This window comes from Hydra vulgaris, chromosome 09 (genome assembly GCF_038396675.1).
Source record: "Hydra vulgaris chromosome 09, alternate assembly HydraT2T_AEP".
NCBI lineage: Eukaryota > Metazoa > Cnidaria > Hydrozoa > Anthoathecata > Hydridae > Hydra > Hydra vulgaris.
The window spans coordinates 18745891-18812964 of NC_088928.1; the positions used below are offsets into that span (position 1 = coordinate 18745891).

Genomic DNA, 67074 nt, shown 5'->3' on the forward strand with positions numbered 1-67074 from the left:
TTTATGCAACATGTACTGTGATATAACAAAAAACATTATGTGATATATAATTATACAAGTATTACAAAATTAACAGTATCAAAGCGTCTAGTACAACAATATACATAACTGTCTGTGTCTATAGGCCTACTGTGTTTAGTACATGGGTCACATGATGCTCACGTCTCATAAAGAGTCTAGCGCTTATTACTTAGAATGAATCGAAGTTGCAGTTTGTCTTTCTTTCTGCAGGAAGCATACAGGTCTTGCATCACCTTGATTGCACGTTCAGCTATCTGATTACTTCGTGGTATGTCGATGACGGATGGCTCTTTCTTCCAGTGATTTTTGAATGACTGCAATGCCTTTTTGTAAGGCTTCAATACATCAGATAAATTCTTGAAGTCATTGTCATTGTACTTTTGACTACTAAACCAATGTTCTGCCCACTCATATGAAATGAACCTGCAAACCTTCTCCAAATTCTTTCTCGCTTCAGGCATAAGAATGAACGCCAGAATGGCGAGAATGGCTCTTGAGTTCCATCTGGCATTGCTCATATTAGGAATGTTCTGAAAGTGAATCAGAGGGAAGTTTCTTTGTTCTTCATAGAACCTAAACACTCTTGTTAAATGGTACAAAAACTTCATATCGTCTCTCCACCCTGATTTATCAAGAATTTCTACAGTTCCATTCACAAACTTATCCTTCAGTTCATCATACTTATTCAACAGTTCAGACACAAATGGGTATTCAATGTTTGGAGATTTGGTATCACCCCCAAGTTCTTCGTCCATCACCAGACGGAGAATCCTGTCTAGTACGTGATGCTGACAACCGATAAATTGTGGTATTGTGACACCCTTTAATTTAAACATACGTTGCAACTTCACAACAACTCCATTTCTCTTCCCAGTATTGACGTTTGTTGTATCAGTAATGATCATCTTAATTGAATTCCACAAATTGTATTCATCAATAAGTTTGGCAATTTTTCCAGCAACAGTTTCAGCTTTGCCATCTTTTAAACGCAGTGCATCAAGTTTTACGTCAGTTCTTTCATTCTGAAGTACAACTACCTGATATTCCTTATCATCTATTCGTTTGCCGTCAAAGTGTAAGGACCACTGTTCCATTTTAAGTTGTTGTATCATTTCTTTTTTTAATTTACCTGCCTCTTTGAATATGGACTTGTAAATTGCTGATTGACTTGGAGTTGGAATATCAATACCTTGTTGTGATAATACATTGCATATTTTAGCAGCTTTCTTTGTGGAAACTCCACTTGATGTAACCATACTTACAGCAAATTTACTTTTGTAGTGCTTTCTAGTTTTTTTCTGAGTGTCCTCATCATCGTCTTTATCACCGTCGTCGTCTTCATCATCTTCACTCTTACTTTTGCAGTTTTCAGATTCAGTACCACTGTCTGTGGTAGACAGGACTTGTGATGTGGAAGGTATTGCTGTTCCAGACTGGACTTTCCTTCTCTTGGAAGGGTGAATGGTTTCTTTACTTGCCACTTGTCCTGTTGAGTACCCCACCTGTCCTTTACTTTCTTTTTGTAGGTGGTATAGACGTTTATCTTCCGAGGATAACCACTGGCCATTCACTTTCGTGATGTCAAATAATGCATTGAGAACATCATATTTTCCACGCTTGACACATTCATCATAGACCTTCAGCACCTTCATAAGCTTTGCTCTTATCACTTGATCAGACACACGTGGAAAATTCAGTTTATTGTCCCACAATTTTGTAATTTCCTTAGAAATTTGGTTTATTCGTTCTTTTCTTCCTTTAACATATGCTCCGAGAAACTGGTATCTTCCTACGATCTGCAATTGCAGTGGTATTCTGGATTTTTCATCGAGTGAATGTTCTTCTACAGCCACGCTTCCTCTTCTTCTGTGTGACTCTTGAAATCTCACCAAATTTTTAGTCCAAGTCTTCTTGTTCTTTGTTACTGTTATTGACTTTTCTTGTGAGACATCATATAATATTGTTACGACTTTACGGATAGCTGAGCGTAAATATCCGTTTAATAAAGTCGTTTAATTAATAAAATACTTTAACTGTATAGTAATCCAATTATAGTTCGATAATCCAGTCAATGTTGATAACAGTTCGATAATCCAGTCCGTATCTTAACGATAATGCTACAACTACTTATACTTCGTACACTTACAGCGTCTTTAGTTCGCTACAGTAGTTCCTTATTAGCTCAGTTACACGCAGAGTACTTCATAGAACTATTCACATTATCAACACTGAGCTCTGACAGCAGCTCGCTTATATAATTATTTAGAGCTTCCAGAATGTTCTACTAAGTTCTATAATCTTCTACAGTCTGTTACAGTCGTCTATATCACCGTGGTAACACAATGACGTCATCACATAACAATTCCAAGTATTTGCCGGCACACGGCCGTTTCGTTGCCATGGTAACGTGTGGCGTTATATTTATAAATTCATAACAAAATAATGAAATAAATAGAATTAAGCTGAGAATTAAGCTTAAGATTAAAACATCGGTAAAAAATGAATGTATAAAAATGGTAAATCAAATTTTTATTTTGGGGGTGACCTTTTTTTGTTGCAGAAAGCTATTTGGGCCTTTTTTCATGATTTTAGGTAAAAGTTCATCGATTTATGATACAGGAAACATTTTATTTGAAAAAAAATTAAAAAGTCATATCCCTAATATATATATATATATATATATATATATATATATATATATATATATATATATATATATATATATATATATATATATATATATATATATTTATATCCTGACAGTAAAGATATCAAAAAAAACTCTCACTTTAAATATAAGAATAATTGAAAATAAATAGATGAGCAAACAACAAGCGATTACGAAATGTTTTGAAAAGAACAACAAAAACTTTTTATTTAAATTATTTTTAGCGATAGTTCAAAAGCAAGTAGAACCAATATTGATTCTTTGCAACATAAAATATTAAGTAAAGATTTACTATAGCGAAAAACAGTTTTTATATCTACTGTACGAAACTTTATATATATATATATATATCTGTATCTATATATATATATATATATATATATATATATATATATATATATATATATATATATATATATATATATATATATATATATATATATATATATATATATATATATATATATATATATATATATATATATATATGTTTATATATATATATATATATATATATATATATATATATATATATATATTCTGACAGTAAAAACATTAAAAATAACTCTCACTTTGAATATAAGATTACTTGAATACAAATAGATGAGCAAACAACAAGCGATTACGAAAGTTTTTGAAAGGAACAACAAAAAAACTTTTTATTCAAGTTATTTTTTGCGATATTTTCAATGCAAGTAAAGCTATTTGGATTTGTTTAAATAGCCGAGTCAAATCATTGCTACTAGAATAAGTTAATTTGTTATCGCATTTTTGAAAGAAGTTAAAGATAATTGTAACTTTTAACGAAATTTTAAATGGAAACGCAAAAGAACTTTTTTTTCCTAATTATTTTGTTAAACTTTTCAGGTATGCTTTGTGTATTATAATATGCCGAAGTTTAATTATAGTAGATTGTATCCATTATTTAAATAAAAGATTATGTTTATGAATTCTAATCATCAAAGAGGAAGATTAAAATGTAGCATAAAACATTTATTTCGAAAAAATTATAAAATTCTTATATAGAACGTTAAAAACTTTTAATATATCAATTCATAAAGGGAATGCGTTCAAAATTTAGTTTTTCTAACCATAAAATATTTTTACTCAATCACTCTAAAAAATGCATGACTTTCATGAAGAAGTGTTTTTGGTAACTCTAATAAGCTAAAAATACAATTTTATACTAAATAAAAAATTCAATATATATATATATATATATATATATATATATATATATATATATACATATATATATATATATATATATATATATATATATATGAGGATTGATATATATAATATATATATATATATATATATATATATATATATATATATATATATATATATATATATATATATACATATATATATGAGGATTGATATATATATATATATATATATATATATATATATATATATATATATTATATATATATATATATATATATATATATATATATATATATATATATATATATATATATATACATATATATATGAGGATTGATATATATATATATATATATATATATATATATATATATATATATATATATATATATATATATATACATATCGATAAAGTTTCGTAGAGTAGGTATAAAAACTGTTATTCGCTATTGTAAATCTTTACTTGATATCATAAAAAGTTTTATATTGAATTGGTAACTCTAATAAAGTAAAAGGATAATTTTATACATTATAAGAAATTCAAAATATGTATATATAAAGGGTGATACGGAAGTTATCGGACAAAATAAAAACGTCAATAACTTAATCATAAATTAAAAAACAAACTACTATTATATTTTTTTTAATAAAGCATTTATCTTTTAATAAAAATATATTATTTTTTATATGAAAAAACACCACCATCTGCAATTGATCTCAATTTTACTCTGACGCCTTTCACATGCGACTGTAAAAAGTTTAAATCAATTTCTTGTAGTTTTAATTAAATGCAATCAATCAAAACTTGCTCTTTTGATGCTTGCCAATCTCCCTCCTAAACCTTCTGTGCCAAATGTCCCCAAAAATTTTCAATTGGTCGTGCTTGAGGCACATTTGGGGGATTGGATTCTTTATCAACGTAATAGACATATTGGTCCATCCAATTAAGAGAATCTTTAGAATAATGAGAACTTGCTAAATCTGGCGAAAATAAATAGGTAAAGTCTCCATGATACTTGTGAATAAATGGAAGAAGTCGTTTTTCTAAACATTCAATAATATAGATTGATGATTTGATCGCTACAGCCTTGGAAGTGCGAAACAATGGCTCGGACATACCACGGTCAGATATGGCTATCCACATTATTAATTTTTTTGGAAATTTCTCTTTTCCAATTAAACGAACACTTTCTGGGCATGTCTTTTTGTTGTTTGTGTAGTATCCAGAATTTCCAGGCATGTTGTCCCCTGCAAAACAAAAGTATTTTTCGGCATCAATGACTAGAAGCAATTTTGTGTTATAGAGTTAGTTAACTAGTTTCCTGCTTCTTTTCTTTGCCTTTATTTGTTGTTCTATAGTGTATTTTGGAGTCTTTTCACGTTTTCTATATTTTATATTCATTTTTTTTAACTAACGACCAATTGTCGATTGATTTACACCGAATTTAATGCCTATTTTTCTCTGACTGACCCCTTTTCGATTGTTGACAAGTCTCGTTAATTCGGCTTTCTTTTCTCTAGTCCAGGATGTCGGACGACCAGGGTGCTTTCTATCAGAAAACGATTGAGCAATTTCAAGTCTTTTTAGGTTATCATATATTATACTTCGAGCAAATCCTTCCTTTTCAAAATGATTTACGCTTTTTTTATATATATATTAGGTTTATTTACAAAAAACATTTTTAGTCGCTTTCGAAAAGATTCTCGTTCAGCTGCGTGAGGTTAAATAACCTCATTTTACCACAAAAACTGATTATTATGCTCAAATAATAATCAGTTTTTGTGATAAAATCAAAGATAAACCACAAAAACTAATTATTATGCTCAAATTATGAAAATAGGATTTGTCCGATAACTTCCGCATTACCCGTTATATGAGGATTGATATATATATATATATATATATATATATATATATATATATATATATATATATATATATATATATATATATATATATATATATATATATATATATATATATATATATATATATATATATATATATATATATATATATATATAGTAAATCTTTACTTAATTTCATAAAAAGTTTTGTATGGAATTGGTAACTCTAATAAAGTAAAAGGATAATTTTATACATAATAAAAAATTCAAAAGATGTATATAAAATGTGAGGATTGATGTGACAAATGGTCTAATATCAAAAACAGTTTTTGTTTTTGTTTTTTTCATGCTAATTCACTCCCAAAAATTCTGCCAGCACCCATAATTCAATTAGGACTGATAGAGTAAAATTTGGCGATATTTTTAAATGAAAAGTTGCGCACGAGAATAATTATTGATTGATAAAACTAGTGATGATAGTTCGATTGTGCAGCAACCATGATAGTGTTTATTGAAAAGAGAAAAAGATAGAAACTCATGGCGATTAGAGAGTAGCTCAAGCTTGGCAGACAGAGCAATTCCAACAACATTAACTATGCACTTTTCAACCTTGTTTAGTAGTAAAAGTGTATCATTTGAATAACTACCCCCAATATGACATAAGTATTCCATACAGTAACAAATAAGAGATTTTTAGTAGAGGAGTAGGGAGTAAGAAAATAACAAACACAATAAAAGAAACAACCTTAGCGAATGCTAACTTTGCATTTTATATATGGGTTTATATACTTCAAATAGTATATATAGTTTCCAAGAAGTCAGTAGTGAATAATAACCCAAAAAGACTTAATGGAGAGAAGTCAGTTTAAGGGTTGCCATTCTTCAATTTAAAAATATTGCGATAGCTGCTAGCTGTTAAATTTGTTAGAGTTTTAATTACAAAACGCTGCAAGGCTCAAGCCGTTACAGAAGTAAAATCAGATTCAAGATTGGCTGCCTGTTCTAAGCAATCAAAAAAGGAGACACTTTTTCAAGACAAAAACATAAAGTTAAGTTGTTAGCAAATAGAGCCACTTGAGGTAAAATTGTGAGGAAGATTATTAATTTAAATAATATACAATACAGAATCAAGGACAGTACCTCGTGGTACCAATGAAGCAACTGGGAATTAAGATGAGAGCCAGACCTTTGAGGAAAACTTTGAGACTGATTAGAAATAAAAAAAATATTGTTCTCAAAATATTTCCCAGATGCGCCGTATAATGCAAGTTTATGTAGACGACCAGCATATCAAACTTTCTCAAAAGCTTTTAATGTGTCAAGAAAAATAACCCTAGCTTTGTCGCCTCCATCTAAGGCACAAAAACATTTTCAACGTACAGCAATTGCCAAGTCAACCATAGAATACAAAGATTGAAATTCGTGTGAAATGTCAGAGAGTAAATTATTAGAATTAAGATAAAATATTAGAAGTTTGTTGAATAAAAACTCAAAGACTTTATTAAAAACATAGAGAATGCTAAACGAACAATAATTGGAGTTATCTTTGTACTACAGAATTTTTTAAAAACGAACCACAGATGCCATTTTCCACCAGGTAAAAAATAAGGTTTATCTAAGCACTTATTAAATAGTTTGAGGAAAGTTTAAGGAAATGAGAGAATTTAGTAAAATAATTTTTGACTAAATTTTAGGATACATCAAGTGCATTTATCATATCAAGGATGGAGTGTTTAAACTTACCCTCTTCATTCTTAACCTGTTCAGTCTAAAAAAAATTTTATTGAAATGAAAGTTGTAATTTATTTATAATAAATTATCAAATTGTCTACAACTTCTATTGAACTGATACAATTGCTAGTCAACAGTCGTAATAAAAAACTATTGAATTCAAAACCAAGTAAAAACAACCTTTAAAAGTTTAAATCTTTTGATATTTACGTCGGAGATTAATACTCCAAAAATTAAACTTCTATTAGGTTTCATGAAGTTTTATAGACGGACCTATTCAAATTGGCTCTCTATTGTTTGTAATACTTTTCAGTTGTGTAATTTATAATATCCTTTAAAACAAGTTATATTACTATTCATACTTTTTTCAACACATTTGTTTTTTATGTAGTTTGTTATAGTTTTAAACTCCAGCTTTCTATTTTTTTTGCTTTGGCTCAGTCTCCGACCACGTTAAATATCTTTTCAAAACTTCGATTCTATATTTTAAGTAGTAAAAAAAAAATCATCTTCCATTTTCAAATTTTCATTTCCATTTCCAAAATTCATCCTATCATTTTCATACCACATAGAAAAAAAAATGAATGGAAGGCCATTTCAGAAATATATTACGCAATTGATAAATTAAAATAAAAGTTTAAATTAAATTTTACTGTAGGAGCCGAGGAACCGGTAGTTTTTTAATGGTCCTTTAATGGCCCGTTATATTCCCTTTTGAAAGTCTGCGGCACTAGCTCCGGCTCAGGGTCCCCACCCCTGGTTGTGATATACATCCTTAATATCCTTAAAATGTTATTTTATATCATCTTGGAAGTTAGGAACTATTGAAAATAATGTTTCTTAACAATAAATAACATTTTATTTAATAATGTATTCTATTAATTTATGTAAACAAAAAAGTGCATTGGAAAAATTCATAAAACTGACAAACACGTAGCATTAGTGCAAAAACTAAAAATAATACCCTATGCAATGAGTATTATTATTAATAGGCAAACATCCCAGTTACGGACCATTTGAAATGTTGCTGTTGGCATTTAGATAGCAGTCCTTAGCTTGATTTCCCTACAAAATGCCAACAGAGATTACACGTTGGGCCATTGTTATTTTTGTAAAGAATGGCGTAATAAAAAGCTAAAACCGCTAACTTTAACTATACATTTAGCTTAGACGCATTTTATTTTTAACATAAAACAATATTTAATATGCGATTGAAATTGTATTATTTTGCGCAAAATTCAGCTAAAAATCCTAATATATAATTAGGTAAAAGAGTTCCTTCGAAACCTTAAAAATATACTACTTAATAAACAGTTTTCAAATATGTTTTTCAATGTTGTATTAAAAGATTATACTAGTTTTATTGAAAGTATTTAGGATAACAATTTTTGGAAGCAATTTACTATCTATAGGTACTAGATTGATTCGTTTGGCACTAAATTGTTTAATAATTAAAACAATAAAAAATTAGCTTTTCTTACTCATTTTTATTTCTAATGCGCGTAAATACAGAAAGAACGCAAATAACATAAGTAAGACAGTAAACTATTGTTAAAAAAATTATTGATAGTGTTTTGATTTTATTCTTAGACTATATCTTAAATTATTTAAATATTTTTTTAAAACATTTTTTAGCATAGAAATTTAAATAAATAAACGAAACAAATTATGAAACAGAAAATAAAATAAAATTCTGTAACTTTAATATTTACATTTTACCCGTACAAATTTTCCATACTTACGCATTTTACCCATGAACAGTGTAATCCATTGTGCATTGGTAAAATGGTGGTGGGGAAATTTTTTGTGGTAGTGTAAAACTGTAAAAAAAACCTACAAAAAAATTCGGACATTTTGGTATTTAAAAAAGCAAAAATTGCTTAACGTTGATAACATTTAGATTGCATTGAAACCATTATTCGTAATTTTTTATTCGTATATCTTTTTATAGTAATAAAAACTAAGAAACTGTAACAAAGAATAATTTATGTAACTTGTATCTTGTACTAGTTTGAAACATTACCAATATTCTTTATTTTTTATATAATTTCAAAAATCAATATAGTTATACGTAATTGTTAAAAAAGCGCAATAACAACCAGCTAAAAGTGAAGGAAAGGCAGTGAATTTTATAGTTACCGGCTAGTTAAAAGCCCTTTGTTAAAAGTAATTTTATTATTTAAAATGTTTTGGTTTATTTTATAAAAAAGTAACTAATTTTCATTTGAAAATAAATAGAAGATGTCTTATGAATAATATAATGGAAAATACTTTGTTGCAAAATGATAATAATTTACACGCATAGATTTTAAGTTTCGTTTACGAAAGTAGTTTTAAAGAATTTGATCATATTTTGTCAATTGTTTCGAAATTCATTTACTAAGCATAAAGTGGAACAAATCAAATATGACAAGTACAGTATTTGACTGGAAAAAACGCGTGGACGTCCATCAGTTTTGTTTGAAGACATGCCTATGTGTACTAAAGATCGTATAGTCTCTGAGCTTTAGGAGAAGTACAACTCCAACAAACTTTTATATCTACTGATTAAAAGTTTAAAAAGAGATCAAAAATTTATATTTGCAAAATATGTCAAAAAAATATGCATCATAGAAGTATCGGCATGATATCTTACGTCAGAAATGTCATTAGCATTAGTCTTGAATGTTAAATTATCCAAAGAAACTTTTCAGAGTTTAAGAGACTATGCTCTTCAATTTAACTCTCTATACTCATCATATCATTTAGTAAAAGAGGCTAAAAAATCTGATGAGTCACGTTTTATAATTTGCTTAGTTTCTTTAGAACTATATTGTTTCTTTAGAACTATACTGTTTCTTTAGAACTATATTGTTTCTTTAGAACTATATTGTTTCTTTAGAACTATATTGTTTCTTTAGAACTAAATTGTTTCTTTAGAACTAAATTGTTTCTTTAAAACTATATTGTTTCTTTAGAACTATATTGTTTCTTTAGAACTATATTGTTTCTTTAGAACTATATTGTTTCTTTAGAACTATATTGTTTCTTTAGAACTATATTGTTTCTTTAGAACTAAATTATTTCTAAGATGACAAAAAACAACTAGTTGCTGAAGGCCTATCAGATTTATATTAGGAAAATATTTTTATCTCAGATATATATTAGGAATATTTAAAATGTTACATTATCCGTTGTATCTGTTCTTTGGAAGACGATGCATTAAAGGATATTAAAGTACAGTATACTTTAAATTTAACAATAAACCATGCTTCCAACAATAATGTAAACAATTTTATAATCATTCTTCTTCAAAATAATTTAATTCCGACATTAAACAAGGCAACGCGAGTGGCTAACACCTCTTCTACACTTTTTGATAATAAAATAACTAATAACCATCATATTAACCGTCTTTGCATAGGCATAATCAAAACTTACTTATCGGATCAATTCCAAACATTCCAAGTTACTAACAATATATTGTTTGACTATATTCCTTCTCAATCCATTTTATATAGGCGACAAATTAATGAAAACTCGTTAAAAAAATATCAAAATCTTTCAAGAAACAACGTTGATTGTAAACTGGTATTGCAGTCACATGACGTTGACAACGCCTATGATGTATTTTAAAATGAATTATGCAAGCAATATGATCAGGCTTCTCCTGAAAAAAAAAATTGTAACACCAAAACTATTTTAACTGCGTGGATGTCTTACGGGTTTCTAAAATCTTCACAAAGAAAACAAAAGGTGTATAATAAGTACTTGAGAGAAAAATTCTTTAAAAACGAAATGACATATAAAAATTATAAAACATATTTGAAAACACAAAAAGGAACTCAAAAAAGCTTTATTATGCAAAACTATTAAGTAAAGCCACCGGAAACACTAAAAAAACATGGAGTGTAATTAAAGAAACAATCGGAAAAAATAATTATGCATGACACATTCTGCCAAAAAAAATAACAATCGATAAAAACACAATTTATGATAAATCAATTATTGCTGAAAAACTAAAGAGCTACTTTACTAATGCTGGTCCAAATTTGGCATTAACAATTCTTTTGAATTCATCACCATTTGAACCTGATTTAAAAAACTACGATAAAGTTATGGATGAACCTAATTTAAGGCTAATTGAATTGCAAACCGCCTATTTTTACCTTAAAACTAACAACAGTGTTGGATTTGATAAAATTAACATTTATGTTGTAAAATTAGTTTATTATATAATAATATAATAGAACCTTTGTTGTTTAACATATTTAATCTTTCTTTTAAAACAGGTATTGTCCATGAAAAGCTAAAAATTTCACGAATCACACTGAGTCCAGCGATGACTCAAATATCTCTAATTATAGGCCTATATCTATTTTACTTTGTTTTTCAAAATTACTTGAGAGAATAATGTACAATAGGCTTTTTACCCACTTGTCAGAAAGCAACATGCTGTTTCAAAACAATCTGGTTTCAAAAAAAAAATTCAACGAAACCAGCACACAGTGGGCAAAATATCAAAAGTCGTCCTCCACAGCCTATTGTAGACCCATAAGATTTGCATACAAAATGGAATCCAAGGAATCTGTGATTGAAGAAGATCAGTACATTAAAAGTGAGATAGAAAGCTTGGGTATGATTTTATTAGAGGTTTGCGGATCTTCTTTTGAAGTGAATTGTATTATTGAACTTACAATGATTGATGGGAAGGTTCAAACAATATTATCTGAAAAAAATAACTCATACCAATGCTGTTCAGTGTGTGGTGTCTCTCCAAAAAATATGAATAGTCTTGATATTATTAATAAAGATTATACTAACAGAGAGTTCAAATATGGTCTTTCCAGTCTTCATGCATGGATTCGATTTTTTGAGATGTTATTGCACATTGCATATAAAAAAGAAACAAGAAAGTGGCAAGCAAGATCTAAAGAACACAAAGAAAAGGCTTCTGTGGCTAAACAAAAGATTCAAACTGATTTTATGAACAAAATGGGACTTGTTGTTGATTTCCCTAAAAGTGGTGGTTCTGGAACAAGTAATGATGGCAATACCTCAACGCGTGCTTTTGCAGCATATGAACAAACAGCTGAAATTCTGGGTATTGACCAAAACCTTATATTCAGATTTTACATTATCTTGGTAACGCTCTCTTCAGGATATGAAATAGACTGCTTAAAGTTCAAGGATTATTGTTTTGACACTTTTAGACTATATGTGTCCCTTTATCCATGGTATTACATGGCTCAATCAGTTCACAAAGTATTAATACATGGACATGACATAATTAAAAGCCTTACATTACCCATCGGACTTATGTCAGAGAAAGCTCAAGAGGCTAGAAATAAAGACTTTAAATCTTATCGCAAAGATTTCAGCCGAAAAACATCCAGAAAAGCAACAAATACTGATCTTCTCAATAGACTCCTAGTTTCCAGTGATCCTGTTATTTCATCATTGCGTAAATCAGCATCACACCAAACAAATCATAAAGCATTTCCTTCAGATGTTTTACAATTAATTAAACAATCTTCAAACGATATTATTGTTTTATAATTTTTTGATGTAATTTAAAATTGATAACGTTTTCTTGCACTATTTTTTGCTTTTATTATTCCTAAAACATTATTTACCTAAATACTCAATTTTTATTCAATATAGGTGGGTCAAAAATCCGATAAGATATTCAAATATCAATTTACCACTTTGTAACTAAGAAAAGTATCCGGTAACTAAGCAATATAAGTATCCATAACAACTAAATTTAAAAAATTATCACTATTGTAAGAAGTGTGATCTCATATTGGTACTCATGCCAAATTTAGTGAATATAGCACTTATAAAATATCTGCAGATAACAAAAGTAGGTTGTTGCTAAGCAAAATAAAGGTATCCATAGCAACGAAATAAAAAAATTTTACCTTCATAAAAAGCGCAGACATCATATTAGTACTCATACTAATTTTAGTGAATATAGCTCTAATATTAAATTAGTTATGAATTTTGTCCAGTAAAAGTGCATTCTGGCCCACTGTGCAGCAGTGGTTGAACTACTCAATCAAATATCAAGTGCATTCAGTAGTAACTACTTTACAAAATTTTCAATACCGTTTATTATAATTTATTAATAAAAAAAATTGAACACTATGGAGTAAAAAATAACAATTTACTTTGGTTCAAAATTTGTTTGACCGATAGAAAACAGTTCATAGTGTATGAACAAAAACAAACGTTTCCGACTGCCGTATCTTGAGGGGTTCCCAAGGGCTCTATTTTAGGACCACTGTTGTTCCGAGTGTACATTAATGACTTAAATTTAGCAACAGACCTATTAAATTATATTCTTTTTTCAGATGACTCCAATCTTTTTTATTCTCACAGAGATAAAAATACACTATTTGAAACAACAAATGAACAATTATCGAAAGTTATTGAGTGGTTGATAAGTAATAAACTTTCTCTAAATGTGGATAAAACCAAATTTATTTTATTCCACAAAGTAAGTAAATCAAAAAATATTCCCATCAAATTGCCTAATCTAATAATCAATAACACTAACATTAAAAGAGAAAACTCAGTAAACTTTCTAGGTGTAATCTTAGATGAACATTTACGTTGGAGTTTACACATAAAAAGTATAGAAAATAAAATATCGAAAAATTTAGCAATGGTATATACGACTAAATCATTTTTAAATTATAAATTTTTAAAAAGCCTATCTTTTTCTTTTATACATTGTTATTTAATTTATTGCAATATTGCATAGGCAAGTACAAACAATACAAAATTAAAAAAATTGTACTATAAACAAAAATTTGGGTGCAGAACAATTTTTAGAAAAGATGAAGTATACTAATTTATTTATGTTATTTCTATTGCGTAAATTAATTTATAAACTTTTTATTTTTAAATCTTAGTTTAAATTTTTAAGTTTTAAGCAAATAATAATATCTTATTTATTTTTTCTTATTCACTTGATATTACACTTTCCTTAAATTTTGATTCTTTAAGTATTTTTTTAAATGGAAACGAATTGTTATCTATTTTACTTTTACATTTTTTTTATTAAAAGCTTGTTAACTATAGATACGGTTTTTGTATTTACGTGAGAATGAGGCTCGGTGATAAGGCTAAATACAGTAAGTCTCCTTCTTGCCCCACCAATATTTATTTTTATTTTTATTTTTTTGTTTTTTTTTATACATGTTTTATTTTACAACTACAAAGTAATTACAAGTTACCAATCACTGATTGGCAGTAAAGATATACAAATTTAAATCATAAATATACAGTTCAAAATATACGAGGTAAATAAAAATATAGTTCCTCCGAGACATGAATAAAATAAATACCAATTACAACAGTATAATAACGTGTAAGTAAAAATAATCCGAGAAAAATATCTCTATATTACTGCAATTAAAATAAAAAAAACAATAAATAAAAAATAATCTGCTGATTTTTTGGAGTAGAGTTTAGATGTTTCACTATAAGTTAATTTACCACATTTCAAGATAATGTTAGTGTATAAATATGATAAAAACAAAATTTGTGTAAGATTGATAAAAAGAAATACTTATTTGTAGTCATAGGAACCTCGCAGAAGACTCAAGTCAGTCTTATAATACACATTGCAACTGATTTGTAACACGTATATATATACACTTATATGCAACTGATTTTTTATGTAATACACATAAAAAATCAGTTGCATACGTGGTATATATATACGTGTTACATATATACCTTGTTATTAATAATATTTTTATTATTGATTTGTATTAAAAGTTAAGTTACATTTATTTATTTATTTATTCAAATTTAAAAAAATTCCTTACGGTTGTTTAATTTGATTATTGTAGATTTTAGCTTTTTTTTCAGAGAGTGTTCGTTGTTTAAGTTTAATAGTGATTCGTTTCTGGAAACTAATTTGTTAAATAAATAGGGACCACGATATGTAACTAAGAATTTTGAAAGTCTTGTTGTTTCAAAAAGTATCTATCTAAAAAGTTGCCTGTTGCTCTTGTATTGTATTTATTTATATTGTTTTTAAAAAAGTGTGCTGTAAAATGCTCTGGAACCAGACTTAGTTTATATTTAAACATGAAAAGTATATTTTGAAAAATATTTATTTGGAATATATTTAGTGCGTTCATTTGTTCCAGTAAGGGTTGAGCATGAGTAAGTTTGCTTTTGTTGTATACTAGTCTTGAAGCGTATTTTTGACGTAAGTAAAGTGGTTGTAATTTAGATTTGTTGTTACTGCCCCATGCTATATTGGCATACATAAGATAACTATGTATGAATGAGAAGTAGATAAGTTTGAGACTTTTTTGTGACAAAAATAGTCTTGCCTTGTAAAGTATGTTCTTTGATATTTTTGTGTGTATGTAGATTATGTTGAGTTTCCAGGAGATGTGTTCATCAATTAGAACTCCTAAAAACTTTGAGAAGTTTTTAGGAGTTCTAATTGATGAACTCCTAAAAAACACAGAGCTCTTTTGATGGATATATTTTCTATATTAATTGTTGGTAGGTTCATATATTTATATGCTTCGAAACTGTATATATTACTAAACGGCAAAAAAATAAGCACTAAAAAAAATAACTTTTGAACGGAACTATTTTAAACAATTATTTCCACAGCAACCAACTCTTACGAATGTTGTTCAGCAGGTGGCGCATCTCAAATGGAAATTACCAATCTATCTTTAGTAGTTCAAAAAAAACATCAGAAGCCAATATCAGACTCCATATATTTTACAAGATGCTAATTATGAAGTGGCAAGCTAGGGCTGAGGACAAAAAAAAATATTGTTAAGCAGAGAAAAGTTAAAGTTTGAGCTGATTAAAAAAAAAATGGGTCTTGCCATTGACTAGCAAAGAGGAGGTAGAGCATGTTAACATAGCTATACGATTTTTCCGCAAAATGATGTTTAAGCTAATAAACTAAACACAGATGTAGATCTTATGAAAAGGCTTCACATTTAAGTATGCGATTGTTAAATTAGAAACGATGAATTTCATTTTAACACTTGTAACTAACACATTATTAAATTATTTTTTTGCGTAATTTACATATGCAATGATAGTATTGATTAAAAACATCAACAAAGCTGTCAAAATATTTTTTTTTCAAAATGTCATCAGAACAGTTAGATAAACATTCTGCAGTGTTACTTTTAATTGCTAAAAGCATCTGAATCTAGGAAAACTCTGTTCATGTGGTCATAAAACGATACAAGCGCTCTCTATCTATCGAGCAAGTAAAAGGATCCGAAAGAAAAGGTAGTTTTAAAGATAAGAGAGCAGCAATTAGTATTCGACAATCATTCAAGCAAAATCCCTGCTTGTCGAGAGAGTACGTGCCAAAAGGTATAATGTTTTTCGCCAAAAATGTTAAAAAATTTTACAATTTCAAGTCTTATCGAGCCATTAAATATCCAAATCTATCAGATAAGCAATCACTGACTGCTAAAACTCGAGCCCGAAAACTTTATGACGCAATGCTTACAAAATTTAATGGCTGCATAACTATCGATGACGAAACGTACGTGAAATGTGACTTCAAACAGCGCCCAGATCCAAAAGTTTACACTTCAATTGTTTGTGGACCTGTCAGCAACAAAAATCAAGTATAAATTATTCTATAAATTTTGTTAGAAACTTCTCTTGTGGCAAGCGGTATAAAGGTGCCGTTTGAGATCTCGAGAGATCTTCGTCACATCGTCAACTTTAAACTCGGATGTTTACATCAAGGAATGCTTTGTAGCTAGACTTTTGGTATTTCTTCAAAGTCACAATGTCCCCTTTTGGTTCTGGCCTGATCTTGCTTCTATTCATTATTCTAAGAAGTCTGTAGTGTGGTACAATTCGAGAGACATCAAACTCATATCAGAAAGCTTTAATACACCAAACGGCCCACGGTTTCGTCCCGTTATAAAACTTTTGAGGTATTCGGCAAAGGATATTTGCGTAAGAGTGGCAAATTAATGAGTACAGCTAAAAATTTGATTAAAGATTGGACATTAGTTGGAAAAAAAATTGCCAAAGACACTTTGCAGAAGTTAATGTTGTCGATTAGCGTAAATGATTCGATGCAATAAAAAATATTAAAATAAAAAGCATTCTTATAATCTCCAAGTTCATTAGATTAAAGTAAATATTAAAGTTTTTGCATTAGTTTAATTATTATATATTTTTTTGGATTTTTTGTCGTTCCGAATTTAACGACCGAAAAAAGATTTTGATGATATGAGTAAGAGAAAAAAACGTCGGATAATCGCAGGAGAGCATGCAAATTCAAATTTTGATTCAATTGAAAAATCATTGCTTATAGCCCGTAGAAAAGTATATGATCAAAAAATTTTTTAATTATTTAATGTGTTAACACATATCATTAAAAATCTTAAAGATTCACATCATATGTTTGTTCCGTTGACAAATGACAACGATAAAATGACAGCTGAAGAAGTGGCTTCAATAATAATTGACTGCAATAATAATTGATCTTAGCGTATCTGGCTATAAACAAATCCAACAGCTATCTAAATAAGATATCCATCTTATTCAACAGTTGAAAAAGCACTTAAGTTGTGCGGTCCACATGATAATCACTTGAAAGTCAGTGATTTAAGAGTCAAAGTAGATTTACAAGAACTTATGAACCATACCGCTGAAAGAATTTTAAAAATGAGGCAAAAAGAAATAATGGATAATTTGGACATCAGTAACAAACTAAGTGAAAATATATTGCTTTTAAACAGTTGGGGTATAGATGGATCTACTGGGCAGCTTTGTACAACCAAGCATTTTCCGGTTCTGTTGACAGTCAAAATTCAAGCATGTTTGCAGTTGTAACAACACCTTTGAGGCTAAGAATGTCAAATTCAAAAATGACTTTTTGTGGACCAACCTAATGCCTCTTAGTGTAAGGTTTTGTTGACCAATTGAATTTCATTTCATTAAAGAAACTGCCATTGTTGTTTTAGAAAAACAACGTCAAATAGAAAATTAAATTTTGGACTTGCATTCAGTGAATATTGAATTGGTAATTGGAAAGTTTGTTATTATTGATTTCAATTTTATTTTGAGCATGATTGATGGAAAGGTTTAAGCAATTATAACAAACACATCGTTTCATTTGAGGAGCAACACCAATTGCAATGACTTGTTTGAAGAAATTCCTAAATAGATTTACAGCAAAAAAAAAATACACTTATCTATGGGATATCTACGTTACATGCTTGGATAAGATTTCTAGAGTGTCTTTTACATATTTCATACCGACTCGAATTCAAAAAATGAAGAGTTACCAAAGAACTCAAGGCAGTATACGATAACAAAAAGAAATTTATACAGTAATTAATGTTCATAAGGAAGCATCTCCGAGTAGATTTTTCCGCAGTTAGTGGGGCAGGAACATCTACCACCGAAAATGTTTGAAGAAAAGCGTTCTTTGACCCAAAAGAACTAAGCGAAATATTAGGGGTTGATAAAAAAATTATTAATATGTTCAAAAAATCTTAATCAGCAAAAAGTTGTCAGCTAACATTGAATCTAGAGTTATTTAAGCTATACTATAAAACAGTATACCGTCGATATTTAAATCTGTATTATTTGTATAAAATGCTGTCAACAATTTACAAAGTTCTTGCACACGGAGCAGTAGTAATGATAAACTCGCCAGTTCCCTAGGAAGTTTTAGTCGAGGTAGCATCTGTATGGCTAAACAAAAATTACAGACGACATCGTGAACTACATGCTCGTAAATGTTCAAGACAAGCAAATTTAAAGACATCTTTAACCGTGCATTGAGATCATTTGATCCTTATTATTAATTCTATCTCCTTGGAACCTAGACGGACAAAGAAAGTTGTGCTCAAACTTCCAAAAAAAGTAAAGAGTTCTTTAATTTTAGATGAGGACAATAAGGAATCAATAAAACTGACAGAACTAGAATCCTCAGACTTAGAATTATCGGAGCCAAAAGAAAATATTAACTTGATGAAATGTTGAAATAAGGAAGGATTTAGAAGCAACTAATGAAGATTATTTGGAAGATGAAAACATTGACGTGTGAAATAAATATAGCAATATTAAAAGAAAAAATTATAAAAAATTATCACTTTGAAGAAAGTTTTTTAAATTTTCTCTTTTTAAAAACTAAAACAAGTTTGTATCCTTTTGTAGAGGTACTAGTGTCCGCTTAGGTATTTATGGCCTACACAGTTTACTAATTAGGTCTGTGAGGGTAATGTTTACAAGTTACCTGCTCCAACAAAACAATATAATTGATAATAAAGTTTTTTGATAAGGACTTCTTGGGGCAACTAATTAAAGTTTAAAAAAAAATTTATAATAAAAAAATTGCGGAGAAAACGTAATAAAAATCTTTTTATATACCGTCTCCTAAGGTTTTTAATTTTTAAATTGTTATATCTCAAAACTCAAAAATGTAGAGATGGAATAAGATAATTCTAATTTCGCGTAATACCATTAATTTAAATTTAATTCGTCGGAAACGGAATTTTTTATAAATAATAATAAAAAAATATGGAGTTTTAAAATCATTAGCGTAATTATTAATAAAATTTAAAGTTTTTTTCAAATCAAATTTTTTCTGCATATTATGTTTATTTTTTTTTCGGGGGGAGGAGGGGGGTTTGACCAGAAAATGTCACCATTGACCCACTGCGCAACCCACTGTGCAATGTCAGTGCAAAGACCAGTATTTTTTTAAATGTTTTAGAAGAAAAATATTTCAGAAAATATTCTTGTCTGTCTAAAGAGACTGGCAAAATATTTTGATGAAGTTTTTAAAATTTGAACAAGTTTTTACCCTGCGATAACAATTTTAAATCATAAAAAACAAAGCAATTTTCAAATTTAATAAAATCAAAGTACGAATACATTAGGTAACATAAAAACTTAACCAAACTATTCTAGCTCTTAAAAAACATCTATGCTTTTACTTTTTTAATTAAAGAAATACAACAAAATAACATTTAAACAACACTTAATATATATATATATATATATATATATATATATATATATATATATAATATATATATATATATATATATATATATATATATATATATATATATATATATAATATATATATATATATATATATATAAATATATATATATATATATATATATATATATATATATATATATATATATATATATATATATATATATATATATATATATATATATATATATATATATATATTAATGATAGGTTTTGTTAATAACAGTTCATTATATTCTACAAACATGTTATCATGTGATGTGGATAGTATAAGCACTTTCACTACTTTTTTAAAGCCTCAGCATTTTTAAGAAAAAATTTCGGGTGCCCAAATATCTAACTAGATCATGAGTAGTGATCCCTAAGAATTATTTTATCGCAATTTTGGATACAGCATAGTTATTCTTGAAAATATTCCAATTTTCGCTTAAAGTGCTTATAATACCCTTATCAACTCTAAATCTATTTTTTAATGCAAAAGTTTCTTAATAGTTTCTTAAGTTTCATATTATTAAATAAAAAGTAAATGTAAATAAAAGTCAATAGACTGAATGAAAAAATTCCATCTTAAAGTTTTTAATTCGTTTACTTGTATTATTGCAATATATTTATAAATATGCATTTAGATGGCAATCAAAATTAAAATTCCATTTAATTTGGGTGCATATTAAATATTCATCTAAGCTGCTTTTCTCCATAATAAATGCTTTTAAATTTCATGATATTTTCATACGATATGTACTAAAAAATACCTGCATGATGTAAGTAAAAAATTAGGAAATATTTTTCCTAATAACTTCTAATATATTTCTTGTTGAAAAGCAACATTGTGTTAAAGGATTTTTGTGATTTTTGGGCTTCTATTATTTGTTTCATTATAAACAAGTTTCTTATTAAAAAAACGTGTATAGCACAGAGTTTTGATTAAAATAAAAATTCTATTTACGCATACTTATTTAAGATTAAAGAACTATTTTAAGTATTTTGCTAAAGTTTATTAATTTTTTGTTATCCTTGCATTTTTTATAAAAAGAAATTATTTTGCACTTAGTTAGTTTTCGATTATTTACTCTAGCTGACATCTGCGCCACCTGCTCTAAATCTGGTTTGGGTACAGGTGAAAGATCTTTTAGTTGTGAAACTGATGTGAATAATTTCAAAGCAAAAATAAAAGTAGACATAAAAACTTGTAGAAATGATCCTCTGATAAAATTTCGTTTTGAAATTCCTGAACTAAGTATTGATTATGAAACTCAGGTGCATGCTTCTCAAGATATTGAAATACCTGGACTATCATTAGGTAGCTTAGCTGGTTTATATATGCGAGTAAACTTGGAGGATGACCATTATAGAAATATAAAATTGAAGGTGATATTTTTTTATAATTCTAAAGTTGTGTAAATAAGCTCTTTATTTATGAGTTTTATACATAAAAAATGAAGAGGATGGGAGAATGGGAAAAAGCTGCATTAAAGGTTTGTTAAACATTTGTTTAATATAAAAATGTTGATTTTTAAAAAAAAAATTTTCTGCAACTTTGATTTTAATGTATTAATCAAAACCCACTTAATTATTTAAATATTGCTATAAATGTGCTCCAAAAAAACTAGTTTTACTAATATCTATATATATATATATATATATATATATATATATATATATATATATATATAATATATATATATATATATATATATATATATATATATATATATATATATATATTTATTTATTTATATATATATGTATATATATATAAATATATAAATATGTATATATATAAACGATCTATTAAACGAACGTATTCACTTTTTCAAACAGTAAAGCTTTCATAACACTTTAATTACTCGATTATTATTATATATTCTATTTTACCAATTTTGATAAAAAAAAAATGTGACAAAGTATCTGACTTTATTTTTCTGCCTTAAAAAAATGCATTTTTTGGCTTCAAAAAATCTATTTTTTCGCTTTTTCTTTGGCCCCGTTTTCATTCTGAAATTCTTTTTTAAATTGCTGTCTGGTTAAAACACCATAGTTTAATTTTACAATCCTCCTCTTAGTTTTCTGTTGAAATGGTTTGGTACTTGAAGAATATCCTGAATTGATTTAGATATTTTTGTCATAGGTTTAAATAGAAATGGGACAAAGGTATTTGTCATAGTAGGAGACAAATAACTTAAATTTAAATATTTAACCGTGAGTATGTTTACCTGCTGTTGTATAATAAGCAAATTTAAAGTAGAAATGCCATCATTTTTTTTTGTTGCATGATCTCAAACACTTCTTCTTGCTATGTTTATTAGACTCCAGCTAGTGTCTAATAAACAAAGAATAAAATGTTGAAACTTAATTGTAATTATATAATATAAAATAATTTATAATTTAACCAGTTAATTACTTTCAATAATTTTAAACTTCAAAAATGTAATATTGAAGACCGCTTATAAAAAAAACTTAGTTGAATTTTACTGATATTTAATCATATTCAAACTTATTTTAATCTAATTCAATATATTTTCTTTAAATAATAAAAATATAAATTACTTTGTATTTTAAAAAATAAAGAATATATCAATTAAAAGTACTTATAACGTCTTAAAATAGCGGTGCAATAAATAAGCACTATATCGATATGGTGAAGCTTTTCAAAACTCAAATAATATATATAACGAACAACACACAACTTTGCATATAAGACATTTAAACGCTTCTTCTTTTGGTCTTAACTTTTTATTACTTTTGAGGCGGTTCACAGAGAATTAAATTTGTCAAACAAATCATACGTTCACTAAAAAAAATATTTTTGTTAGTATTTTGATAAATACTGATAACATTTAAAGAGAACAGTATGAGTTTGTGGTAGTGTTAAACCTAACTTAAAGAAATAAAATTTCCATGTTGGAATTTGGATTGAACCCCAAATTTACTTGATGGTTGCTTTAACAAAAATTGATGATACCTATTCTATTTGATTTTTGATTGACTTTAAAACATTTCATTCTCTCTGTGTACTGTTACTGAGGATATTAATTAAAAAATAGTTTGCTAATTACAGTATCATTGCCCTGCGTTAAGTAGTGAAAAGTGTATAAAAAGCTCACATTCATCAAAACAAAATTAGTTTGTTAGAAAATTAAACTTTCCATAACTTTATCCATAAATAACAATAAAAAGAAAACATCACAAATATGTAAACTTTGTATGCAATCGCATTTTCTTTATCATTGGTAAGAAGGAATTTAACTTATTTTTGTTGCTTTTTTATAGTATGATTTTTATTTTTTATAATAGTTTGTTTCTATAAATTGATGGATTTTCATTAACGATTGTTTTATTTATTCCAAACTTTAGTACTTGTGTAATGAATTATGAAGGATGATTTTTGAAACTATGAATAATGATTGAAAACTATGAAATTGTTTGAAACTATGAATATTGAATTCGAAAATTTCAACCTCTAATTCATAGCATATAAACTATCCCTAACTTGTGAAAAAACTAGCTTTACTCTTTTTCATAAAACAAACAAAAAAACGATCAATTAATCTTCCATTAAAGCTGCCTAAACTGCTTGTTAATAAAAATAAAATTAAACGTTGATAAATATACAAAATTATTGGGCGTACCTTTTTTCATGGAGATACTATATTGGTCTTGTTGAAACAAAAGTTTTCTCTGTAATAGGTGTTTTGTATAAGTCGAGACCTTTTCTCGATAATAAATCACGTAATATTCTTTACTTTAGTCTTGTTTATAGTCAGCTTTTGTACGCAAATTTTGTATGGGCTAGCAACCATAACATCAAATTACTCAAATTGCCAAGTCTGAAAAACCATGCATGCAAAGCAATTAATTATTTGAATAGTATAATAAACCCGGCCCCAATGATGAAAAGCATGATCGTTCTATATATTGAGAAATTTAATACATAACAGATATTAACTTTTATGTATAAGTGTAAAACAATCTACTACCAAGCGTTTTTTCAGATATTTTCTTGATATCTTTTTCTGAAAAATATAATCTGTGTTCAAATACCTGGTACAACTTTAACTTAGGGAAAAATTACAGCAGTCAAGTTTTCTAATTACAAAACGTGGTCCATCAATATGGAATCATTTCAAAAATAAAAACATAATTTACAATACTTGTTTTCAGATTTTTGAGTTTTTTATTCTGCTATTTTTTTTTTCTTATTTGTTTTAATATCTTTTCTTTTCAATTTTTTACACTAAAAAAAATACGAAGTTTGTTTTATTAAATTTTTATTTTACTTTAAAAATTAAAGTGTTTTTTTTAATGAATGACTAACTCTACTACTAGTCCGAAATGGTTCAAAGCTTGAGCTTGAGTTTCCGAAGAAACCCTTTGGGGGGATTAAAGTACACATGCTTCCATTTCAAAAAATGCAAAAATTGAAATCAAACTATTTCGTACGAGAAAGAAAATTGATTTTGAACTTTTAACATTGTCGGTTGAACTTTTAACATTGTCGGAAAAAATGTCGGTTGACATAATTATTGAAAAAATTGATTTTCACTCATTCTAAACTGGAAATACCATCCAAATGCTTCTATTTGTAGCATATTAGAGTGTTTAGAAATTAACTTTTATGTTATTGTATTCAAAAGTTTATAAAAATTATTCTTTTTATTAAGATTTTCACTCATACCTAAAAAATCTAGTATAAGAATGTTAATATTCAAAGATCCTAAATTTTCAATGTATATTTTTTAACACCTTATTTGTAAGTTCAAAGCATAAGTAATTATAACAGGACAGAAATAATGCTTTTTGAATTAAGCTAAAATTGGTAAATTTGTAGTTTGCTCAATGTCATAACAAGGGTGGCAATCTGGCTAAATGTTTTTTTCTCTTCTTTCGGGAAAAGGCATTGACCCTTAGTTACTTTGGTATATGAATTGTGTCAAATCAAGTTATTTTATTAAAAATGTCTAACTTAGCTAAATCCCATAATGATTGCAGAAAAGCTGTTTGTTTTCTTTGTATGAGAAAGTCTGAAAGAGTTTTAATCTCCTTTTTGATTGAGCGAGTCAAAGAAATATTTTCTGATGAAATTGATTTTGCCAATCAAAGGCTTTCCTTGGGAGTTTGTGATTTTTGTAATTTTGTAATTTTGACCAAATTGAAACCCATCCCTTAACAAGAGGCCAGGACTGTGATTGTCTCATTTGCAAAATTGGCCACCTCAAGGTAAATGAGAGACACCCCTTGGAAACATCAAGAATTCGATCATCATCATCATCATCAAAATCTGAGAAAAGATATTCATACTGCTTAAAATCATTAGAAGAGGTTTTCCACACACTTGCAGTAAATCTACCTTCAGAGAGAATACGAAGCTGCTTGCATCTAAGGATTTGAAGGTTGGAGAGCAGATTGTATTATCTGTAATTTGTTCAAAAGATGCAACTCCCCATGGAACCATCAAAATAAGAAGATCTGGGGGTGAAAGACCATTGCCAAAACACAAGGTATTGTTTTAGAAGATTTTTTTTACTTTTTATAATACAGATATATTTGTAGTTTAACCTATTGATTTTAAGCAAAAAAACTAATATTATGATTTTTTATCAACTTCCCATGGACAAGCCTTTGTTTAAAAGAATACAATAATACTTATCTTTGTACCAAACTGATGAAAAGAGAAAGAAAATTTTACATAGAATGGACTATTTCATTTTTCTCACTTCTACTACGTTTTTAGGCCCTGCATGTCAAAAGGAACTCTTCAAAAAAGAGTTGGCTGCCCTAAATTTAGTACATGTGCAATCTATCACAAGATTGTCAAATACAGGAATTAAAAAAACTTGCTACAACTCTCAAAACTCTCAAGAATTAAAATCCAAAATAGTTGAGACTAACTGTCGTGAGAAATTCTCTCAACTTGGTAAGCAGCTTATAGATGCTTATCATGATCAAAATAAAATCAGTCATCAAACAGTGGTCAACTACAAAGAACTCTCTGCATTTACAAATGAAATTTTGAAGAGAAGACATGTCTTTACTGATCATATAGTAAAACTTGGCATAGATGGAGGTGGAAGTTTTCTTAAAATCGCCCTTGGAATCCAGGAGGATCTATTATTTCAACCACTCTGTCCACCTAAAAGAAAGTTTTCGACTTCTCAGCTTGGAAAGGACAGTAGTGTTAAACGTCAATTACTTGAAGTCATTGCTAACGATATTCCAGAAAATTATGAAAATCTGAGAACAATCCTGAACCTAATTACACTAAACAATGTGAAATACTTTTTTTCATGTGAAATGAAAGTAGCTAACATCCTATGTGGATTGCAGTCACATGCTAGTATCCATCCATGCACATGGTGTGATATAGACTCCAAGAATCTGTCCTTGAAAGGCAATCTTCGCACTTTTGGAACACTACGGAAGTGTTTCAAAGCATCGGACAAATTTTAAAAGTCCCTCTCATCACCCAGAATATGGAATGAAATTGGAAGCATCAGTGGTCGAATTTAACAGCAAACAATGTAAAAACGTAAAAAGAAATAATCAATGTGATTTTTAATTATTTGGAAGAATAAATGTGAATTAAAATTGTTTAGTGTTGATCGTTTTAACTTAACTGTGATAAAAAAGACTCAATATTATGAATATTATGCTTTTGTTATATTCAAACAAAAATTCTACAACTACCACTTAGTAAACTAATATTTTTTAATTTAATTTTAATATTTTTTTTAATCTAAGGATTTTCCTAAACCCATACACATAATAACGGAATGTTCCTGCACACAAATATGCTACATATAGAAATATTTGGATGGTATTTCCAGTTTAGAATGAGTAAAAACCATTTTTTTCAATTATTATGTCAATCGGCATTTCTTCAAAAAATGTTAAAAATTTAAAATCAATTTTCTTTCTCGGAAAAAATAGTATGATTTCAATTATTTGCATTTTTTGAAATGGAAGCAAGTGCACTTTAATCCCCCCAAAGGGTTTCTTCGGAAGGTCAAGTTCAAGTTTTGAGCCATTTCGAACTAATGTGTCTATGAAACGCATTACCTTCTTTGAGTCCCTGACTGATTATAACAGTATATATATGTATATATATATATATATATATATATATATATATATATATATATATATATATATATATATATATATATATATATATATATATACATATATATATATATATATATATATATATATATATATATATATATATATATATATATATATATATATATATATATATATATATATATATATATATATATATATATATAAATTAGTAAAAAACACTTATCTAACTTATATCTTCTACTTTAAGTTTCACCATTGCTGGATAATCAGGAAGAGTTACTAATTCTCAAAAAAAAACAATTTATAGAAAAAAATATTTTTCAGGAATTATAAATTATTATAAAAAATTTTTTAATTACTATATTTTTTTTGTTAACGGAAAGTTACAGGAAGTAATTATTAAATAATTTTCTTTGAAATGGGAATAGTTTAATTTGGCCATTTGTTTTTATAAATTTTTAAGAGGTATTCATTTTCGTGCCTACATTTAGAAATTAATTCAGACTTTTTATTAAATAAATTTTCTTGAAATGACTAATTATTTCAAATTTTTCTTGCAAACATAGTATACGTTTTTTGGAAATGTTATTATAGGCAGAGGCAGATTTTAGAATAGACCATTGTAAATTAAAATTTTTATTTTTTTCTTTTAAATGCCAAATATATTTTAACAGCATAGTCTCTTTTAAATGTTTTTTGTGTTTAAACGATTGTTTGTGGTTGGCATAACGTTTTTTCCATTCCCCTCGGTTAAGCCAATTTTTTCTTAGAATCTGAAAAAAATAAAACCTTTTAATTGAAAAAAAACAATATGAAAATTATGGATTCAAAACAAAAAACGCACCACCATTTATTTCTAACCTGGAAAATTTTTGAAAATGATTTATTACACTTAATTAAAACTATAAAATTTCAAAACATAAATAATGAATTCCAAAAACAATTAAAACTAGACATTAATAATATAAAATTGAACCCTAATATTTTAGTTTTTGCTGACAAAACAAGCAACATTTACCAAATTACCCCAGAAACTCATCAAAAAATACTGCACGATAATATTTCTAATAATTATACAAAAGCACCAAAAAATTTGGAAAACGCCATTAATTTAGAAGCTCAAAACATCGCCAAAAATATTAATTTAGATGCGAGAATTGAATCAGTTGCACCAGCGCAAGCGTTTGTTTCTCTAAAAGATCACAAACCAAATTTTCAAAATGAACTCCCTTGTAGGCTATTAGTACCCTCAAAAAGTGAACTAGGGCACGTTAGTAAAATAAAACTAGACAAAATTAATAACTCTATTCGGAAAAAATTAGGTTTACATCAGTGGAAAAATACCACTGATGTTATAGATTGGTTTTCTAAAATCAAAAGGAACTCTTCAAAAAAGAGTTGGCTGCCCTAAATTTAGTACATGTGCAATCTAACACAAGATTGTCAAATACAGGAATTAAAAAAACTTGCTACAACTCTCAAAACTCTCAAGAGTTAAAATCCAAAATAGTTGAGACCAACTGTCGTGAGAAATTCTGTCTGTAAAAGATCACAAACCAAATTTTCAAAATGAACTCCCTTGTAGGCTATTAGTACCCTCAAAAAGTGAACTAGGGCACGTTAGTAAAATAAAACTAGACAAAATTAATAATTCTCTTCGGAAAAAATTAGGTTTACATCAGTGGAAAAATACCACTGATGTTATAGATTGGTTTTCTAAAATTAACAATAAAAATGAGTGCACATTTATACAATTTGATATTATTGATTTTTACCCCTCAATTACAGCAGAAATTTTAGATAAAACAATAAAATTTGAAAAGTCCCAGTTAGAAATTACTGAGGACACTATCCGTATAATTAAGTACTGCAGAAAAAATTTACTCTATTTTGATAAAGAAACGTGGAAGATAAAAACCACGCACGAATGCTTTGATTTAACAATGGGAAGTTACGACGGAGCAGAAGTTGCGAATTTGTAGGTTTATATATTTTAAATACCGCAGCTAAAATAATCCAAATTAATCAATTAGGTCTTTATCGCAACGACGGTTTAATAATAATGCATAAAAAATCAGGGCAACAACTCGATAAAATTAGAGAAGATATTATTAAAGTTTTTAAAAATATTGGCTTCCAAATTGAAATAAATATAAATTTAACTCTCAAAAAGTTCCTATAAGCCCTACAAAAAACCTAATGACGATTTATTGTATATTAATGTGAATTCGAACCATCCCCCTCAAATTCTAAAACAAATTCCAATTTCAATTAACAATAGGCTTAACCAAAACTCTTATAATGAAAATATTTTTAACTCCTCTAAACGCGTTTCTGAAGATATCCTTAAAAAAAGTGGCTTTCGAAATATCGAGCTAAAATTTGAAAAGAAAATTGGAAAAAAGCGTAATAGAAATAGAAACATAATTTGGTTCACCCCCGTACAGCAAAAATGTTTCAACAAATATAGGTAAAATTTTTCTAAAATTAGTAGACAAACATTTTTCTCCCTCTCATAAATTACATAAGATTTTTAACTGAAATGCCATTAAAGTAAGTTATATATGTACAAAAAATTTCGAAAGAATTATAAAAGGCCTCAACTACGCGTTAATTAATAAAAATGAACATATAAAAGAAAAAAACACTGATTATTGTAATTGTAAACAAAAAATAGATTGCCTTCTAAATGGGAAATGCCTTTCGAAAAATATAATTTACAAGTGCAATGTTTCCTTACAAAACAACCATGATAAACAATATATTGGCTTATAATAATTTATAACTTCCTGAAAAATATTTTTTTCTATAAATTGATTTTTTTTTGAGATTTAGTAACTCTTCCTGATGATCCAGCAATGGTGAAACTTAAAGTAGAAGATAAAAGTTAGATAAGTGTTTTTTACTAATTTATTATTGCTCTGTTTTTTAAGAACATTGAGCACTCTATTTGTAAAATACACTAACAAAATTTATAAATATATATATATATATATATATATATATATATATATATATATATATATATATATACATAAATGTACATAATAAAAAAAAATTAAAAATGTTTTTTATCAAGGTATGTATGTTTAAGATGTTATTTATTTTTTACATGATTATATGAAAAAATTGTAATATTGTTTAATCAACGAAATAAAAGTTAATAGATATAATCCATTCAAATGAAGTGCAAAAACACATGTAATCATTATTTACAAGAACAAAACCAAAATTTTGATGATTTTGATCAGAACTATATTCCAGAAGATATTATTATTTATGAGAATGTTTAAACTCAAATAGTGAATCCAGTGGGAAGTTATCTCAATATTTGGATGTAAGCCCAGTACTATTTCAAATAAATAAAACACCACTACGTATGCTTGGCGAAGAAATTAAGAAATACCTAAAGCGAAAATACTGTTAGACGACCTTATTGCATTATGTTGTTGACAAAAACTAGAAAGTAGTTCTGATTGAATTAGTTCGATATAGTAACTTATACAAAAAAAGCGATACTTTGATCCAACTTGCACTGTGCTAGTTATATATAACTAGCATATCCATAATGTTAACTAGCTTAACACTAATTTACATCATGACAATTAGATATAACTTTCATGATGTAATCTGTTCTTAATAATTGAAGATTCTCACCTTTGCACTTTATACTGTCTGCAGAGGTGAGAATCTTTAATTATTAAGAACAGATCACAACAAGCTATCAAAAGGAAGGGATCAATGCGGTCGTGAGAGTGGAGTTACAAAAAAAATCGTAAACAGTTTCAATGAATTAGGAAACAACTTGACTACAACAATAGACGTTAAAAATTAATGTAGATAAAACATTGTTATAAAATGAAGCTATCAGGAATGTTAGTTCGTACAGAGCCGACGATACGGGTTTCAAAGTGGAGGGAAACAAACTTCAGTTTCTAAAAAATATGCTCTATATCTAGAAGTTTCTAAATTAAAAAAAAAAAAAGAAAAGAGTCTTTAGAAAAAAAGTGGGTGGACCAGTGTCCTTTGCCTTCCTCCCCCCTTCCCCCAATGTCATTGGCTTATTCTTATCATTCAATACAGTATTTTGCAAAACATGAAATTATTGAGATAAACATGTTGTGTTTCTCAATTACATATAGCGATTTCTTAATTACAACTTTCATCTCCTCGATTACATCTGGAAAAGATGAAGATCCAAAAGTCCAAATAATCTAGTTTAATTTAGTAGGGACCTGATAGTTAACCTAATTAATTATTTATGATCAGAAAATAAAGAAGGAATTAAGATCTTTAAAATTGGAACTTAGAAATTCATAAAATATAAGTGGAAAGGGTATGTTACTAAAAAAAAAACTCGTATTTTTCCTGCAATTAAAAAAAAAGAGCTGAGAATATTGTGCGACTTTAAAAAATACATGCCTTAGTCTAATTTGAAATGCTTTCATGTCAAAATAAAAGTATGGAAACTTTAAAAGGGAAAAAAAAATTAACTTTACCATTTAAAATTTCATCGGGCAGAATTCTACTCATTAACAGAGGCGGTTCTACTAAAGAGGGGGTGTGGGGGTGTCTTGTGGAAGGCAATTTTCAAGTTATAGTTGGATTTTAGAGCAATATAGTTGGCTAGTTAGGTATTTGACACATTTTATTTAGGTTTTTTTTTGGTTTTGAGGATCTTTCTTTATTTTTTCAAGAAATCAGTCGGCACTTTTTGGGGATTTGCCCCCTCCACCCCTCGTTTTTTTCCTAAAATCATCTCTTTTCACTGAGAAATAGTTTTTTTTTATAAAATTAATAAATAAGGTCATTTAGTAGATTGTTTACAATAATGTATGTATGTATATGTATATTAGAGCAGCCGTGGCGCAGTAGTAGAGCAGTTGTCTCAGAAACATAGAAACTTCTTATTAAATGCACATCCACGGTGCTCTGCGATAAGAGCGAAATGATATATATATATATATATATATATATATATATATATATATATATATATATATATATATATATATATATATATATATATATATATATATATATGTTATTTTAGTTAAGCTTTATAATTTTTCTTATAAATTAAGAGTAATAACCTTTTATTCTTGAAATTGTGAAAATTTAGTTATTGTACTACGAAAATTTTTTTTAGGTACTTTTGCTTGCTAAACTTTTTATACCCACATCACTGAAAATACCATTACTTGAGGAGACTATCAGCGACTCAGATTGTAACAGTAAGATAAATAGTTAAATATAAAATTTAAATAGTAATTTTAAAACTATTAACTATAAAGTTTATTAAGATTAGTATAAAATAACGGGCACATAAATGTCAGATAAAGTTGATCTGGATTTTTCAGGAACCACCTGCTAATCATAAATGTTTTTACAAATCGCTAAGGATTTTTCTAATCAAGTAAATAATAATTTTTTATGAGGATGTCCAGAAACTTTTAAACTTTCCTCTTTGTTTTGTTGACAAACCTAGATAAATGCACCATTCTTTTTACATATTTAAAAAAGACCATCTAATCTCTTAAGTTTGCCATAGGCAATACTTGAAGTTTAAAGTTTTGCTCTCGGTATATTTTCTTTAAAAAATTTTTTTAATCCTTTTACCAAATTAACTGTCTGAATAAGTTTAATGGATTATGAAATTTTTCAAAAAGATTTTACCTAAGAAAACTGTGGTCTTTTAAAAAAAGTAAAAATTTGGCAGTTTTAAGGAAATTTTTTTGATTTAATTGTTGACAAGGAAGAGAGAGGATGGAGGATTTTGGCAAAGAAAAATTATTTTCAAAAATGTTACTTTTTTGATAAATTTAATTACTTAAAAAACGAAAATTAGGCAGCGTTTCGATTCCTGTGTTACATTTGACATCTCCACGGGAAGATGTTGAGTCTAAGATATAAGATTTAGATTTGTTTGTTGAAAAATATGTTAATAAATCAAAAATGTATTTATAGTTTAACTTTTTAATCCCGTTTTTTGTTTAATGTTAGAAAAAGTCTTTGTAAATATTTAAATAATCTTTAAAGTGTTATATTAATTTGAAATATCTTCATATTTTAAAGGTGTAAGATGTGTATAGAAAGTTGTAAGCCCTATATGTTTAGAGTAAAATATGTTCTTTAGTTAAAAGATTATTAAATATTTTAATTCTATGCATTTTACTTTTATTTGCTAATTTGTTGTTGTTGTAAACTAGCCTAATTAAAATATTTTTTCATTTTAATTTTAATTTTTTGGCTAGAGGTAATCAAATGTTGACATAATTTTATAAAAAGGGTCTCTGGAAATTTGCCCAGCGGTTGACAAGGAGTGAGGTAAAAAATTACCAAATATTTATTGATATAATTAATGGACACCCCCTTAAATTAAAATCTACTATGGCTTTAGAAAATTAAATATAGATCAATATTTAACATGACATTTTATTAGTGTACGGCTGTTTTATTCTTAGGTCTCAATTTTTTGGCAATTAAATTAATATTGTTAAATGTAAACAATCATTTGTAACGTTTTATTGTTTTGCATAGAACTAATATTTTAAAATGCTTTAAACTGTTGCCTGAACCTTTTTTCATATATATATTTTTATTTTGAAGCAACAGAATGGAGCAATCTTTTTTGTTAAACCATTTTTTTGTAACAAGTTGTAGGTAACTTATTTAGCTAGCAATCCTCAAGGGATTTGTGTCGTAACTCTTACAGATTTTTTTTTTTTTTATTTTTCATTTTATTTTCGTTATTTTACACATTTTACAATGTTATCTATAAATTTAAACAAATATATATAATTACAAGCTGACTGGGGCAAGTAGAAGTCAAAATGACTTATCATCAAGCCCCTTTGTGAAATACAAAAAAATACAATTAAGTTTTACATCTTCCAATATTATATAAAAGAGTGAAATTAATAATTTTAAAAAAAAAAAATTTGGTTAGAAATTTTAGAAGGTTAAAAAAGAACTTAAAGTTAAAAAAGAACTTAAAGTTCTTTTTTAACTTTAAGCTTTAAAAAAAAAATGAAATTTAAGATAAAGTTAAATATAAATAACAAATAAAAAATTACAAACCTGTACATATTCGTATACATATTAAAGACAATAAACAAAAAAAAAAAAAAATTAATTCGCTCTATATGCATATACATATTCAATACAATATTAAAATTAAATAAAGTACATAAAAATTTAAAATACAAAATGATTTCGATTTTTTTTAAAAAAATGAGAGAATTTACGTAATGTTTAAATTTAGTAAGTGTTTTTTTATAGTTCTTTTAAATGTAGCAATAGATTTTATTTTTTTCATATTTTTGTCAAGAACCGAATTCCACAAGCGTGGTCCCCGGCATATAGTCGAGAAGTAAGATTTTTTGAGTGATGTTAGTGGGATATAGTAATTACTCACTGAATGTCTTGTTTCATATTTATGATTAATTAGAGTGAAACTTTTAAAAAATATTTTGGAATCATTTCATTTTAGAGTTTAAACATAAATAACAAGTTATGGTATATATTTAGTTTGTATACATTTAGAGCATTTATTTCCTTGAGTAACGGCTCGGCACTTTCGTATCTACTTGCGCCCAAAACTAATCTACATGCTTGCTTTTGTTTTGTATAAATAATTTTTAGAAAAGATAAATGATTGTTTGCCCAGGCAATATTACAATAGTTAATATGACTATGTATAAATGAAAAGTATAAATTTTTTAAACATAAATTATTTAAAAGATGTTTTGTCTTGTACATAATCCCCAGGGTCTTTGAAACTTTGTTCTCGACTAGCTTTATTTGGCTTTTCCGATTTAAATTCTCATCGAAAATTATTCCTAGTATTTTCATTGAAAAAACTCATTTTATTTTAATATTGTTAATTGTTAGTTCAGGTAATTTGAGTGGAAGGTTCTTGGATTTAGATGGCTTAGCAAACAAAATATATTTCGTTTTTTCAATATTTAATGAAAGTTTATTTGCTTCAAACCACTCGTTAAGATATATTAATTCTGTGTTTACAATATAAAAAATATTTTTTAAATTTGAGTCAGAAAAGAAAACATTTGTGTCATCAGCAAAAATAATATAATTAAGTATTTTTGAAGACAAATAAATATCATTAATATAAATTAAAAACAGCAGGGGTCCAAGTATTGATCCTTGGAGAACTCCGCAATTTATTGATTCAAATGGGGAACATGTTAAGTCATATGGTACTCCTTGTTTACGATTTTGTAAATAACATTGCAGCCACTTTAAATTGGAGTGAACTACTCCATAATTGTGTAGTTTATAAATTAGAATCTTGTGGTTGACAATATCAAATGCTTTTGATAGATCTAGAAAATTTCCGAGTGTGTAACTGTCGTTACTAGCTAGCCATTAGTTAATTTTTTTTTTTTTTTTTTAAACATCTTTTCAATTAAATTTAAACATATTTTAAAAAATCTAATTTTTATTACTTCCTTGAACTTTAAAAGAACTTTTAAATAAGACAACTTTTACTCAAGTTATTTAAGCGTGAATTCCATTACTTTACCACTTCATTGTTGTTTTCAAAAGAAGTTTTGTTTGTATCAAATCAAAACTTTGCAATGAACTTCACTGAATTTATTCCAACTTAAGCTAAACTTGTAAAAATGAGTGTTAGCGACTGCAAGAAATTTGCACAAGAAAGTAGAATAAGTTTATTCCAAGAGATGCCACTAATTTGTATTAAACTTTATACAGCAAATGGAACACTGTATTTCCAAGGTTATTTTGGGTTGGTGAAGCAAACATAATTTATTTAACCACTATTACAAACAATCACACGCAGTCCACGCTGTTCCGTTAACTCGCTTACACTATATCACTACCAAATTGTTTTATGTAAAGTTATTGTAAGTGTTAAATGGGCAACTATTGTTGATACTATTAATACAGTTGTTGTTAAATAATGTTTAAATTTTCCGTTTTATTACGACTATTGTTGTTGTTACCTTTATTATAATCATTTATTTTTATAGGTTTATTAAAATTTTGGAATTCTGCAGAAGATTCCTTAAAATATGGTTCAATTGGTGGACTGGTGCTGCTGCTTGGGTTATTTGTTTTGTGCTGTTACTGTTGTTGTTGTAAAAAAAAAAGAGCCAATTCTGCTATGATAATATCTGCAAATACCCTACCAATGTTTGAAAGCAATGTACCTTACAAAATATATAACAATGTTTAAAGTTAATTAACAAAATTAGCTAAAAAGTTCTATTTTCAATTTTACATAAGGGCTAAAAAGGTTAATTATCTAATGCATCAAAAATTTTGTTTTTAATGAGTTTACTTAAAAACTGACAGATATTTGTTAAAGTATTTTTGATATATATTTGTCTCTGTTTAGAGTTTGCATTTTTATATTTTTTTTTATATTGAAATCGTCAAAATAGTTGTTATTCAATTGTGTTTTTTTTAGGTGAAGGGGGGTTGTTGCTTGTTTATAAGGGTTTTTTTTGTTGATAATAACATGTTTTTGTCAAATTTTATTGTTTCGTTTTGTGGGTATTCATAGCATAATTAGTTAGATTTTAAACAACTTTCTGAAGTTTTTTGATGTATTAACATTTGTATAGATTTTTAAGTATTCATTGTCGCTTGTGGAAATAGTTTGAATATAAGACTTAGGACCATTTAAAGTTTAAAATTCACTAAGGGTGTTGCAAAACTTTACAAGAACATCAAATATTATTAAATAAGTGTTAAATCTGTCTCTAAATATAAATTTAATTTAAAACTGTAATCGTTTAAAAATCAGTAACCTATTGTCCTCATATTTGGAATGGTGTGAATGGGGGTGCTAGTTTTGAAGTTTTTGTTATTTCCTCTACCTAATGATGAGGGAGCAATTTTCATCTGTTGACAAGTTTTGTTGCAGTAGCTTTTATGATAAGTTGATTGAAATAAGGATTTTAACATTTTCTTTTCCACAGAGGTTTTAAGAAAATTACATGAAAATTTTTTTACTGTGTGCTGAATCTGCCAAAGAGAGATGCATAGTTAGGGTAAAAAAATTAATAGATTTAACATTGTGTTTTTCTTATAGAGGAAGTGCGACATTTTGTAAAAATACCAACAGTTCTGTTATTTAAAGTTTTAATTTAATGCCCTAGAGTTTTTCGAGACCAATTGTGACGCAAAGATTTGCAATTAAAGACTGAAAAAAACTAACCGCATGCAGAGCCGTCTGGAGAGATTTTAAAGGGGGTAGGGGGGACGTATTTATTTTTTCTCGACTAAGGCCAAAAAAAAGTTTTTTGCCGACTAAATTCTAAAAAAAAAAAATTCCTCGTAAGTTAACAATTGCCGACTCCCACCTATAGATCTAATTTTGCCGACTCCAGTGACAGTATGCCTAGTAAATTTAGTACTAGTAATATTAGTAGGGGAACTAGACACCACACTACTACCCCCCCCCCCATTCCCTCGGGATGCATCTGACCGCAAGTCATTTACCAAAAAAAGTATATAAGAGAATGCATAAAAATTATTTAAAACCTTTAATAGAGAAACATTTTTTTTTAAATTAAGTAATCATGAAAGAAGTTAAATTATTTTTGTTAATAAGTAAATAAAAGGAATTGTATTTGTAATTAATTTTCTCTCTAATATACTCTAAAAAGTTTTTTAAGGTAAGAAAAATAATTCCATTTAATTTAAATTTAGTTTAAAATAAAAATGAATGAATGAATGAAGAAAGATGACTGAATTTAATTTAAAACAAAATTGAAAAAAGACAATATTTTGTAACTTTTTTAAAACATTTTTGCATTGTATTTCGCCAGGGCGAAATTTGTACAAAGTACAAATATCAAATTTCGCTGAACAACTTTATGGAAATTAAGCTTAATGTAGTTCTTATTAATTTAAACTTTCAAAATTTTTAAATGGATTTTAAGACAGAGCTTTAAAATGATTGCGAAAATTTTGTAATGGTTTTAATGAAGGAAAAGTTTTATTAAAAGAAAATAATAGAAAGGTTTTAATAAAAGAAAACATTCATGCATTGGAACGAATGAATTTTTTAAGCCTAAAGGATGTATAACTGTACATAAGACATCAAAATTTGCGTTAAAAAAAACACCCATTCCAATGCTGAATGAAAATTTATACAGCTTCTATTATATCAATTCCACTATTGCTATTTTTTGATTTCTCTATCAAAAATAAACAAAACATTAACTTTTACCTAAAGTATAAATATAAAAATAACATAAATAGTCAAACATGTCCCATGAGTTATTTAAATTATTATTATGGTAGTTTATACAGGACCTGAAGGAAGTAAATTAGTTAAGTAAGAGCTAAATTAGTTTAAGATTTAGATTTTTTATTAGATTAAGGAGGAGCTAAATTTGTTAAGGCAGTACAAATTATCAAAACGTTGTCGAGGTTTTTTTTCAAAGGAAAAACGCGTTGCAATGTATGAAATTTTTTTATTTTAAAAATTGCTCTTTTCACTTGAATAAGCAACACTTGAGACTTTTATGGAACCCAATAATTTGTCATTTGTGATGTTTTTTGGACTAAGAATTCAAACAACTTGCTTAGATTACCGTATTTGTCAAGGTGTTTGAGTAATATTAAAAAAACATGTTATTTTTCTCGTTTTTCTTGCTATTACATTGCTTTCTCCTTAATGTATCTTCTCATCAAGTGAGCCGTGCGGCAAGTCATGTAGGCTCATACGGTACACATGAAAGTCGTACTAGTATAAAACAGTTGGTACTTCTTCAGAAGCCATCATATTGAAAATACCACAAATGATTCAACAAACACAGTAAATAAAAGAAGTGATCGTGTTGTGAAATGCCTCTTAGATGAAGTTTACAGCGATCAGGAAAAATTCATCACTGGGCCTAAACTCCATACTGGAGCATTCATGCTGGGTTGAATGCTTTATCTGTGCACCACAAAACCATGAAGGAAGACTCTATTTCTAAAGGCTGCCAGTAAAACTGTAGCAGCTAAATTCATCGAAGGTTAGAATGTGAAGAACGTATATCAATGTCAATAATGTTGCGAAAAAATTTGCACTGACTATCATAGATTCATCAAACTCCGCAAACAAGAAAGAAATAAAATTCATTACAAATTGGATGAATGGTACGTAGAAGTAAATGAGTTCAACGACAGCATGACCAAACGCGCGTACGACATACCTACTAAAAACAAGGTGTACCAAAAGAAACTGGAGGAACAATTTAGCGTGACAACGACAAAAGAAGATGAACTTTTCTATCAAAATTGTGTCCGGTCTTACACTTTTACATATCTTGGAACTGGAGCAAGCAGAAGAAACGAGTACACCAAAGGCATTTGCAGTGGCAAGATAAAAATTAGACTTTCAATTGCCATCTACCTCAACGGCAGGCTCCTCTGCGCCAGATCATTATTCATTTTCAAAAATGAAGGTTTGAACTACTACGATAAACCGATAATACGATACATAGTTCAGTGGATTGCGAACTACAAGGTGAGAAAAAATGATCTCAATGGAATCATTGTGACAACAGCGAACGTAGTGTTTGGACAGAACTAGTCCACTGCCAGTGACCTACAATAATCTGATAAACCTCGGAGACGGTAAGTGACACTTCTGATCCTAATCCACTGAAGCGAAGACGTACATGGAACAATTTGACTTATGTATTTCCCAGTCCACCAAAGCAGCGGGCCATCGTATGTGATACATTAAAACCAATTATGTAACTATATTCAATCCAAATAAGCAAAGGAGAACAGTCACTATCGGCTACACAGAAAATGCCATTTCTGTGTAGCCGATAGTGATCATTCTGAATCAGATGGAGCAGAGTCGTATCGTTTCAGACTTAAATGAATAGCAGCTCTAGCTGACGTTACTGAAGATTATGTACTCGAGTTCGTTGACTTCTTCATCACTTATTGAGATGAAGACTTCGCAAAATTACTAGAAAGCTTAAATAACTGCAGTCAGAAAATCATTAAATGTCGCGCACATGTGATTTTGGGTATGGACCATGCTGTAGACAAAGTATTCAGAAATGTGGAACAAAAAAATTGGTGTTCATGAGCGTTTAGTTTCCCTGCATCATTCACACTCTTTGGAAAATCGCTATTTCTAAACTTTTGTGGCCATGCCATGCGGCTAGTTCTGTTTTTCTCTACAACGAGGACAATCAATGGCTGAATGCTAAGAATGAGTTTGGCGGGTTCTGTGGATTTATTTCGAACCGATTTTGAAGAATCGCGAATATTTTCAAACAGTTCATAATACAGAGACAGTTAATGACGCTATTTTTCAGCGATGTGATAAATATGAAGTCTAATAAGTTAGTGCTGGCAGGACCTACGTACATTCAAAATGATTGCTTTCAGTTGTGTGTCGAAATCTATGCCAAACTCAACAAGATATTTCCAATAACGGATCTCCTGAGGGAGGATGACCTTAAAATCTCCACGAGTGTTGAATGATTTTGGAATGGTGTGCAAACATTTTTTGAAACCAAATTTCCTGAACTCAGAGATACCTATAAATAATACCTATAAATGTTATCATTATTAATGTTGTTACTTAACTACATTTATTTGCTTTCTAAAATTCATTTGAAATCTATTTGAAAGTAAAAAGAGAAACCTTTCTACAGCATTCCTATATAAAAAATAATGAAGTACACATTAAAACTGCTCGTGATTATAGCGGTAGATCATTTAAAATGTGCTATCAAGTTCTGAATGTTGATAAGTCATGTTGATAAATGTTTTTAGTATTTTTGAAGCAAAAGACTACAAACCAAACCTTATTTGGGTCTTTCAAGGTTCACATGATAAATTAATCAATTGCAGTTACTCTGCTGGAAGTAGGTTGTTTTTAATCATAAAGTTTCTAATGTGATACTAAATGACAGAAAACTTTATTTTGAAATGTATTATTTTTAGTGAAAAAAAAACGAGTTTTTCTCCTTGGTGATTACGAATTTTTATGTTCAGCATATGGAATCACCGGTGCAAATGGTATGAAATCAATTCAATTATAAGTTGTGCAACAAAAAACTCAGAATTTTAAAGTTAGTGTAATTTTATTTTAAATTATTTAGTTTAATTTATGACTTTTTTTTATACTAATTAATTTATTAAAATGATATTGTCATATTAGGTCAACATGCTTGCTTATTTTGTCATATTACTCATGCAGAGATAAAAAAGCCCATATCTCAACAAAAACAAAAAAGCCCATATCTCAACAAAACATAACTGTTCCAATCACTGGGAACGCTTGATGCATATTGTTCAAAAATTTGTTCAAAATGGTCAAATACCAAAATTAGCACAGTATTGTAACAATGTCATTGACTCACCACGTTTGAATACTCCTTTGACACAAGTATTACATTTTTCTACTGTATTGCATTTTTATTTATTGGCATCATTTTTCTATTTATATATTTGTTATTATTTTTTATTTAATTTAGGTGTGAATTCCATCCTTCCATATCTCATTGGGAATTTATCTTAAATTTTTTAACATGCTGGAAGATGGCTGTCATTTCATAGGTGTTAAAATTGCAGCAAAAATGTGTAAAAAAAATCAAACTGCAAACAACAGAAATTTTAACAAATATATTGCACTTTAGTTATTATGTTATCAGAATGAGATAAAAGTAACAGATAGTTATATATGACGGAGAAAAGGTTATTGCTGTATATTATGAAAAAATTACTCTAATTCATGAAGCAATGGCAATACAAGTTCCGCGTTCTCCTGAAAATAAAGAAAAGCTCTATAAAATTTTTCAGCCTAAAGTAATTCATTTTATGGAGAAGAAAAATGCTAAGGTATAATGAGTTAATATTTTAAATAATCTAATAAAATATTTCATGCTTCTATTTGTATGTAGCATTAATCAATATAAGAACAAATGGCCCTTTGATGTATATATATATATATATATATATATATATATATATATATATATATATATATATATATATATATATATATATATTTGTTGTGTGTGTACATGAATGTATATAATTTTTTGTATAGCTAATGGAATCAGAAGAACTAAGATCCAAAACATTTTAAAAATCTCATAGACCACTTGTGAATAAACTTGACCAAGTTTTATGTTGACTTAATGTTCAAAGTCAAGCTTATCATGGAAAATGTTTTATTGGGAACCAATAAAACATTTTCCATGATAAGCTTTGCAGGTTGCAGGTTTTTCATTCATATATCTTCATACTTTTAAACATGAATTGTATAAATATTTTCACAAATACATAAGTTCATAAATACATAAAAGTTTTTAAACATTAATTTTGTATATGTGCCCTAAAATTATATCTATTTATTAGATAAACAGCGTCCCAGATCTTTGCAATTTAATACCTAAGAAAGTAAGCGATCTTGAATTTATTGATACAGATGTTCATAATGAGGCAATGGTCTTGAGTGGAAAATTTGTCGTTTTGTTCTGCAAATATGCAACATGCTACAACTTTATGAATTCAAGTGAAATCATTAATAAGATTTCATTATCAGAATTAGGGGAAGTTACATTTTTTTTTTAAATTTATTGTCTTGCATTACAGTACATTTATTAAAATTTACTCTTATTCAAGTTACTCTTGTAGGGGTTATCATATTTATTCTTTTCTACGTTCTTTTATTTATTTATTTTTTTGGAATTAGAAAGAGCCATTGAAGAATTAATAAGTTACTTTTGTAAAACATGGCCTAATAAGTCTATTACGCCAAAAATGCATTTGTTGGAGGGTCATTGTGTTGATTTTATAAGAAATTGGGGTTTGGGTCTCGATATTTATGGGGAGCAAGGTATAGAAAGCATCCATGCTGAGTTTAATAGTATGAACAGCACTTTTTCCCATATGAAAGGAGCGCAGGAACTAAAAAGTATTCTGTCTGAACATTAGATCAAAAACTCCCCAAAATCAGACTAAACATTAAAAAAGAAAAGCTTTTGTGAAGTTTTTCAGATAAATTTTGTAAACAAAATATAACATTACGACTTACTTTCAATGTTTTTTGTAAGAACTTTTTATAATATACATTATATATTATATTATATATGTATATTATATATTGTATATTTCTAATTAAAATAATTAAAAGTAATAATAAATAAAAAATAGTTTATATTTTGAATTTTAATAGTTGGTATTAGAACAGCAACGAATATTTTATTTTACTTATTCATTATATTTCAGTTTTTATTCTTTACGTTTTATTTAACATCTTGTTTAGTACCTTTAACAAAATAAAAATTTTAAAGAAAAAACATATTTTTTTTTAATAAAAAAACTCTAAAAATATATATATATATATAAAAAATATTCGGTTCTTCAAAATTTGATGAACTCTTAAAATACCTTAACTCTTTCTCTAAAACACTTCAGATTTTCTCAAAAAACTTATTAAAGTATTTATTTATGAAGAATTACTGACTTTCTTGAACTTCGTACCAAAATAATAGGCAAATTCTAGATCTTGTAAAAGTTTGACAAATTCTTTTGTTTAATATTTTTCTCTCTTGAAATCTAGTAATAATAAACACTTATAAAAAGATAAAGAAATTTTAACATGCCATTGTTTTAAAAAGATATAATATATTAAGTTATTAGAGGAAGACTTTTCAAAGTTTTATTGCGTTATGCACGCATTATCAAAAATCAAACTGAAAAAATATTTGTTAATGCGCATGCCCACGATAAAGTTACATTACGAAAATACCGCGTGATCGCGTAAGAAGGGAGTGGAGATGGTCTTTGCGTTTTCTTACAGTATCTCAAACCCATTACAAATAACGAATCTTTTTTTTCGGACAGTCTCACAAATGATATTTCTATTTTTTCTAAATAGCTAAAAAAAATATGTATAGTTTTTCTTGTTAAGAACTAACAATACGTAATTTTGTTTACCTTTCAAATGATGATAGTTCATTTTACATGACGATGATGAATTACATTTAAATAAATGATAGTTACATTTTACATATTTTACAGTTTGATTTTTAAGCTTTTCAACAACTTGTGGCCTTTTGACATTATTGAGTACTATGAATATCGGCTTTTAGTTTAAATAGGATATTAGTTATGAAAAATAACGCAAATTATAAATTTGCATAAATCTTATCAAAATATATCTATATATATTTTTGACAAGATTTTAAAGTATATGAATTTATTAGAACGTTATTTTTATATTTGAACATAAATGTTAGAAATTGATTCAAGTTAAGTTTTTCCAAGTTTAATACTGTCATGTTTCTCATCACATTAGTAGGACTACGCTGTCGTAACCTTTTTAAGTAAAATATTGCTACGAAAATTACTATGATAAAGGCACCTAATGTAGTCTTGTATAGTTCTGTATATTTTTCTGAATGATTTTTTCTTGTATGAAAATCTTCATTGTTTTGAAATAGAAAGTTCATTCGGTGCGACATTACAACAAAGTAGTGTAGCATTTATCATATTTAAAGTAAATATCATAAAATTATCCCAGGTTCGTAATAAGTTACTTCTATTTCGTTCTGATAATATAATAAGCGATGAGGAGCTGTAATTACTTTGCGACGTAAATAAATATAATAACTCAACTTTGCTATATCTAAGTTGTCAAAGATTTAATTTAGACAACATGTCAGCCAATGAAGCCAAAACCAAATTTCATTCTTATCAACAGATTTTTACGAATGTATATATGTATATATATATGTATATATATATATATATATATATATATATATATATATATATATATATATATATATATGTATGTATATATATATATATATATATATATAATATATATATATATATATATGTATATATATATATATATATATATATATGTATATATATATATATATATATATATATATATACATACATATATATATATATATATATATATATATATATATATATATATATATTTATATATATATATATATATATTTATTTTTATATTTATATATATTTGTATTTATATATATTATTATGTATAAATATAATATAAGGTAATTCAAATTTAAAATATAAATAAGTTAAACTATTAAACATTTACTGTCATGAAATTTTCACCAAGTAAATTTGTATTTTGCGACTACATTTTATTTTAATACAATTTACTCAAGAATCTTGAAAAACTATAACCTCATCACAAAAAAATTTTTTATAATCAGGTTAAATCTAGCCATAATCTTAAAAATGTTTAAAAGCGTTGACTAAATACTTTTTTTTTTCGAATAAAATAATTGATATGCAGTAAATATTTTGATTTACCATTTACAAACAATGCACAGAGGGTCAACATCATTATCAGCTAGACAAAATTAATGAGTTCTAAAATATTTATCAGGTTTTCCTTGTAATTGAATAGACAACGAATTTAATGGTACCATTAGAATGTTTGTTTTTGTTGCTATGGATATCTATAATCCATAGCAATAGTGGAGATTGCATAGTTACCTAAATTTGGAGACATTTTTAAAACGTTAAATTTACAAACTAAACTGATATTAATGCTACAACCCTATTTTATATGAATGATAATACAAACAATATAAATTACTAATTTTAAGTGTTGCTATGCAGTTTTAGGCTTAAAAAAACCAGTTATGTAACTTTTTTGAAACTTTTGACTGATTCAAAATTTCTTCAATAAAGTAAACATCATCTTGAATACCAAAAAAGCTAAAACAATGTATTTGCAATTTACAATTAGTCAAATATTGGGATTAACAATTAGTCAAATATTGGGGGTATTTGCAATTTACAATTAGTCAAATATTGGGACCCCTTTGAGTACATCAACAATACCAGTTAGTAAAACGTTGTTATTAGGATGGTAGAGTTTTCTTGAATTGCTTATCAAAGGGTTAGAAGAACTTATTTGTCAGAACTTAATAAAATTTTACGTTGTTGTGGCTTTGCAGACCTACAATTATGTTAAGCAGCTATAAATTAGCATATAGTTTATATAATATCTCTGATAAATCAACTTTTTTCCATACTCGCCTAGATTTCGACTAATATTCTTATATGCTTGCACCAATTCCAAATAGCAAAGTTTAACTTTTTGATGTTTCGTTGCCAAACTAGGGATAATACCCTGTTATTTAAGCAAAATATAAACTAATTTTTAGTTACATGTTAATTTATAACAGATTATTGCAGTTAGTAGGTTTAAAAAGTTAATTACTATTTACCTACACACTAAAAAAAGTTTTACCTTAGGGTAGGATATGTGATATACCCTTAGTAAGGTATAGTTTTCTACCTTAAAAGGTAGAAAATAAACCTATTAGAGGTATATGACATATCCTATCCTTAGGTAAAAATTTCTAACTTTTTTTTAGCGTGTACTTGTACCTGTGAGAAAAGATTTATTGTGACCATTTTTTTTTGTAGTACTTTGGAATGTTTCAAATTTTTTTTTTTATTGTAGTTTGAAATGTACTTGTAGACTTACTTTAAAACTACTACCTCCACCATCAGTTTCAACCTAAAACAGATTTTAAGTTTAAAAAAAAATGTTACTTTGTATAAATTACTAAACCATTATGTAAAATAAAGAGGTTGTGTCTTTCTATACTTAATGATTTTCCATAAAAATTCTAATATATTTTTTTACAAAAAACAGAGAATTTAAATCAAAATTGCTTTTTTTTGGTAAACTTGGGCTAATCTAAAGGGGATGTGTGTGTATGTTTATGTGTAGGGGAGGGTGGGAGAGGGAAGGGTGAGGCTGAGGGAGTTTTATACCCTTATCTCTAACAGAAGGAGGTTTGGAAGTTGTAGTCGAGTTTTTTAGGAATATAAAAGGTTAATCTGGCATTTGACAATTTCAGTCGGGTAGTTTAAGATTTGATGACCTTTTTTTGTTTAAGAATGCAGTTAGTACTTTTTAAGGATTTGCCCCACATACCCTTCTTTTATTCCTAAAACCACCTATGCTGGTAAACCTTTTTTAAACTTACATTTCTCATTCAAATGTTACGCCTACGGCTAAATAAACCAATCAAGAGTTCAAGGTTTAAAAATGGTAAGGAAAAATAAAAAAATAAAACAATACTTAGTTCATAGTATCCTATAATTAAATAAATTTCAATAAATTATCTTTTAAATAAATATGTAAATATATAGCAAAAAATAGTATTTAAAATATTTTTCGAACCAATATTATCAAACAATGCAATTAAAAGATGGAAGTTTAAAAAACTTATAAACAATATTTAGAGTTAGTTTATTGTTACTTTTTTTATGTGGTACTTTTTGAACAGCTAATAATAAATTTCCAGATTAGAATTGAATTAAGAAATGTCTAGATAAGAATTGCTAGTATTAAGGCCGGATTTACAAAAAGGTAATTTATATCTCTATATTTAGAATATAGAAATATGTTATTAAATCCAGCAAAAATACTATAATAGAAAATGAAATACTAGAGAGATATAATAAGTTCCTTTCCGAATAAATGTTCATTTAGAACGTAACAAACCAATAGCTAAACGGAGAAGGAAATAATAAGGTTCAACACGTAGAGGTTGTCTAAAACTTTGATATTTATACCTAGTATCAAAGTACTAAAAAAACGATTACTTCACGTAGATCATAATTTTGTTGTAATTACTTGGTAGTTGGAACAGCTGTTAAAAACTTATCCAGTCAACTTTTAAGTCGACTGCTGTAATCGAAAGTGATTACTCTAATCAATTTCGACTACAGCCTGCAAATGTCACAAACTAAATTTCAAAATTTTTCTTTTGCAACGAAAAGGTGCCATTTTGACTTTTCGCTAGAATAATCTCGCTCTATTCTATTATACCTACTTAAGTAAAGTTATTGAATTTTTTAAAATTAAGATTCAGCTTCAAGATATATTTTAAATTAATTTTTGTTTAAAGCTTACGTCTTTAGTAATAATCATTGGTTTTCCACATGTTGCTTTGTTGGTCTCATTTGAGAACTTTTTCTTGAAAGACTTTTGCTACAAATATTTCATCAAGGTTCTTTATTTCAGTTATTTTTGAAGTTAGTATACGTAAATTTAATAATTGCGAATCGTTTTTGTAAAACTAGTGTGTGTATTTGTCAATATAAAAGAAATTATAAAAACAAATATTTGCTTGACGGGGATAAAATAAGTCAATTATGGTCTTACCACCAAGCGGCATATTTTTAAAAATGTTTTTTTTGAACCAATCTGAACCCATGAACACATTAATAAACTGCAACTGAGGGCAGCGCAGTAAACCACTGAGCAATTTAAGATGTGAATTTGTGTGTTCTTAAATTAGAAATTTCAACAAAACATTTGTAGCATTATTTCAAAGCAGATTTTTGGAACGAAGAAGGTTTTAATCTAAATTAATAAGTGCTTTTTTTTCTAATAAAATCTAATTATTTCAAGTTATATAAATAAGCCATAAAAATATACCATACACAATCATTACCTGTATGATTATTATGTGTATACAAAATGCATTAATCAAATGGTATAACATTTATGTATATTTCCATATGGCGTTACAAAATGTATACATATTAATTACACAGCCGATAAATTAGACAAAAATATATACATAAATAAAACTTTCCCTGGTCCTCCTCCGTGTGCTTTTTTGTTAGCTCATTTTCTTTTAGTAACTGAATATATAAAGCACAAGTAAAACTCTTGTCTTCCATTCACAAACTCAAAGATCTATCTGATAGAGCAATTTTATAAATTTGAAACCATCTAGTTAGTGGGACAGTATAAGGGCAAGCATGCTGATAAAAATAATTTTACATGTTGAGCTATTTCAGATGTAAAGATTGGATCATTGAAGTTTTCTTCAGAATTTAAAAAAAATCTTTATAAAGTGAATTAAAAGACAGCTAAGTAAGGTAACTCATATCTTGTAATATCAGCTATCATGAAAAGAAATTATTTAATAGATGAATTCATAGAATATAACGTTTTCAATAAATAATTTGAAATAAATAAGTAATAAATTTATAAACATCTACAGTTTTTAAATATACGTAAAGTTAGCATTTTATATTTTGCTCTATAAAACGTTTTTTTTTTGTTTTATGTAAAATACTATATTTCGTTCAGACAGAATTTTGCAATATTTTTTAATATAGTTTTAGATCATGTAAACGGAAAAAAACATGTTTACGGAAAAAAACACATACTGAAACTTTTTAGTCCCTGTGTAATAAGCAAAACTAATTAAAATAACATTTTAAATTCACTGACAGGAGATAATCCACTGGTATTTAGGAAGGTTGCCCTCCTATCCAGTAATCGAAATGATTAATATGCAGTTAGGTGATTTTAACACTTACAAGTGCGAGCAAGATGCGATAATCGAAGATTTAAAAAAGTTAAAAGAAACTTTAACAAAATAAAATGCAAACTTGAATAACAGAGTTCTTGAATTAGAAAATTCTCAATGTAAATCTAGTCCAGCAGTTACAGGTGATTGGGGTAGTAAAGTGAAAAAGACTCCAGATCAAATGCAAGTTATTAATATTATCGCAAACAAAACCAAGGAAAGAGATAAGAGAGAAAATTTCGGTTAAGAGGAATCAGAGTCAAGTGATAAAATTGAAGCAATCGAAGAAGATAAACACAATATTGAGACATTTTTTATTTTGACAAAATAATGTCAAAATTAAAAATGTTATCAAATTAAAGTCAAAGAATGGATTTAAAGATCCTTATCTTGTTAATTTAACTAATAAATCGGAACGAAATTCTGTTTAAAAAAAGTTAAAGAATTAAAGAAAGATAAAGCCTACAAAAATGTATTTAAAAATCCTGATTTACTGAATCTGAACGGTACAAATCAAAGCTATTTAGAGAAGAGTGTAAAAAACTAAATAAGGACAACATTGACACTGCAAATTATTACTTTGAATAAAAAATGACAAGACAGTAAGAATTAAGAGATAGCAATTAAACGCCTAAGAATACTTAAATCATAAAAGATGCTTCAACTTTGAAACTAGCAATAAAATAAATTATTTTAGTGGTGGAGTTTACAGCCTTAATAAGTTGCTGAGCGATAAGACTCATCAATGCTTAAGTTCATAACCTTAAACCCCAATGCTTAAGTTCATGAAAGTTTACTAATCAGTAAACTTTCATGAACTTAAGCATTGTGGTTTAAGGTTAAACAATAAACACAGGACATAGAAATACAAAGAACTGATAGTTTGGTTCACAAATGCAACGCCTCTGAATAATAAGATTGAGGAATTAAGGTTACAAAATGAAATATATAAATCGGATGTTATTTGTATTACAGAAACTTGGTTTAAAGCAGAACCAGATGTAAGCATAAATAACTATAATATTTTCAGAAGAGATAGAAAGACTCATGGAGGAGGTGTTTGTATTTATGTCAAACAATGTATTAATCAGTTTGAAACAAATATTTTACAGTTAAACGATAACTTAATTGAAAAAATATGGACTTGTCTATGTTTTAGAAATAAAAAAACTCTAATTGAATCCATTTATCGACCACCAAACACATCTCATAAGTACAATAACTTTATTTTGTTATCAATTAATGCTAGTAGGACAAGTATTTTTCAGAAAGAATACTGTGATTTTATTATTACAGGGGACTTCAACTATAATATAATAGATTGGTCTGACAATGATTGTCCTTTTCAGCAACTGATAGTTTACTGAAACTAGTAAATTTATCGAATGTCTGGAAGAATGTTTTCTATTTCAATGTGTATGTGAGCCAATATTCCGAATAGCAAGCTACGAATCAACTAATATTCTAGACCTTATTATTACAAACAATAAAGGAAAAATTATTTCTATAACTCACCCAGCTCCTTTAGGAAATGTCAAACAGGGTCATCAATTACTAAACTGTCGTTATCTAATGAAAGATCTAAAGTCTTCTTAAGAACTCAAGAAATCCATTTTATTATATCAAAACGGAAATTATAAATTATTCTCAAGTCATTTCAATAACGTGAATTGGGAAGTTGAATTTAAAGGTAAATCTTTGAATGAAATGTATGATTTATTTTTGTATCATTATAATTATGCAACAGAACTATTTATCCCAAAAATTAATTATCAAAATAGGAGGAACAAAAACAAATGGATTACTCCCGAACTGAAAAAATAAAATCAAGAACAATATAAAACAGTTAGAAAGAACTATAGCCAGCAAGTTCAAATCAAATCCTAAATTGCTTTATAAATATATCAATGAGAAGAAATCAGTAAAAACACAAACTCGAGCTCTGGAAAATGAAATGGTAAAATTATTCATGATCAACTTACTATAGCTACTAAACTAAATAAATATTTTTACTCTGTGTATATTGATGACTATGACACAAGCATTGAGTTGCATAATATACCTTCAAATTTGTTATTAGACACAGTTTTAATAACGCATAATGAAGTTCAAACTAGACTTAAAGCACTTGATAAGTCAAAATCGGTCGGTTTTGATTTAGTTCATCCTTATATTTTAAAAGAAGGCAGCTCTTCAATATCGTACTCATTATATTTAATGTTCAAAAAATCACTCATATTAGGAACTATATCAGATATGTGGGAAAAAGCAAATGTTGTGCCACTTTTCAAAAAAGGAAGCAATTAAAAGTATCAAACTACAGACCATGAAAAGTATCTCGTTAACTTCAATACCATGTAAAGTATTGGAAAGAATAATAGCTTATTTTACAATGCAATACCTGATAAAAAATAATTTTTTTTCAAAAAAACAACATGGTTTAATGAAAAGCAAAGGCTGTATAACAAACCTATTAGAATACCTAGGTATTTTAACGGATAAGTTTCATAATGGAACACCGATAGATGCATTGTACACAGACTTTAAAAAAGCTTTTGATCATGTTTCGCATAAAAATTTATTATCCAAGTTATTGACTTATGGTATTTCTGGTAAACTTCTTAAGTGGATAGTCTGCTTCTTAGCTAAATGAAAACAACGAGTGGTTTTTGGTGAAAGTGTAACAGAATGGGTTGATGTCCTTAGTGGTGTACCACATGGGTCTGTTTTAGGTCCTCTTCTTTTTTTGGTATTTACAAATGATTCACCAGAAAATTTTATTAATGAATATCGTTTATATGCTGATGATTATAAGATAATTGCACCTATTTCTTTTCAAAATGATTCACAATTGTTTCAAAATAATATTAATAAACTTGAAAAATGGTCTACAAAATGGAAGTTAGGATTAAATTTTGAAAAATGTAAAATTATGCACTTTGGTTCAATTAATAAAGAATATTCTTATTTTATGACTAACAACAATACATTAATGGAAATTGAAAAGTCAAAACTAGATGAAGACATTGGTGTTTATATATTAAGTGATTTGAAATGGGCCAAACAATTAAATTATGCAGTCAGTAAAGCAAATAGTATGCTCTCACTACTTAATAATAAATTCAAGTACAAGGATAAAGATCTAATAAAAACACTGTATTGTACGTATGTTAGACCAAATCTAGAGTTTTCAATACAAGTATGGATTCCGTATTATACAAAAGATGTTAATGAACTAGAAAAAGTTCAACAAAGAGCAACCAAAATGATACCGGAACTATAACAAAATCAAGAAATGAACTCTATTTCCTCATCAGGTCCAACATCTAACATTAGAGGAGCAAAACATAGATTGAAACCTGAATTTGTTAGAAATTGTATGAAAAGGCAATATTTTTTCAGCAATAGAGTCGCTTATAGATGGAATAGTCTACCAGCAGATGTCGTTCAATCAATTACACTTAACAGTTTTAAATAAAACTTGCAATCGGTTGATTTAAAAGCAATTGCAAACAAGGCGAAAATCAAGAAAGCTTATTATTTACGCTTTTTTATATAAAACTGAACAGTTATTAATATATACTGGCTGTCATAGATATTACAAGGCGCTTTATCTCATCAGCATTAACTATTACTAAAAAAAAAAAAAAATTAACATTATATTTATCCAGTTTTTCTGTACAACTATTTTAACCATAAGTTCGTTCAACGACTCCGTGAAAATGTCCCAAATCTTTTCTATAGGTAGTGATTAATGAAGAAATGTGTTCATTGTCAAGACAACCGTCTTTGACAATCAAATGCAGTTTATGGACAGGTAAAGGAATGTTTATAAACTTCTCTACTTCCATAGCAGTAAAAATATTTATTACACTATCTCATATTACTGCATTAAGTTTCTCAAATATTTTCCCAATGATCAAGCAATCCATTCATAAAATTAGCAATATTGACTGCATTGTGAGACTCTTATAAAAAAAATACCAAGTCGAGAAAAATGTGAATTTTTTCCTCATCTTCTGTAAAAAAGTATGTTGCTAAGCTCACGTAGTCAATATTAGTTAAGAAACTTCACATCTCTGTAGTTATACTAACATAATTAGCTTTTTTTGCCAAACATCAAATTTTATCTGTTACCTTTTGATAAATATCTGAAATTTATTGAGTCGAGTTGTATTTACTGCCTGGTATTGTTTAGGTTCCAAAGCTGAATCAGCATTTCGAAACCAGGGTTCTCCAGAATAATAACAGTTTGGTTATCATTGTATATCATTTCCGCAATAAATTTTTTATTGTCATGTTGATGTGAAGATTCTGGTCTTTAAAAACATTTGGTGTATTGTCGGTTAATTATGAGATAAAGATATATATCAAATTTTTTAGAAATGCATGCATAAGAAGGTCTCCTTTTTTCTTCTTGGTTGGTTTCCGCAACCTATGACCAATACACTTAACTTTTAAATAATTATTTGAGTGCAGGTAACTAATGATGGTAAGGCAAGTTCATAAGATTTTTAAAAGTAACCCAGTAAACACAAATAAAACATTCAGCGACCTATTATTGACTAAAAATCGACGCTTGATTTGAAATTTGAAAAAACGTGTATATAAAAAACTTTTTTAAATATACACATTTTGTAAACGTCGATCTAATGTTTAGAGTATTGACTTACATTAGTCAATAAACCTTTAATCGACCTTAATTAAACGTAAACATTTAAAGATTTTAAGTTTACGCTTAAACCTTTTATCATACACGTTTATTAAACGTCAATTAAACGTTTACAATATTGACCTATTTAAGTCTCTATTTTAAACGTTTGATCGACGTTTAACAAATGTATATTTTATTATAATATAATAATATAGCAATTGGTTAGAAGACTCACATTATAGCTTAAGTCGTGCGGTTTAAATAGACATAATTAAAACGAATTAATAAAAACAAAAAAATATAGGAGTTAGAAAGTAGTCATTCAAAAACGCATTGTATTACGAAGATATAGATGTTTAAATAATTTCAATAAATTGTGTATTCTTGCCACCAACATAACAATTAACATCTGTGCAATACTTCAATGTAATATATTTCATCAAACTATTATAATTAAATATTTGTATTGAAGTCATGAATACTCATGAACATTATTTATTACTTTATTCAAACATATAAGCAAACAATCTTTATAGCTTCTTATCTCTAAATTAAAGAAAAGACCATTTGTTTAGAGTTATTTTAATCTAATATTGTTATATCAATCAAAAACAATTAAAAGCCATGAGCGTAACTACCAACTATCAGTTGTAGTAGTTTTAATTAAATATATAAAACAAATGGCGGATTTTAAAACGACGCATCCTTGACTTGGTTAAATAAAAACTATTTCAGTTTTACTGCTGAAAAGTTATTTTTCATTGGCTAAATAATTAAGTAATACTTAAATGCATTTTTAACTTTCACTTCCTTACAACAACTGAGAGCAAAACGACTGATAAATAAACAATAAACTAGTTTTGGGTGCGCCATTTTAATTCGTGGAAGTTAAAAAGGTCTTTTCGCAACAACCTACCTTCCTAAATGCCAACAAATCACTGGATTCCGATGTTTTAGAAAATATTGATGGCCACATCAATTGACAAATTTAATTTATTTAAGACAGATGGACATATTTGTCCCGCCTATTATATTAAGTAATACATCTACCCCTTTATTCAAAACGTTTTCAAATTTAACTATTTTACATTAATACTTGTTTGTGCTTGAAATAATAATGTTATTTGACCATTCTTAAAGTTTTAGAGTAACGCAACTCACAACCATGCTTAAAACACAAAAAACTTTTTTTGCGCCCCATAGAATGCGATCCATTGATATAGATATTTAAAAATTTTTGCTTATGTAAATGTTTTTATTAGGTTTTACTAATTTTTTTAATTTTTGTGTAAAAAATTTCCACTTAGTGACCAGATTTGCAAATGGGACTCAATTGTCCTTATGGTCAACAAATGAAATTTTGTTACTTATAAGGTTGTTATGTTTATTTTTTGTTTTTATATAAAGAAACTGTGAAACAATGTCTGATTGCTAACTATTGTTCAAAATTAATAAATCAGAATAACAGCAACTGTTATTTGCTGATAACAGTGATGATGATGAAAAAAAAATTACTGCTTGACCATGAAGATGTTAGCTTCTTACTTAAAGATGTTGACTTTGTTGCACAGGAAGTTGTAGTAGTTGTACTACAAATAAAATTAAATTCTAGGCAAGTCGGTTTATCAGTGCACCCTCATGTCAATTTCAAGTGCCAAAGGCAGACATCAAAAATCATACACTTGACTATGTTTATGCACAATTTTATTATATAATTATATAGTTATGGACTATAAATATGGACAGTAAGTTTTATCTTTAAAGAATCAGCAGATATTGATGCTTTTTCTGTTTTTGAAAAAGTGGGGGAATTAGTTTCGTTAATTAAAGAACAGAGTGAACTATATATTAAACAAACGGCATTTCATTTCAGACCAATAAAGCGGAAATGTGCTTTCTTTGGGGTTTTACTATGAGCTACCATGTTTTACCCTCTATCAGGAATTATTGTTCTAGTCAGCCAAATCTTCAGGTCCCATTTTTATCAAATACAGTGCCTTGAACACGATTTGAGGCAATTCGTTCTGCATTGCATTTTGCAAATAATGATGAAATGTTACCAAGAAGTCATCCACAGTGTGATTGGGCTTTCAAAGTCAACCCGTTGATCAATCACTGTAATATTTGTTTCCAATCTGCTAGAAATGCAAGCAAACAGCAGTCAATAGATAAACACATGATAAAATTTAAAGGTCGAAACATCATGAAACAATACATTAAGAATAAACCCATTAACTAGGGATTTAAGTTGTGGTGCAGATCTTTATTCAGAACAAAAAGTAAACACAGAAGATGGTCTTAGTGAGAGTATTGTTGTCATGTTGTCAAAACTTGAATAGTTGTGTAGTGTTGTCATGGCAAATCATGGTTGTGTTGTTATATTTTTATACAAAATTTTTTCAACTCGCCTTTATTACAAGTTCTAATGCTACAAAAAAAGATTTATCTATGTGGTACTGTTCGTATTGACAGAAATTATTTGTCATTTAACTTTAAACCAGACGAGGAAATGAAACAAGGAGACTTGGATGCTATGAAAGCTAATGGGATTACTTGGGTCTAATGGATGGATAACAGATCAGTAACTCTGTTGTCTAATTTCATACCGTTTTCAAAAGATGATGTATTGCTTGTTCTTAGGAGCAATGCAGGATGGAGAAATTTTTAATAAAAGTTGATAATACCACTACAATATAGACAAATAATAGCAAGAAGTCTTATTGGTCAATATTCTAACAGACAAAGAAATACTCCATTAGCAGCTATTAGGTCAGCTTCAAAATCTCTTCTGACAACTGATTAGGAAAGAACAACGCAAACGATATGCTCAATGTGCCAAGCATGGTATTGAAAATCGCACTGACAGTTTCTGTGACAAATAATGTGAGAGCGTAGACTACACTAAAACACATAATTGTTTTGCAAACTATCACAAATTCACGCTGTAAAAAAATTTGAAAATTCTTAGTTTAATTCAAGAAAACTGGAAATAATAAAGCTGTAAATAATGTAAAACTGCTAATAATACTCACTTAGTAGAACAATTTTGCAAAGCATTTTGTATTCTATTAGTATTTTAATTAGTTTTTTTATATTATACTTATTTTGAGTTAAAAAAACGAACTGAAACACACTTGTTATATGTGACTGCCATACGGAATAAATAGGACTTATGGTTCACTTGAGGACCATAGGGACATATTTGTCCCATCTTATATTTTCTCTTGTAATGGTGATGGAAAATTTTTTTGTCTTTAATTTGTTATTCAAATACATTGTAATGTTAGAATGCATTACTTTTACTAAAACTGTTTTTGTAACCTTTACGGTCTTCAAAGGGTTAGAAATATGAGTTGCTGGTCTCTCGTTATCAAAGTCCCGCTGCAAGAACCTTTTTCGTAAGTTTTACAAACAGTTTAAATTCATTTTTGTAAACCCAAGTATGATTGAGTAATCAAGAGGTTTAATAACTAAATATTAATTTTTTTATTTGCTAAAGAAAATTGGTGGAACAGAGCTCGTAAAAACCATTGCATTTGTTATGTCGCGACGTTACTAATTTTTTAATGTCAAAAACAAACATGGATGGTACAGTATTTTTCGTAAAACTTCCATTTAGAAAATCCTCCATATGTAAAGTTGTGCTGTGCAATTTTGATTTATGAATATGCATTTAAAATGCTAACTATTTTACCCAGAGTTGTTAGTGGGTTAAGAAAATTGAACCCAACCCATCCCAACCCACTGCCACATAAACCCAACCCAACCCATGGGTTGACTAACGGAGTGCATGCAAACATGTATAATTATACCGTTAAATTGGCGACATTTTAATACATTCTAGCCTATACAACCATATTAGATACAAATAATATGTTGTTACTCAGTTACTGTCGCTATATGTGTTAGTAAGCAAACTAACAAAGAACAGCTTTAACATAAATGAGCACTATATTAGCGAAGATGGTATTCACCGCACTTGATATGTTGACACCCGTGTGAGCTTCAGTCCCAAAGTGGCGAATGGCCAACGCTGCATGTTGTACGCAAAATTGTCGGTCAATCCACGAAGCATGAACATCAAGGTACGCTTTTTTCCTGTAGTCGTCAGTGTACAAGTCGAGACACAGTGAAATTGTTCCATCTTCGATAGGCTCAATAATAGCGTCTACTATTCTCTTCTTTATTTCTGCAGCTTGTAGCCGTGTAGCTTGCGTTACAGTTTCACGTTTAACTAGAGCGTCAGTGATGTCAAATTTTCCATACTTGGCGCCAAAGTCAACACATGTTTGAAGCAGTCTCTTAAAACCATCGTGTTCGACAGATCGAAAAGAATGATAACCATCAGCACAGAATTCTACTTCTTTTCTTTTCATAAGGTCACAGTCATCTTTTGTCAATTGACACTTTAACGCGAAACATTGACGAATCTGCAGTTGTTTGCTGTCCATCGTGCCGCACAATTTTGCATGATTTATGAGATTTATTGTGCCAAAGCAGCTTAGGCCATCAGCAGACTTATACGCATACACTTTTTTGCATACGGTACACGCACAGAAATATTTCAATTCAACACTCGATGGCTCTCCATTTCCGGCAACGTCACGCTTTTCAAATATTAAAGTAAACCTATCCCAAATCGCAGATTTTGCAGCCTCGTACGGTTTGAATAAATAATTATTGGGGTAACGTTTCAATTTATTTTCTAATTCATCGGCATTCGCCATCATGCTTAGTTTGAATTATTATGATGCTTTTAATTTAATTTTATGCTGTTTATATAGCCGTACTCAGCGATGAATTTGCTATATGACGTCATTCACGTAGAAAAAAACGCTCTAATCGCTAACTGTAAAAAACTGCTCTTGCGTCATCGAAAGTAATTATGCTTTCGATGACGCAAGAGCAGTTTTTTATTACACTAATTATTATACATTATTTTTTTTTACATTAATACAGCGGCTTGGATATCGATGTGTTGACGTCAATTCGACGGTTGGCTTTAATAAAACTGCGTCATTCGATAGCAAATCCGTTAAATTTTAAGCGCAAATAATGAAATAAACATAACGGTGAAACGGCGAAAATACAATGAAAATGCAGCTAAGGCGTGGGTTATCAGTGAGTTATACTTCCTCAACCCAACCCAACCCAACCCATGGGTTAACCCAACCCACTAACAACTCTGATTTTACCCTGATTTTTTTGAGGTTACAAATCAGGTTACGAAATCAGATGATCAGGATACGAATGTAGAAGATGATGTTGTACAATATTAGGTGCATAATAAACAAGTGGTAGACGGTATTCGAGTAACATTTTTGATAATGCATAAACCAGAGAAAATAGTGATCTAAATTATATGTTTATGAGTTTAACAATTTTATTGGTAATCTTTAACTTAATCTTTATGTAAACTTTTATTTTCTGCTAATGAGATTAAATTTAAATAAGATTTCATAGAAATTGTTACTATAAAATTTCCACTGCAAAAAGCTTGGTCATTTAATTTTTTTTAAATATTAAAGCATAGTATAATACTAGTAGAATGCACGAACATTTTTCTCTAAATCCTCACTATATAAAAACGTTAAATATAAGTTTATAACTTTATATATAGTTTTATAACATAAAAGTATAGTATAATTAGTAAAGTATAAAATTTTATAAACATGTTATAATAGTTATAAAAAATATTAAAAATAAGACCAGGTCTTTTATAACTATATCTTATTTATAAATTTTAAGACCTACTTAGCTCTTATTACTTATACAAAGTAAAAAAGTTATAACGTAATTTTAATTTATTATGGTTTTGAAATTTAATATATCGAACTTAATTAATTGAAATTACGTTAACTAAATCAAAGAAACTGTTAGATATAATCTAAAAGTTTAATATACGTTTACTTAGACTAAACCTAAATGCTTTATATACGTTAATTAGACTATTTTTGAACGTAAATTAGACAAAATCTAAACGCATTATATACGTACGATAATCCTATAATAGACGTATAAAATATGTTTTAATATAGACGTTTTATGATCGTTCATTCAAGATGTTGATCTGGATTTCATTCTAAACGGATAATCGACCAAATTTTAACGTTTTGTCTAAGCTTTGTTTTGAAGTTTAATTGACGATTGTGTGTTTACTGGTAAAGCTAAGGCTGGATTTAGAAGATAAGAATACAGTAGAACTATTATCGCATCCATTAAAATTTAAAATGCTATCTTTATCCTATTTCTGATTTTCCGTATCAGATTTATAAAAAGTTCTTAAATGCTTTGGCATAATCAATTTTGTGTATGACTGAGGAACTCTGCCGCAACCGCTGGATATGATTGTTTTGCAAAAGTTGCATGTTGCATAGTTGGTGTCTTTTTCTTTGATTGTAAAACGGTCTTCGCTTACCTCGCTTACTATACCTTGCTTTTTTTTCATTTTGTCTTGCTATCAAACAATATGCATTTTTCGTTGCTAACAAAGGAGCTTCTGACTTAAAACACCTTGTTAACAGTGAGAAATATAAAAACCTAACCAAAATGTCAGCGTAATTTAATAAGTTGACACCTTTTCTTAACTTAAAAACTCAAAGTTATTGAGCTTTTAAGTTGAAAAAAACACGACTGTAGCAATTTTGACATTTTGTTCAGTTTGCTTTCATCAGGTTTACAACTCTATGGCCTGCAAAGCTGATTTAATGAACGTATTATTTGAAGATTCGAAAATTGCAAAAAATATGAAATATAATTGCATAAACAAAAACTGAGGCAATCATAAACCAGATAACCAACCCCCACACTGTTGATCAACTAATGAAATTATTAAATGGCATTTCATGTTTTGGTCTTTCAACAAATGCTATCAATCACGGTTCACAAAAAATATTTCCAATATTTGGATTTAAAGGCAGGTGGTATCAAAACTAAAATTCTCATGTTAGATAATAATCTGAAACAGTATTACTATATATTTTGAAAACTCTCCAAAGATATGAATTGTTGTCTAAGTGTGTTGCTTTTCCTGGTGACAATGCTAATTTCAATTTTGGAGACGTTAACATAAGAAAAAGAAAAAACGTGTACTCGTATTTGAAGGTAACTTTAAAAAATTGTTATTAGGTGTTGGATGCCCAGCCCATATTTTGTACATGTTTGTTTCCAGCTATTGAAAGATTGCTGAGGTTATTTAATGTTTTTTTAAATATACTTTCTTTCTAAAGATCAACTACCTCTTAAATTAAAATAAAAAATTTGAAAAATGTTTTAAAAGATAAGCTTCTGTATCTTTGAATTTTGCATTCCCTAATATCTGTCTTTTAAGTCAATTTTGCACCAATTGAAAGTCAAAAAACGTCAGTTTTAGATGTTATGAGCTAACTTCTCTCTATCTTTGAAGTTAAATAAAGATTAAATAAAACGTTTGGCAGATTAAATAAAACGTTTCAATTATTTTAAGTCAGAGATATATTAAGAAAACTTGAAGAAAGTAGCAAAAAAAATGAATATAATTGCTTTCGGCAGAATTATTAATTGTATGCTAATGTATGAAGCATTCTTTATTTAGAAAAGTGGTTAAAACCGTTACATGAATTTCAGTGCTTTAATTGGATATATTTGAATAAAATGGAAAAACAAAACACTTGATGAATTTTTTAAACTTAAAAGAAAAAAACCTCATTGTGGATAATGTTATTTTCAAATTTTTTGACCCATACTGTAATATTAAATCAATTGCGCCAGATAAAATGAACCGTTATTTATACATATGTGTGCATACATATTCATACATATGTGTGCATACATATATATATATGTATATGTATATATATATATGTGTGCATACAAATGTGAGCATACATAATCATACAAATGTCTGCATACATGCATACATAAATATATATATATACATACATATATATATATATATATACATACATATATATATATATACATACATATATATATATATATATATATATATATATATATATATATATATATATATATATATATATATATATATATATATATATATATATATATATATATATATATATATATATATATTTGTATATATATATATATATATATATATATATACATATATATGTATGTATATATATATATATATATATGTATACACACATTTATAAATTTTTATGGTTTTAAATGCAGAGTGGCCAACTACTTTAAAAATCAAATTCACTGAAATTTCCATAATTATACTAATTTTTCTGCAACATAATTTTTTTAATAATAACTAACAAATAAAAAGTCAAAGGCCTATTTAATAAGAATAATAGGTTCCATTATCCGTTACTTTTTCTTATTTGAAATAAATTTAAATTTTTCTATAATTTTTTTTATTAGGTTTTTTATATTATTTATCAAGAAATTCAGGCCATACTCTGGACTTTTAGGTTACTATACTATATATAGTATATTATTCGATCAATTTAGGTACGCGGAAATCGCGATTTACGGAACCGATTTTTATGCTAAAACTTTGGTTCTCATTTTTTTAACACTTTTTTAGGCAGCGTGGGACAGAAGTGTTTTTGTAGAATTTTTTTTTAGAAACATATATACTAGGGCTGCGAAAATTAACGATTAACTAATCGATTAATCGCTAAATTATTTAATCGATTAAAATTTCTTTAATCAGTAATATTTCGATTAATTTTTGCCGGTTTTCCGTTACTTATTTTTTTGTTTTTTTTTTTGCCGTTCATATATATATTTACAAGTTTCGTAATTTATAATAGTAATATTTACAAGTTTCCTTAGTCAAAATATATAAACGAGATTATAATTATAATTAAAATAGTACAGACAGGACTTCAAGAAAATCGTACTGATCTTATCATGAAGCCCTTACAAGTGAATAATATATATTATGTTCAATATAGGTAATATATTATATATTAAGTACAACTAGTTGTATTAAAACTACTCGAATATTAAAGTTAACTTTAATATTCTTCAATTAGAATTAACTCAAGATTACCTGTTTCTCTTATATTATATTTATTAACGTTATTTATAAAAAAATTATTTGTGAAGTGGTATGGTACTTGGCCTAATTTAAATTTTAGCATGAACAATATATTTTGATATCTGTTAATTTGATAAATGTTAAGCATAAAAATTTATAAAAAAAATATATCGTTTTCATATAAATCATTAGCAAAGAAGTTATTTTCAGTTTTAAAAGTTTTAAAAACGTCTAAACGCAACTTTTCAAAATCAATTGTTTCAAAGTCATTAGCCACGACGAAAAAGAGTATTAAATTTAGAATTTTTCAATAGAATTCGATAAATATAAAATTAATTTTGAAAGCGCGTATCTTGAAAATCTCGACTACTAATTTTGTCATATTTCAAAATACTTACTGACCTGGGAACATTATCTTACATTTCTATATCCGTTTCTAAAGTAAACAAAGTTTGTTTTGCAAATATGGCTGCGGCAACTAATGAAAGCAACGTTTCTGTCAAACATTTAACTGGAAAGTTATTTTGTTTTCAAGTTGAATGCTGATGGTAAAGTAGACGAAGGTGACAAAATATACTGCGTTCACTGCAATAAACAGTTTGCTTTCCGTGGCTCAAACACATCGCTGACTTATCACCTTCAGCACAAGCATCCTCTGAAATATCAACTGGTTGTCGACAGTGAACGTAAGATGACCCCTCAGATAAAATCAATCACCAATTTATTTACGTGTCAGTCAAACAAGCCTGTCAGTGAAAAGGTCTCAGCCGACCTGAAGGTGGCAATAGCTCATTGGATTGCCAGTTCTGGACGTCCAACAGCAATTGTAGAAGATGCTGGACTAGAGGCGGTGCTTCGTATTGCCCTTCAAAACCAGACTTATACTTTGCCCAGTCGCCGTACAATCGACACTGTCATTGGAGAGATGTACAATGAGAAGTTGAATGAGCACAAGAAAGCTCTAGAATGTATTCATAGTATTGCTCTAACTACTGACTTTTGGACCTCCACCAACAATGAATCGTACTGTGGGATAACAGGTCATTGGATTGATTCTGAGTGGAAACTGACGTCTGTCGCTTTAGCTTGCATAAATGTTGAAGAAAGGCACACTGCTGATAATGTTGCCAGTTTCTATGAAGAGTTTGCCGCAACGTGGAACATTGCTGAAAAAATTAGCTGTATCGTAACGGACAGTGCACGAAATATGGTTGCTGCTATAGGACGGACGGATTACAGCCATATACCGTGTATTGCACACTGTCTTCAACTGAGCATACTAGCAGGTTTGAAAGCAGCTAATTCATCTCCTATTCTGGCTAAATTTCGACACCTAGTTGGACATTTTAAGCGCAGTTCAAGGAATACATCAGAGCTAAAGGCCAGCCAAGCCAGTACCTCTAACAGGTCTGACGATGTGAAATTTCACAAATTGCAGCAGAATGTAGCTACGCGGTGGAACAGTACCTACCTAATGTTAGCCAGATTGCTGGAAGTGAAAGATGCCATTAAGCAGTATTATATTGACCATCCCGAGAATTACACTGGAGATAAACTAAGGGAGTTGGACTGGGAGCAAATGTCAAAATTTGTCTCGGTATTGGGTCCACTTGCAGATGCTACTGAGTATATTGGTAGTGAACAGTATGCTACATGTTCGGCTGTACTTCCGTTAGAAGCATTTTTGCGCAGACTTCTGCGGGTTAAAGATGACGATCCAGGGTATATAGCACGTTTCAAATCTGCAACACTAAATGACTTCTCAGGTCGCATTGAAAACATTTATGCATTGCCAACGTTGCAAATGGCTGTGGCATTAGACCCACGTTACAAGAAACTCGGCTGTCTCTCAAGAGAGAAACGTGAAGCAGTTTGGACAATACTTTCTAATGATTTCGGGTGTACTGTAACCAAAGACAGAGAGCTGAACGTGAAACTACTACCAGCACTGGCGAGGCATCAGAACCTGTGCGTAAGAAATTGAAACTTACTCTGTTGGTCAGCGACTCGGAATCGCAATCCTCATCCGATGAATCACAAACAGTACATGGCTCACTGGCTGAGCTTACACGATATCAAGAAGAAGGTGTAATTCCAGAAACTGAGAATCCCCTCATGTGGTGGCAACTGAACAGGCATCGTTACCCTAACCTGAGCAATTTTGTGCAGACAATTCTGTGTGTACCTGCCACTTCTGTTCCTTGTGAAAGACTGTTTAGTTCGTCAGGGTACATTGTCAACAAACTGCGATCTTGTCTACTTCCAGAAAACGTTAACGTCCTCGTTTGTTTACGTGACTGGCTAAAGTGATACCTACTTGTACTTGTCAATTAAACTGAATACAGTATAGCAGGCATTAAGTGTCTTGTTTGTTAACGTTTGTGAATACTGTAGTTAGTTAACGTTTACCGATAACAACTTCACCTCACCAGTGGTGAAAAACAGGTTATTCTGTCGACTTCAGAATTAATCGAAATTAATCGATTAATCGATTAAAATTTTAGACGATTAATCGAACAAAAAAAAATTAATCAGTACCAGCCCTAATATATACACATAGATACTTTTTTGAAAGAAGAAGAGCTAATCTTAATTTTTCAAGACTTTTATGTATGGTTACTGAACTTTTTTATGGATTATTTTGCTCCTGAATATTTGGTTGATGTTCACACATGAAATTGCAGTCGTAGAAATGTCGACCCCCCTTTTTTTATTATTAAAATAATTTTCTACATGCATTTTCTATTCACATGCTAATTTTCAACGAAAAATAAATACCAGCAAATAGTTTAATTAGTGTAGAACTTTTGGTGCCTATTTTTGTTTTTTTGTTGTTATTGTTTTTTTCGGTAAGCGAAATACGGGGGCGGATAAGGGGGGGCTGACTCTAAAAAAATTATTGCAATTTTGTATTATGTTGATTTTTATTATTAGATTAAAATTAAAGTGCAAAATATAAATAAAAGTGTTTTTAATTCTCTAACAGACTAAAGTTAATTTCTTTTATTTCATAATAATATTATAGTTAACTTATGTTTGGAACAAATAATAATAATAAATGTAAAAACTTATTGTTTTCTTATGTTACATATAAAAAGAATAATGTTTCAGATAAAGACTCTTGCTTTTGAATGGATTGTTAAGTGATAGTATCAGTTGACGATTTTATTAACACGCCATATATAAATAAGTATACAAATCAGATTCTTCATTGGTTTATTCCTAACAAAAAATTTGTTAGTGTTTTTCAACTATAATAAAAGATATAATTGTTATTATCTATTTTTACTTCGATTGTAAACTTCTATAACTGGACTATTATTTAAATCATTATACTAGCATGCCTTATGTTTACTTATTGTTTAGACTCTACTAAATATTATGCTTATTTTTAAGGTTTCATAAGTATAAATAACATTGTTTATATATAACTACAACCAAATTAACATAATTTATATTTAAACAAAGTATACATAATAAATACCATTATACC

General features: G+C 28.0%; 1 protein-coding gene across 1 annotated transcript; it reads left to right on the top strand.

Annotated features, from left to right (window-relative positions):
* Positions 1-3234: 3234 nt before the first annotated feature.
* LOC124811127 (uncharacterized) lies at positions 3235-37073 on the top strand. Its single transcript, XM_065804943.1, has 4 exons — positions 3235-3556; positions 21546-21838; positions 32703-32787; positions 36568-37073. Exons 1-4 carry the CDS (start codon positions 3505-3507, stop codon positions 36771-36773), a joined length of 636 nt encoding a protein of 211 aa, XP_065661015.1. The 5' UTR covers positions 3235-3504; the 3' UTR covers positions 36774-37073.
* Positions 37074-67074: the final 30001 nt, after the last annotated feature.

Coding starts and splice junctions, on each gene's coding strand:
- LOC124811127 (XM_065804943.1), top strand. CDS start 3,505: ATGGAAACGCAAAAGAACTTTTTTTTCCTAATTATTTTGTTAAACTTT. Junction 21,839..32,702: donor ATAGAAATATAAAATTGAAG/GTGATATTTTTT, acceptor AATTTTTTTTAG/GTACTTTTGCTTGCTAAACT. Junction 32,788..36,567: donor CAGCGACTCAGATTGTAACA/GTAAGATAAATA, acceptor TTATTTTTATAG/GTTTATTAAAATTTTGGAAT.